The sequence below is a fragment of the Schistocerca americana genome, chromosome 2, assembly GCF_021461395.2.
Source record: "Schistocerca americana isolate TAMUIC-IGC-003095 chromosome 2, iqSchAmer2.1, whole genome shotgun sequence".
NCBI classification, from domain to species: Eukaryota; Metazoa; Arthropoda; class Insecta; order Orthoptera; family Acrididae; genus Schistocerca; species Schistocerca americana.
The window spans coordinates 308,966,692-309,038,780 of NC_060120.1; positions in this window are offsets into that span (position 1 = coordinate 308,966,692).

The window sequence follows — 72,089 nt, forward strand, 5'->3', positions numbered from 1 at the left end:
CCAGCTTATTCACCAGACCTAGCCCAACTGACTTTTTCCTGTTCCGTAACTTGAAACTGGCTTGCTGGGAAAAAATTTTCATCAAATGAGAAAGTCATAGTTTTAGTCAATGAGTATTTTGCAGAGTTTGCAGATCTCATTTTTCCGATGGGATCAAGAAGTTGGAGGATCACACACTATATCATGAAGTACAGTGAATTGCTTAGTAATCATTTTTCTTGCCTTTTACTAGAATAACCAGACCACCCTCGTGCAACACACTTTGTAAAACGGCACATGGAAATCTCTAGGTTGTGTTACTAGAACACAATGGCATTACTATAGATGATATTTCAAGTTATCTGAATCAAGCTGCTTACAAAAATCGTTTAAAATATTAGTTAAAAGTACAGGGGGTGGGAAAAAATATGGAAACATCACAAACACATTACCTGCCTAATAAGGTGTAGAAAACTCGTTGGCATTTGAAACAGCTTCCAGTGGTCTCTGAACAGACGAGTACAGGTTCTACATCTTATACCAGTCTTCCCCCAAAATTGTGACAAGTTCAGGTAACGATGATTGAAGTGGGTAGGATCAAGCACCCTTCTCCCCATAGGCACCCCACAGGCATAATAATATTGAGATCTGACGACTGTTGTGGCCAGGGAAGTTGCGACACTTCAACCTTGTGCTCACAAAACCAATCCTGGGCGATGGCATCTGTGTGAACGGGGGATCCGTTGTCTTTAAAGGCAGCATCACCAATTGGGATGGAACATTGTACCATTGGATGAACCTAATCAGCAAAACTGACCTTATGACTTATCTTAGAAGAAAGAGTAAGGAAAGGCAAACCTACGCTTCTAGCATTTGCAGACTTAGAGAAAGCATTTGACAATGTTGACTGGAATACTCTCTTTCAAATTCTAACGGTGGCAAGCGTAGAAACAGGGAGCGAAAGGCTATTTACAATTTGTACAGAAACCAGATGGCAGTTATAAGAGTCGAGGGGCATGAAAGCGAAGCAGTGGTTGGGAAAGGAGTGGGACAGGGTTGTAGTCTCTCCCCGATGTTATTCAATCTGTATATTGAACAAGCAGTGAAGGAAACAAAAGAAAAGTTCGGAGTAGGTATTAAAATCCATGGAGAAGAAATAAAAGCTTTGAGGTTCGCCAATGACATTGTAATTCTGTCAGAGACAGCAAAGGACTTGGAAGAGCAGTTGAACGGGATTGGACAGTGGCTTGAAAGGAGGGTATAAGATGAACATCAACAAAAGCAAACGAGGATAATGGAATGTAGTCAAATTAAATCTGGTGATGCTGAGGGAATTAGATTAGGAAATGAGAGACTTAAAATAGTAAAGGAGTTTTGCTATTTGGGGAGAAAAATAACTGATGATGGTCGAAGTAGAGAGGATATAAAATGTAGACTGGCAATGGCAAGGAAATCGTTTCTGAAGAAGAGAAATTTGTTAACATCGAGTATAGATTTAAGTGTCAGGAAGTCGTTTCTGAAAGTATTTGTATGGAGTGTAGCCATGTATGGAAGTGAAACGTAGACGATAAATAACTAAGACAAGAAGAGAATAGAAGCTTTCAAAATGTGGTGCTACAGAAGAATGCTGAAGATTAGATAACTAATGAGGAGGTATTGAATAGAATTGGGGAGAAGAGGAGTTTGTGGCACAACTTGACAAGGAGAAGGGACCGGTTGGTAGGACAAATTTAGCATTGGATGGCAGTGTGGAGGGTAAAAATCGCAGAGGCAGACCAAGAGATGAATACACTAAGCAGATTCAGAAGGATGTAGGTTGCAAGAGGCACTGGGAGATGAAGAAACTTGCACAGGGTAGAGTAGCATGGAGAGCTGCATTAAACCAGTCTCAGGACTGAAGATGGTGTGTCAGACCCACCATACTTGCTCCGGACACTGCGAGAGGGCTGTACAAGCAATGATCACACGCACGGCACAGCGGACACACCAGGAACCGCGGTGTTGGCCGTCGAATGGCGCTAGCTGCGCAGCATTTGTGCACCGCCGCCGTCAGTGTCAGCCAGTCTGCCGTGGCATACGGAGCTCCATCGCAGTCTTTAACACTGGTAGCATGCCGCGACAGCGTGGACGTGAACCGTATGTGCAGTTGACGGACTTTGAGCGAGGGCGTATAGTGGGCATGCGGGAGGCCGGGTGGACGTACCGCCGAATTGCTCAACACGTGGGGCGTGAGGTCTCCACAGTACATCGATGTTGTCGCCAGTGGTCGGCGGAAGGTGCACGTGCCTGTCGACCTGGGACCGGACTGCAGCGACGCACGGATGCACGCCAAGACCGTAGGATCCTACGCAGTGCCGTAGGGGACAGCACCGCCACTTCCCAGCAAATTAGGGACACTGTTGCTCCTGGGGTATCGGCGAGGACCATTCGCAACCGTCTCCATGAAGCTGGGCTACGGTCCCGCACACCGATAGGCCGTCTTCCGCTCACGCCCCAACATCGTGCAGCCCGCCTCCAGTGGTGTCGCGACAGGCGTGAATGGAGGGACGAATGGAGACGTGTCGTCTTCAGCGATGAGAGTCGTTTCTGCCTTGGTGCCAATGATGGTCGTATGCGTGTTTGGCGCCGTGCAGGTGAGCGCCACAATCAGGACTGCATACGACCGAGGCACACAGGGCCAACACCCGGCATCATGGTGTGGAGAGCGATCTCCTACACTGGCCGCACACCACTGGTGATCGTCGAGGGGACACTGAATAGTGCACGGTACATCCAAACCGTCATCGAACCCATCGTTCTACCATTCCTAGACCGGCAAGGGAACTTGCTGTTCCAACAGGACAATGCACGTCCGCATGTATCCCGTGCCACCCAACGTGCTCTAGAAGGTGTAAGTCAACTACCCTGGCCAGCAAGATCTCCGGATCTGTCCCCCATTGAGCATGTTTGGGACTGGATGAAGCGTCGTCTCACGCGGTCTGCACGTCCAGCACGAACGCTGGTCCAACTGAGGCGCCAGGTGGAAATGGCATGGCAAGCCGTTCCACAGGACTACATCCAGCATCTCTACGATCGTCTCCATGGGAGAATAGCAGCCTGCATTGCTGCGAAAGGTGGATATACACTGTACTAGTGCCGACATTGTGCATGCTCTGTTGCCTGTGTCTATGTGCCTGTGGTTCTGTCAGTGTGATCATGTGATGTATCTGACCCCAGGAATGTGTCAGTAAAGTTTCCCCTTCCTGGGACAATGAATTCACGGTGTTCTTATTTCAATTTCCAGGAGTGTAGTTCATTCAAATTCTGAAGGGTGGTTGTTGTTGTGGTCTTCAGTCCTGAGACTGGTTTGATGCAGTGCATTAAACCAGTCTCAGGACTGAAGAAAACAACAACAATCAGCCAAAATGGTCTCTCAATTCTTGCCAACAATGCGCCTTTACAGTTCCACGTGGCGCAGATATGGCTGACCAGAATAATTATAGAACCCCTCGCATGTTTTTTTCTTGGGATGTGTCTATCAGGAGAAGGAAGCAACGTAAAAAAGGACCCATTCGACCAAATAACTTTCTTACATTACTCGGAAGTCAGTTTCTTGGCTTCTTAAACGTGTTTTTATGTTAGCAGTATTTAATCAACAATGAGTGGTTTTTTAATTCCAACTCACCCTACAATTCCGTGCTTATGGGCTGGAATTCGTGTTATTTTGCTGCTGACAGGGTTCGCGAGTGCGATATTCCGTTCCACAGTGACTTCCGTAGCCGATGTCGCCTTACTTTTCCTCTCAATGATCTTCAATGACCATCTGTCACAATAATTGAACACACACTTTCGTCCACGTTGTGACTTAGCGGACGATGATTCTCGCTTTCCTTGTAGGCTGTGCACCTTGATACACCGAATACTTCGGCCACCTTTGTTACGGGAGTACTCATCAGAGGAGGACCAACGATTTGCCCACGTTCAGGAACACTTAGCTGCGACATATGAACTCGAAACTACACATAACATTTATGACCACGACCGACACTTGCAAAGTATTTACAGCATTTGTACAGGTGGCATTTGTTGTTAAATACAAGAGCGTAGCTTGCATGCTTGGCTGGCATGTGCACTTATGTTCAAGCATGCATTTTTTCGCGCTTTCTCCACATTTTTGTCTAACCCCTGCATCTCAATCAATATAGCAAACTGTTTTATTTCTTTTGTGTGTCAACTACTAATCTAATTCACTCGGCGTCGCCTGATTTAATTTGACAATGCCCATTACTCTTGTTACAATTTTCTTGTTGTTCCTCTTTTCAAGACTGTTGAGAAACACCTGCTACGACCACATTGTGAAGGTCTACTTGCAGTTTTACTGCGCACGAGTATGACATCGAGTTCGCTCTTTCACGAACCATCAAACACTTAACGAGCGCTCAGCCACTGGAGACAATGAATCGCCTGTTTTATGACGAGCGTGCGGTTCTGCAAGCATGTTGGTAAGACCCTAGAATGTTTATCGAGAGAAGCGGGCTTCAAATCTCCGCCCGGTCAGCCAGATTTAGTTGTTTTCGGAAGCCGTCAAAACAAATTTTGAAGTGGTTCAGTTGAAAAGATCAATGCCAATTTCACTTCCCCCGTCACTGTGCTACCTGAGCTTGTGCTGCGTCTAGAAGTCCACCTCAACCTCGTCGTCATGTTAAACGCTAACCCTCACCTTCGTTTTTTTATTCTTTTTTTCGGAATATAAACGATTTAGAAGACATCTGAGCTGTTCTCTTGGATAGTTCGCAGATGATAATGTCGTTTACTGCCCAGTGAAGTCATTCGAAGATCGAAACTGCAACATGATTTAGGCACATGTCTGTGTGGTGAAAGACGTGTCAATTGACCCTGAAGAAAGGAAAGCGAGACATCTTCCACATGAGTACTAACAGAAATCAGTTAAATTTCTGTTGCACGACACATCACACAAATTTAAAGGTTGACGATTCAACTAAATACCTCGGGATTTTTAATTTGTAAACAACTTAAATTGGAACCATCATACAGAATATGTGGAGAAAGCGAACCGAAGACTCAGTTTTACTCGCAGAACACTTGGAAAATACAACACATGTACTAAAGAGGCTAACTACGTATTTCCGTCGTATTCTGGAGCACCGCTGTGCACATTGACGGAGGACACTGGAAAAGCAAACACAATCAGTCTGTTACTCGCGAAGGAATTTAGTCTGACTGATTGAAACCTGCTGTAATCTGACAACACAAACAAGTAAGATTGCCAAGTATCCAGATTCAGATGGGACTGTTCCAATCTGACTGCACTTACACCAAAACGGACATTATTTCACGTGATACAGTCTTTCGAATACCTTGCTAACTTAAATTAAGAGGAAGACTTGCACACTCCTCATTTACATGTGGTTTTTGAGCTTACGGGCTCTCAACTAGGAGAGTTATACATATACTGCTTTATATTACACACTGAAGAGACAAAGAAACTGGTACACATACCTAATATGGTGTAGGGTCTCCTAGAGCACGCGTAACTGCCGTAACACGACATGGCTTGGCAAGGACTCGACAAATGTCTGAAGTACTGCAGGAGAGAATTGACACCATGAATCCTGCTGGACTGTCCGTAACTCCTCAAGTTTACGAAGGGGTGGAGATCTCTTCTGAGCCCCACGATGCAAGGCATTCCAGATACGTTCAATAATGTTCATGTATGTGTAGTTTGGTGGACAGCGGAAGTGTTTAAACTCAGAAGAGTGTTCCAGGAGCCACTCCGTAGCAATCCTGGATGTGTGGGGTGTCGCATTTTCATGCTGGAAATGCAAAAGTCCGTCGGAATACACGATGGACGCGAATGGATTCAGGTGATCAGACAGGATGCTTACTTATATGTCACCTGTCAGAGTCTTGTCTAGACATATCAGGGGTCCCACATCCCTGCAACTACACACGCCCATACCATTACAGAGCCTCTACCCGCTTTAACAGTTCCCTGCTGACATGCAGGCCCCATGGATTCGTGAGGTGGTCCACGTCCACCCGCTCGGAACAATTTGAAACGAGTCCCGTCCGACTAGGCAACGTGTTTCCAGTCATCAGAAGTCCATGTCGGTGTTGACGGGCCCTGGCGATGCGTGCAGTCATTAAGGGTACACGAGTGGACGCTCGACTCCCAAAGCCAATATTGATCATGTTTCGTTGAATGGTTCGCAAGCTGACATTTGTTCAAGGCCCAGCATTGAAACCTGCAGCAATTTGCGATACGGTTGCACATGTGTCACGCTGAACGATTCTCTGCAGTCGTCGTTGATCCCGTTCTTGCAGGATCTTTTTCGGGCCGCAGTGATGTCGGAGATTTGATGTTTTACCGGATTCCTGACATTCATGGTACACTCTTGAAATGGTCGTACAGGAAAATCCCTATTTCATCGCTACCTCGGAGATGCTGTGTCTCATCGCTCGAGCGCCAACTATAGCACCACGTTCAAACTCATATCTTGATAACCTGCCATTGAAGCAGCAGTAACCGATCTAAACGGCATAATAAACTTGTTATCTTATATAGGCGTTGCCGACCGAAACGCCATATTCTGCCTGTTTACGTATCTCTGTATTTGAATATGCATGCCTATACCAGTTACTTTGCCGCATCAGTGTATATAACACATTACATATATTAAAAGAAACGAATGTGGATAAGACTTCTAGAATTCCTGTTACACAGTGAAAAGACAGCCAATAAAGTAACAGTCGTCCACTAATTCCCACCCCACTCACTTTCATCCACGTAATCACTTCTGGCAGGCCTTATACAGCGGGGAAGAGTGACAGGTGTCGAAGGAGAAGTAAGACCACAGAGAAGCTAAAAGAAAAGCAGGGAGAAATGTGACTGGCTGACCACTTACAAAAAACATGGGTAAGCCAGTCACCTTGTTAACACATTAAGAGCATCTCCCGAATATTTTTGGAGATACGTTTGACAGATCACAAAATCTTAAAACTCTAACCACGCTCGTTTCAGTGTCACTGAAGAGAGGGCAAATTTGCCGCTGCCCTCTTGTCCGAAAATAAAACACAGTCCACTAAAAGTGGCGAGCAGTTATCTGCACCCCAAAAGCACCACACATTGGAGGGTCCTCTCACCGGAGCACGAAGCCATGCGTCATAGGGCTGTGGCCTAAGCGAAAACGAGTAAGCAGAACCTCGTCTCGTCTTCGTGGTTGCGTAGTAGGCTTTACTACACGCAGCTTATTATCAGTTACTTCCATCCACTCTTCTTCCCATCGGCGCATGACTGTACCTCCATAGCGTCACGAGCACATGCAGGGGGATGCCACACTGAACTAACCGAGGATCAAGACACGCCTCTTTGGGTGCTGCATTCGTCGTTTTGCTCCCCGCAATACCCGGGTTGCATGGCACCCAGCAGGACGACACCACCTTCCCCATCCGTTGGAGCCGGAGGCGGCCATTCTGGATATCCTGAGCTACAGTATAAGCTGGATATATGCGTTGCACAGACTAAAAGACACTGAGGGAATCTGAACAGACGAGGAATTTAGCAGGCATTGCGCATCTCATCTGCTACAGCGTCCTCATGATCGCAGATAGTTCTGCGTCAAATATGGGGAACTCTGTGATAGGGGTATCAGACGATTTAAAATGCGTTTCATGCAAACACAAGCAAAAGGGGGGGGGGGGGAGGCCCACACGTTCCTGTGCTGATTCCATTTTCTCCAAATGCGTCCTCAACCCCATTAGTTCCACTGTAATCTGGGAGCCATCTATCACGACGGTTGCACTTTCATCCTGTCTTTCAGTCGTGGAGGCGAGTCCACAGCTGATGGAAGCTCACTCATGGGGGCGAGTGATCACCCCAGTCCGACATCACGGTCCATCAGCTCTACAGAATAATCTTGAGAGGCCTCAGAAGCGTGCTGTCGATATCATCGGACTGTTTACTTCCTGACTCCGTCACCTGTGGACGTTTGACCTTTGATCTTTCGCCCTTTGTTGGCTTCGGAGCCACAGCTGCGGCAGTAGTAGTGGCAGCACTGGACGGCGTACCAGACAATCTTTGGAGGGAGCTGGAAGCTCTGCAATGGCGGCAACCACGGCCTTTTCTGCAGTTCTTGGGCAGGTACAGGCATCGAAACAATTGCAGCAGCACAAGTGCACTGACAAACGCGCGTGCTATTGCTGACACTAGAAACTTCCGTTTAAGAACCGGAGCAGAGGAGGTAGCGATCGTTGGGGGCAGCATGGCTTTATACACCTTTTTGGCCTCACCATATAGGATGCAGTTCATACTCTGAAGCTCTTGTCTTCCTATCTTCCAGATATATACTGCAGTCCAGAAAGGGTAAGCTCCAGAGCAATTCACACATTTTAACGGAGATGAGCAAACGACTCCGTTTCCACATTTGTCACAAGTGGCTTCTCCCTTACACATATAAGTAGCATGCCCACAGCACTGGCATTTGAAGCAGAGCATAGGGTTGGGGACCTAAGGCCGCACGCTTAGGCGAAGAAAACCTGCCTTAACGTGCTCCCAAAGTTTCGTGCTATTAAACGTCAGCATAAGGGAGTCACATTTTACAAGGCTCCCATCAACCCTCTTTGTGTTTTGCACTTTCACTGTCCGTTAAAAACACCTTTGCTGTAATTCAAGGTGCTGTGAAGCTCAGTTTCGATGGCATATTTCCCGAAGCATTGTGCTTTCTGTATGTACTTGTTGGAACTAGATATTTCTACTACCAATGTCTAATGACGAAATTCCTTAACTGATTTTGAAGTGCTAGTGGTGCCCTCTAAGCTTTTTTGAATACAGAGATACGAAAATTTCTCGAAGCTGCCTTCTTTCCTTTTCACAATTAATAATACATTCTGATGCTCGGCATGTGCCCTGTTAGTAGACCCCTAATTTCTTTAACTCCCGATTTAGGAGCACTTGCTACACGAGCCATCTTGTTTGATCGGGTGTTAGTACCCAGTGGCACACTCTTTCCTCTGAGAGGAGAAGAGAATTCCGAGGGCTCCATTCGGATCCCACGACAGTTAAGGAAGTAAATGTCCGTCTAGACAGAAGCCCGCGTGCCTAGGTATGCCTTACGAAACTGAGGTGCGGCAGGTTCCCCAGAGATTTCCTGCCAACGACCGTTCCTCCTCAACAGCCATACATCTCATCAGACGGCAGCACACCTTGAAATTGAGGATTTTTTTTATAGAGGTTCTTACCATCCTCGTGATCCGGGCGGTCAAGTCAAGATCCCCGTTCCCTGTGACACAAAACGTTGTTACTGTCGCGCCATACAGTAGTCGCTGTAGCATACCCAGGGCTTATGGTGACGGGGGACTGGCGGCGCTTACCAGTCCCCAGCTCAGCCCGTGAGGGCTACATGTCTGCTGTTTCGTTGTTTTCTCGACGAGGAAAAAAGGATAACTGAGGTATAAAGCCTAACGAGTAGATGTGCTGTTGGAATTGCCCAAGTCCGTCGGAATGCACAATGGACATGAATGGATGCAGGTGATCAGACAGGGTGCTAACGTAAGTGCCATCTGTCACACTCATATCTAGACGTATCAGGGGTCCCATATCATTAACTGCACACGCCCCACACCATTACAGAGCCTCCACCAGCTTTAACAGCCCCTGCTGACATGCAGGGTCCATGTATTCATGAGGTTGTCTCCATACCGTACACATCCGTCCGCTCGATACAATTTGAAACGAGACTTCCGACCAGGCAACATGTTTCCAGTCATCAGCAGTCCAATATCGGCACTGACGACCCCAGGCGAGGGGTAAAGCTTTGTGTCGTGCAGCCATCAAGGGTACATGAGTGGGCCTTTGGCTCCAAAAGCCGATATTGATGATGTTTCGTTGAATGGTTCGCACGCTGACACTTTATGGCCTAGCACTGAAATCTGCAGCAATTTACCGAAGGTTCAACTTCTGTCACGCTGAACGATTCTCTTCAGTCGTCGTTGGTCCAGTTCTTGCAGGACCCTTTTCCGGGCGCAGCGATGTCGGAGATTTGATGTTTTACCAGATTCCAGATATTCACGGTGCACACGTGAAATGGTCGTACGGGAAAATCCCCACTTCATCGCTACCTCGGAGATGCCGTGTCCCGTTGGTACGTGCGTTGACTGTAACACCACGTTCAAACTCAAATCTAGATAACCTGCCACTGTAGCAGCAGCAACCGATCTAACAACTGCGCCAGACACTTATGTTGTCTTATACAGGCACTGCCGACCGCAGCGCTGTGTTCTGCCTGTTTACGTATCTGTATATTTGAATACGCATGTAACACCAGTTTCCTCGGCGCTTCGGTGTAGAACACAGAGATAGGGCACAAACTTTTTTAATTTTATTCAAGATACAGTGACACACACCCTCTTCTAACTGAACGGCAATTTTTGTGTTACGTACATGGGTCAGGTGAAAACAAAATATCAAATATTTGGGCTTGTTAATAGAACGTAACTGAAAATTCATAAGCTTCGTAAAGAAATATAAAATTTAGGAACTCAGGGAATAGCTTGTAATCATTAAGTAGTGATGAGCAGCATGCCGCTGCTGGAGAAAACCGGCTACGAAGGAAGTTTAAACTACGTGTCATGTGTCTTAGAAAATTATTGAATACACAGTGCAATTTCAAATAGATGGAACTATTACAAATGGCTAGTCTAAATGTATTTAATGCATACCGATGTATCTATAAAACTTTCATACAATATAAAAGATTTTTTTTACATATTTATCCGTGTTCCAAATGACTCCCCTTACTGCATCTTGGGACACACAAAACCACTTCACATATACGAAAATCCTTTATTGGACTCGCGACCAGTTTCGTGGTATTATAAACAGGTATTCAGTTAGTCATCTAGATATAAACACACAACAGTTACATTTACCCTGTAGTATATATCCTCATCTCAAAAGGTCACTGTAATAGCGGGTATTCAGATATCACAGGTCGGAAGATAACCTATACCGGTGTTACTTGAAAGACTCAACATTCATCGTCAATTTACAGTAAAAACTGAACCACTAAAGAGACGGCAAGTCTACAATAAGAACAGCATATAGCGATACGATCTCCGTTTTATTGGTGAGATCTAATGAAGACAATAATACACTACTGGCCATTAAAATTGCTACACCACGAAGATGACGTGCTACAGACGCGAAATTTAACCGACAGGAAGAAGATGCTGTGATATGCAAATAATTAGCTTTTCAGAGCATTTACACAACGTTGGCGCCGGTGGCGACACCTACAACGTGCTGACATGAGGAAAGTTTCCAACCGATTTCTCAAACATCAGTTGATCGGCGTTGCCTGCTGAAACGTTGTGATGCCTCGTGTAAGGACGAGAAATGCGTTGACATCACGTTTCCTACTTTAATAAAGGTCGGATTGTAGCCTATCGCGATTGCGGTTTATCGTATCGCGACTGTGCTGCTCGCGTTGGTTCAAAATGGTTCAAATGGCTCTGAGCACTATGGGACGTAACATCTGTGGTCATCAGTCACCTAGACTTAGAACTACTTAAACCTAACTAACCTAAGGATATCACACACATCCATGTCCGAGGCAGGATTCGAACCTGCGACCGTAGCAGTCACGCGGCCCCAGACTGAAGCGCCTAGAACCGCACGGCTGCTCGCGTTGGTCGAGATCCAATGACTTAGCAGATTATGGAATCGGTGGTGGGTTTAGGAGGGTAATACGGAACGCCGTGCTGGATCCCAACGGCCTCGTTTCACTAGCAATCGAGATGACACGCATCTTATCCGCATGGCTGTAACGGATCGTGCAGCCACGTCTCGATCCCTGAGTCTACAGATGGGGACGTTTGCAAGACAACAACCATCTGCACCAACAGTTCGACGACGTTTGCAGCAGGACGGACTATCAGCTCGGAGACCATGGCTGCGGTTACCCTTGACGTTGCATCACAGACAGGAGCGCCTGCGATGGTGTACTCGACGAAGAACCTGGGTGCACGAATGGCAAAACGTCATTTCTTCGGATGAAGCCAGGTTCTGTTTGCAGCTAGGGATGGGCTATGATCGCGCTCGAGAAACGCGCGACGCGAAGGCAACGTCTCGAGAATTTCTCGGGTACGCTCCAGAAGTTGACGGTGCTGCGCTCTCTGAGAAATTGCGTAAACCTTCAGTACACGAAGCACTGAGCCGCAGCGGTAGTACTCGTCGTACGTACGTGCTCGGAAAACTTTGAAATTCTATTATTGATATCAACTGTACTACCGTTATTAATGTGTACTGAAGTATTAGTATATGTCTCATAAGACAAAAACCACAGAATTGTTTACAACAAAGCACAGAATTCGCATAAAACAGAAGCTTTATTCATACAAAATAAATTACCTTCTACATTCCGAATATTTGCATGCATGCTTAAACGTAAAAGGGAAGTGCTATAGCCTTTTATATATAGAAACTGCGTACATGCGTTTACTTACTGAAGAAAGGAAACAAAAGTGGTTCAGCAGAGGGCATTTTTACATCCCATTGCTACACTGCCGTCGATTTTTGTTTAGAAATATTTTATTAACCAATTGGCCTTTTAGTCTGCTTCTTTGTTTGTTTGTAAGTAATCATGTTTTCGAAAATATTCTTTCATTGGGAACAAAAGTTGCAGGTATTGCAAGATATTTTTTTTTGCCACGACAGCTAGATCTGGGTAACTGTTTTCATTTTTTTTCCAGCAGTGTTAAGGATTATCCGTGCGTTGTAAGTACGGTTCTTTCAAATATCGTTGTACCTCCAGGTCTATGCTATCACAACCGCTTTTCATTAGATTTTTATTGGAAACCTCTTCATCGAAAGAAGCCCATAAGGAACTACTGGCGTTTTGTACGAAATGGTACTCGTGGCTAGTGTCGTTAGCAGCCGAATGAGTAGATCGTACGGTCTCTACCACGTTTGTGCACTCTGCAGTTAAGCTTGCAACGGCATGTTTTGAATGAATGGGATTCGTAAATGGTAAAGTTTTCAATCTTGGGTCGAGAACTGTGGCAACGGCACGTACTTTGCTTGTTTCTATTAATCCTATCCGGGCTATTAGTGAGTTGTGCAGACGTTGCTGTAGCTCTTGCGCTGTCGTGGTAGCCCACTCCCCATTGCATACGGTTATGTTTAGCTGTATGATTATCAGAATAGCTTTCGAAAGAGAGGTATAGTTTTCAGTTGAGATTTCACTTGTTACCACTTCAAATGGCTTTAGTACACACAAACATTCGCTCAAAATTCGCCACTCGTCAGCTGTGAGGTTCTCTACACCTGAATACCAAGTTGATAAACAGGCTGCAATGCATTCCTTTTGCTCCACTAGACGTTGTAGCATATAAAACGTACTGTTCCATCGGGTTTCTGTTTCCTGAATCAATTTAATAACAGGTTTTTTCATTAGATCCTGGATTTCATGGAGTTTTTCATTAGCATTGCAACTTGTTTTAAAATAGCTAACAAATTTTTCTGGCCTTTTCCCGCATTTTGCAGAGCTCACTGTTGCTGTTCAAAGAACTTTTCACAACTAAATTGATGATGTGTGCTAAACAAGGCACATGTTGCATATCTATGTTGCCACTGTGAATACGTTGTACAGCTGTAGTCATGTTACTGGCGTTGTCAGTTGTGATGCTTACAACTTTGTTTCCAATGTTCCATTTTGAAATCACGTTATCTAACGCCCCACTAATATTTTTTCCGGGAAACGGAATGTCTCGAGAGCTAAAACTTTCAGGCACCAATTAGTGTTAATGAAATGACCAGTTACAGCAATATATGCCTCACTATTGAGTGAGGTCCAAATATCGGTCGTTAAAGAAACACAAGTAGAGTCTTCCACGGCCAAGTTTACAGCCTCTTTCTGTTTATGGTAATCGTCCTCAATCATGAGGCGCAACTTTTTTCAATTTGGTATCGAGTATTGTGGGTCCAACAGTGAAACAAAACGTCGAAAACAAGTGTCCTCGACGATTGAAAGCGGTTGAAAATCGTCTGTTATCATGGCCAGTAGTGCTTCATGTAGCTGTTGTTGCCGTTTACTTCCCTCTATGAAGAGAAACTTAAGATTTAGATCAGTGCTCCTGCGAGGGGACACGTTATGCTCGACAACTAGTCCAATAAAATTACATATCATATAGCGCAAAAGCTAGGATAGTATAGTATAGCGCAAAAGCTAGGATAGTATAGTGCAAAAGCTAGGATAGTATAGTATAGTGTAGTGTAAAAGCTAGGATAGCATAGTGCAAAAGCTAGTATAGTATAGTGCAAAAGCTAGGATAGTATAGGTTTGATTTTGGGGTATGTTGTATGTTATCAGAGTACGATTAAAACATCACTGTTTTTTAAGCGTGGCAGACCGCTTCGGACACTATCCGAACTTTTGCACGGAATTCACCTTTTGTACCATACGTACCTGGATATTTGGTCTGCCTTGCACTATTGGAAGAATGAGCCTCTGTATCCACGGACGTCACTGTTTTATTGCTCGGTAAATTGTGCAGTTTAAGATGTCTAATCATGCCCGTTGTATTTTTTGATACATTACGGACATTTTTACGACAAATGTTGCAAGTAACGTCATCTCCATCCTCCGTAAAGTATTGCCAGCACCATGACGTTCGTTTTCGAGTGTTCATATCGATTTGAATAACAACTTTACTCGAATGAAACCTGAGACATAATAGCTACGAGCACAGCGAGCGTGTTTGTCAAGCGACGGCATTCAATTCATAAAACAACAGCGGTGCGGCGTACGTTGTCGCAGCCAACTGGCGCGCAGCGGCACACGCCGCCGAGCCATTTCTCGTGAGCTTCTCGAGAACTGCTTGAGAAGTAGAGGCTCGAGAAACTCTCGGTCCGCTCGAGTCGCCGTGCCTCGCCATCCCATCACTGTTACAGCATCATGATGGTCGCATCCGTGTTTGGCGACATCGCGGTGAACGCACATTGGAAGCGTGTATTCGTCATCGCCATACTGGCGTATCACCCGGGGTGATGGTATGGGGTGCCATTGGTTACACGTCTCGGTCACCTCTTGTTCGCATTGACGGCACTTTGAACAGTGGACGTTACATTTCAGATGTGATACGACCCGTGGCTCTACCCTTCATTCGATCCCTGCGAAACCCTACATTTCAGCAGGATAATGCACGACCGCATGTTGCAGGTCCTGTACGGGCCTTTCTGGATACAGAAAATATTCGACTGCTGCCTTGGCCAGCACATTCTCTAGATCTCTCACGAACTGAAAACGTCTGGTCAATGGTCGCCGAGTAACTGGCACGTCACAATACGCCAGTCACTACTCTTGATGAACTGTGGTATCGTGTTGAAGCTACATGGGCAGCTGTACCTATACATTGCATCCAAGCTCTGTTTGACTCAAATGCCCAGGCGTATCAAGGCCGTTATTACGGCCAGAGGTGGTTGTTCTGGATACTGATTTCTCAGGATCTATGCACCCAAATTGCGTGAAAATGTAATCACATGTCAGTTCTAGTACAATATATTTGTCCAATGAATACCCGTTTATCATCTGCATTTCTTCTTGGTGTAGCAATTTTAATGGCCAGTAGTGTATGTTGTGTGATAACCGACGACATAACGCCAACATTTTGTAGTCGAATAGCGAGTTGAAATATAGGATGAAACAGAAACAACTCACCGAAAGCTATAATCTAATGGTATAACTATTAAATAGTTCAGTAGGTAAATAGTCGAAACCAGTGATAGGCCCAATGCTTTATTTACCCTGTAGAAGAACCAGTACTGTACCTAGAAATAAAGTAATAGTGCTGGCGGTAGGCAGGAACAGTAAAGTGATGAACCCAGTTGAGGAAACTCACCACTGTTCAGGCACTAGATGTCACAAGGTACAGCGGACACTATCTCGAACGGTCCAATACTAAAGGCGCGAAAGTAATCAGGTGAGCAGGAAGGCAAGCGCGTGCATCATAGACAAGAGTGCGCCCGCGGCGGGAGACGTAACTAAGCGAACTGAACTTTGATCGATTTTTTTATATATATATTATATATATATATATATAGGTGGCAGGGGTAAAATACAGGGAGCGAAAGGCTATTTACCATTTGTACAGAAACCAGATGGCAGTTATAAGAGTCGAGGGACATGAAAGGGAAGCAGTGGTTGGGAAAGGAGTGAGACAGGGTTGTAGCCTATCCCCCATGTTGTTTAATGTGTATATTGAGCAAGCAGTAAAGGAAACAAAAGAAAAATTCGGAGTAGGTATTAAAATTCATGGAGAAGAAATAAAAACTTTGAGGTTCGCCGATGACATTGTAATTCTGTCAGAGACAGCAAAGGACTTGGAAGAGCAGTTGAATGGAATGGACAGTGTCTTGAAAGGAGGATATAAGATGAACATCAACAAAAGCAAAACAAGGATAATGGAATGTAGTCTAATTAAGTCGGGTGATGCTGAGGGAATTAGATTAGGAAATGAGGCACTTAAAGTAGTAAAGGAGTTTTGCTATTTGGGGAGCAAAATAACTGATGATGGTCGAAGTAGAGAGGATATAAAATGTAGGCTGGCAATGGCAAGGAAAGCGTTTCTGAAGAAGAGGAATTTGTGAACATCCAGTATTGATTTAAGTGTCAGGAAGTCATTTCTGAAAGTATTCGTATGGAGTGTAGCCATGTATGGAAGTGAAACATGGACGATAAATAGTTTGGACAAGAAGAAAATAGAAGCTTTCGAAATGTGGTGCTACAGAAGAATGCTGAAGATTAGATGGGTAGATCACATAGCTAATGAGGAAGTATTGAATAGGATTGGGGAGAAGAGAAGTTTGTGGCACAACTTGACCAGAAGAAGGGATCGGTTGGTAGGACATGTTCTGAGGCATCAAGGGATCACCAATTTAGTATTGGAGGGCAGCGTGGAGGGTAAAAATCGTAGAGGGAGACCAAGAGATGAATACACTAAGCAGATTCAGAAGGATGTAGGTTGCAGTAGGTATATATAAGATCACATGATCATGTGATTGTAATGTCGCGAAGCCGGTCTGGAGGCAAATGAATAACAGCCTTATACAGCTGAAGATGACGCAGATTCGCAGCTGTGGTTGCCATCACAACAAACAGTCACGCGAAGCACATGTAATAAAGAGACGACATACATATCCGATGTTTGACTTTTGTACTTCTTGAACTGTAAGAACCATAAATACACTCCTGGAAATGAATTAGTACGCTATTTTAGATGTGCCCAATTCATTCAAGATTTGTCGCGCACGCGCTGACTCTGGCATTAAGTCTATCGTACTGATGGCGAATACTGTTCTGGGATACATTATGCCACTCCTGCTGGACCTGTTCACGTACTTCGGTGAGAGTTTTTGGTTGACGAGTCTCACGAATTGCTTCTCGTCCCATCGAGTACGTGCAGTGTCCGGGCGAGCATTATCCTTCTGGAACAACATATCACCTTCCTGTTTCAAGAAAGGCAAGAAGAACGGGCCCATCAACATTCTGCAATGTACTGTGCGCTCGTTAGCGTCATTTCCAGAAACACCAGAGGTGACTCGAGTTGTAGCTTATCGCACCCCAGACAATAGGGCCTGGGATGGGGTCAATGTGTCTTCGGCAAATGCGCTCTAAGAGAGACAGAGCGCTCCCCAGGTCTACGTTGAACGCCCATGCGGTGATATTTCGGCAAGCCGACTTCTTGTCATCTTCAGGGTTCCTAGAGTCTCTAGGAGACTAAAAAATCTACAGAATTCAAACAACAAAGGATTGCGATGCAACTAACAAATTCTCGAGAAAATCTGCTTCGAGCTTATTTTAGATCACTAGAGACACTGAAAATGTCACTTTCTCACAGGCTTTGTCTGTTCTATATTAGAGTTCTAAACTTCAAGAAAAAAAAAATTTACGAAAGCCGTGTGGTCGAAGTGGAAGCGATAAAACATTTCACAACTGACATTCTCAATCATATGTGGAGCAACCGTGAGAGCATTAGAAACGCGCATTTTGAGTTCTGAGATTGTTTAAAAATATCCACTGGTGTCAAGTCTTAATATCTGCACTTGCGCAGCGATCGAAATATTGTTCTTTTACATTATCTGTATTGCATATCAATATATTACTGTGCATTAAAGTCAGAGCTGTTTGTGATCGTTAAATTATGCGAGGTCTGTTCAAAGAATTCCGGAACATTAGTAATTTCGCGGTTTGCATCCCTGCAAACGTCATTAAACGCATCAGTGTTTTAACTGCCGGAAATTTCATTGTTGTATGTCAGAGTTATTGTTCAGTGCTGTACTGAGAAGGTTGTGTCGCAGAGCTTGCGAATTTCGAGATGGCATAGTTAGAAGACCAACGTGTCTGCCTACGGTGTTGAGTGCTCAATCCGTACTCGATGTTAAGAATGGTTCACGTGGTTTAAAAATGGCCGGACGGAAGTTAAGGACGACCCTCGATCAGGACGCCCTTCGACGTCTACCGACGACACTCTTGTCAGGAAATTAACAAAACTGAATTTGCCAATCGAAGACAGACTGTCAGAGAGACTGCAGAAGAATGTAACATTTCGGTGATCATATTAAGAAATCGGGACACCATCTTGGAATGCATAATGTTGGCGCCACGTTCGTTTCACGGCTCATGAGTAAAGACCAGAAAAAACTTCACCTCGCAATCTTTGAAGAGCTTTTGGATCGCACAAATGAGAACGAGATGTTTAAGAGAATCATAACTGGTGATGAGACGCAGATCTACAGTTATGATATTGAGACAGAAGGTTCAATCTTCATAGTGGGCGGAAATGTTCTCCAAGATCAAGAAAAGCTGGTCAGGTCAGGCCAAATGTCAAAGACATACTGACAGTCTTCTTTGACTTTGAAGGATTAATTCATCATGAAATCGTGCCACAGGGACAAACTGTTAATCGATAGTACTGTCGGGACGTGTTGCGACCCCTGCGAGAAAATGTGAGAATGAAATGGCCTGAAATGTGGCGACTATTCATAGCTCTTGCATCATGATAACGCACCCGCATTTAATCCCTGTCGGTGCTTGACTACTCCACAAATCACTGCTGCCCCATCCTCTGTAGTCTCCAGACCTAGCCCCCGCGGACCTTTTTTATTTTCAGAGCTGAAAACCCCGCTGAAAGGACGAAGATTGGTAACGACAGACGAGATAAAAGAAAATTCGCAGACGGTGCTTCGCGTGGTCCAGGAAGAGGCGTACCAAGACTGCTTCCGAAGGGGAAACTGCGTTGGGAGTGGTGTATCAATTGTGGAGGAGAGTACTTCGAAGGAGACCATGCACAATAAGTGAAAGTTAAGCGTAGAGTAATGTTGTCGCAAAGTTCCTGACTCTTTTGGACAGACCTCGTATGTGGAACGGAACACTTAAGAAGTGCCATGCTAAGCGAAAGACGGGATAAGAACAACTCCTTCAGCACACAATTACGTGAGAAGACAGGTGTATCTTTTGCTCATCTTTTTAGCAACTCCAACATGGGCGAAGTAATCTTAGTATAGTCTGATGATTTTATAGAAGTACTTATTGAGATCTATGGCGGGTCTAAAACCTTTCAGGAAATGAAAATTTATGGTCATATTACGAGTCATCTGATGATTTGATACTCTCTCCGCACAAAACGTTTCCGGTGGCAATGAAAAGGAAAGTATGTTCGCCAGGTGAGCAACGGGTTTATTACGATATCTACGTCAAAATCAAAAGTGAGATTTTTGAAAGATTAAATGATGTGAAATGAGCTTCGCTATGTATTATAAGTGGCGGCCCATATTCGGAATATATGGAAGCAGATTTGAGTATCCACAAGCGAGACAGTTCTTTAGCCCTGAGGCGGTGACTTAGAACTGCGCATTTTCTGTGGCAGATACCATCTTTTGAAATAGCTGCAAATGGGTGGTTCTTTTCTCTGAACAATCTTTAATGTGTTTCCCCTCTGCTCGTCTGATACCTTCTCGACTACGTTTGCAACTTCACTGTTTTAATGTTTCACCAGTATACATATAGATTGAGTTACCGTAAAATCCTGTGCATGTCTTGATCCTACTCATTATCTTTATACAGCGTCTCTTTCGGAAGAGTCGTCAGGTAAATTTTCTCTGGTGTTTCGCCAGATATTTGTAATTTCCCCTTTTGCAAATGGTTCAAATGGCTCTGAGCACTATGGGACTTAACATCTGAGGTCATCAGTCCCCTAGAACTTAGAACTACTTAAACCCAACTAACCTAAGGACATCACACACATCCATGCCCGAGGCAGGATTCGAACCTGCGACCGTAGCGGTCTCGTGGTTCCAGACTGTAGCGCCTAGAACCGCTCGGCCACTCTGGCCGGCCCCCTTTTGCAGAGTGTAGTTGAAGTCAGCCCAAAGTAGTGTTTATTACTTCTTTCTTGCAACGTCTAGTGTTCACGGAAAGCGTGTTTCCCGTTACAAACAAAATTATTTTTTAAGCTGAATTTTACGTGACGATTCGACACAACAGTACCAGATTAGTCTAGTGCGATATTTGTTTAACCGATATAAATTACCAAGGGCAATAAAAAAATGAACAAACAGAAATCCAGCAGTACTGGTTATTAGAGTTTTACTGTCCCTGTTTTAACACATATCGGTAAAACAAATATCTCACTACACTAATTCGTGGCCGCTCTATCGAATGGGACCGCAAAATTCCGCTTTAAAACAAACGGGAATAAAAACCTACGCTTCCTGTCGCCACTGGGCGTCACGTGAAAGACCTCATGGGCAGCAATCGTTTGGGTTGACTCCGGTTACACTTCGAAAATACAAAATCACAAGTAACTAGCGAAAGACCATGGAAAGTGCGTCTGACGACCCTTAGAGATACACACCCTGTACACTTTCACCGTATTAACGCATTTTCAAAATTAAAAATGCTCCGGAGCTGTTAAAAACAATTGTTTGCGAACAGCGCGGGAAATATAGCTAAAAACAACATCCGCAGTGTGCGACGGACTCTTCTTCTCCCCGATGGCGTCCCAACTCTAAGGCCGATAACTGTTTGTGGCCCCCGACAAGCCGACGTGTGAAATATCTGAAGTACCTTGATTACGTAAGATTCAAAATACTAATATGCGACTGTCGACTAAATTTGCACCTTACGAGGTATGTTGAAGTAGTGGGAATTTTGTAACTGCGCGTATTGCATTAGTCAAGGGTCACCCGATTTTTTCGTTGTGTGTTGGTGTACATGTCTTAGAAGTATATGCACAGAGTTAGCCATGTCAAATATTTCGCCTGTTGTCGGCTGTCGAAAAGATTACCTGTGTTTTGCTATTATGGGCGATTCTCTATATAAATAAAAATATATACGTACGTTTGTTAAAAATCTCGGAAAATTCTTTAACCACTGCTTCGAAATTTTGACGAAATTCCATTCGAATACAAGCGTGGTTTTTTATACCTACCGAAGTGACAGACACACACACACACACACACACACACACACACACACACACACACACACACACACACACAAATATGGCGCTCCAATAGATATAGAATAAACGCGCGTATTATAGTACAATGTTGAGGCACGGTTTCGAAGCATTCGGTGCAGAACTTTCGGAGAGTTACGATTTTATACAAAAGTAAATTTACATCTACACAAATAAAAATGTATGTGTGTGTTGTCAGAATTTTTGAAGCACCGTTACAGTTTAGCGATAGACTGACTCCGTCAACGTATGGGCAGAAACAGTTTGGTACAAAAAGGGATCATAAAATTGATATCAGATTACGCTGTCAGAACGATATAGCGTATAAATGTTAAATATTACTTTTTTAGTGTGTGCTGCGAGTCAAACAATGTACTAACCCTCCGTTACTCGCGCGAAATATTCGTGACATCGTCACTCGCGCGGCTGACTGGTGTTATCCACAAAGCAAGAGGTCTATTTTTACACTTTGAACGGTCTTTATGGCTGGTTTTATTATTTTTTATTAAATATAATACATTTAATATTTTTTCAGAGTATAATATATTCTAACGTTTGAAACAGTTTGACCATTCGAAGAAAAATATCTTCAGCTAAATTACTAGCATTACAGTTCTAAATTCAAAGTGTACGCTGTTTTTACATCAACCAAAGCACACACTTTTAATCCATACTTTGCTGGTTTGCTAGGAATATATTGCCTGAACGGGCCGTTTCCTCCAAATGCCAAAAACTGTTCGTCAACAGTAAGATATTCACTAGGTGAAAAATATTTTTGGCAATTGTTCGTGAATAGTTCAAGGCATCTCTCTGATAGCTCTGATAGCAGCAAACTTGTCAATCTCTCTGCGAACACCTCTATCACGGACATTATCAAACCTCACACATCTCAACAGAAACCTAAATCGGTTTTCACTTATGCATAAACATAATAATTCACGTCCGTTTCCTTTTGAGTTATCCCATTATTTCGATATATTCTTCCTAGAACATCTCAAAGATCCACACAGAGATAACAAACCAATGAAAGCTTTGATCTCTAACGCATCTGTTTCTTTAGCGTCCCTTTCCCTAGAGATGTTACCACGAACTTAACCATTATCTCAACATGCACTAATATAGAAATCAATTATGTTTTCATCCACGAATTCAGAATTTCTTTTTTTATGCGAGCTTGATTTTTTTGGTCCAGGCAAATGCGTAATAAAATTACAAAATCTGCTTCTAACACTGGTAGGATATTTATTTTTCCTTCGTTTAGTTATTCCATTTTTCCCTAAAAAATGCATCCTCTTGAGTTACTTCTTCCTGTGATTCATACTCACCATTTTCTGACACTTCTTGTTCTGTTCTTGAATCATGGCCGCTTTCATGAACAGAATCCTCAGTATCTGAGTCAACGCTATCACTGTGAGCATTTTCAACACTCAGCTCTTTGAACCATTCCCACCATACATTAGGATCTCTACTAAACTCTGTCCAAGGTTTTTTGCCTATCACATTTCTCCCACAATTTAAAAATTAAGAGAATACTAGGTAACATGGAAGGTAACTGCAATCAGCTTCAATACGTCTAAATTTACGCACATGAAAGATCGATTGAATCTAGAAGAGCAATAAAGTAATACAGACTTACTTTGTTTCAGATTGTGGCAGCAGAGCTCGCGCGGATGACTGGTGTCCTCCAGACTATAATAATGTTGCACATACAACGTATCTTTCGTAACTGACAGACAACAATGCATGGAGCTAACAGCCGGAGAGTTAACAGAAAGGTACTGAAAATGGCGCGAACTCAATCCAACCATGTCAGACAAAATTGCGCGGGAAAGTCACGTGGATGACGAGTGTCATCCGCGCGAGCAACGGAGGTTTAAGAGCGGCATAAGCGTTCGCAAAAAGGCCGTGTAGCGGTTGCATGTGATGAGCGCCCCGAATACTCCCACCATGTCATCAAACTATGAAATCGTGGTAAAATACAGAATGATCATCGAATCATAATCAAACAAGTAGCTAATGATGTTGGTATGTCAATTGTCTCATTCCATCAAATTTTTCGGATGCTTTGGGTGTGAAACGTGTGACTGCAAAACCTGCACAAAATTGTTAAATTCCGAACGAAACAATGGCGACTGCAGGTTACTCAAGAGTCGCTAGATGGAGTCAAGAATGATGCAGAACTATTGAAACGAGTCATAAATGTGTGCTGACATATGGTTTTCATGATATGACGTCGAAACTAAAGATGAATCGTCCCATCGTCAACCCTGGAAAAAGCTCACTAATTCAGCTCAAATGGGAAGGTTAAGCTCACTGCGTTCATCGATTTTAATGGCATAGTGCAGCGCGATTCTGGCGACAAGATCCAACGGTTAACGAAAAGCATTTCTTAGACGTTGAACGAAGTTTTCGTGAAGCAAACCGGAAGAAATTCCGGATTTTGACAAAATACGTCACGGCTTTTTTGGCCAAAAAACATTAACACTATGTTCCAGCCGCGATATTCATTTGAGATTGTTCCATGTGACTTTTATGCTATAAAGAAAAACATCGTTTTAGAAACATGAATGGAATTAAAAAATAGAATCGCCGAGAGCCAAAAGCTACCCCATAGACAGAGTTCCAGAAGGGTTTCCGAGAATAGAAAAAGCGCTGACGTACGTCTGTAATATGTAATCGGGACTATTTTGAACGGGATAATAGTGATGCAGAGCATAGATAGCAGCGCGGGATTAGCCGAGCGGTCTGGGGCGCTGCAGTCATGGACTGTGCGGCTGGTCCCGGAGGAGGTTCGAGTCCTCCCTCGGGCGTGCGTGTGCGTGTGTGCTTTTTTGTCCTTTAGATACTTCAGGTTAAGTTGTGTGTAAGCTTAGGGACTGATGACCTTAGCAGTTAAGTCCCATAAGATTTCACACACATTTGAACATTTTTGAGTATAGATTCTCAAACCATTGAAGCCTACCGCCCTCTTTTCGAAGAAAAGAATTACGCAACGCCACTATCTTTTTTTGCGAGAAAGGAAATCAGATAATCCCATTCTATAAATAAGTAACACAAAAGTTTTCTATCTAGGTCTCATTTTTTTCGAACGATAATTTGATGGTCACAATCTTAATCCAAGAACACCACATTACTGAAGTTTGCAGAAAGCAAATTAACGTGTATTCCTTGTTAAGAATGTCGTAGAAGAGAAAACAATTCTTGATAAGCAAACCCATTTTGCTTGGAAGTAATAAAGAACATTTTTTTTTGATCACCGTTCAACGGTGGGCGGTACGGCCCTCGTTGAGACCCGCTGACGAAGCCTGAAGACTAAAATTCTTTCCAGATAACAACGTTGATTTTTAACACGGTTTTTTGTATCAGAGAGGAATCTAGGCAGCTCCGATTAATTTAAGCTTCGACTTCCCGTATCGTCGCGGTAGCGTACGGGACCGTAACGTGCTCGCTAAGCAGAGTCGGCAGGTGCCGTTTTCCGGCTGTGATTCCTGGAACACGAGGAGACAGTCGTGTGAAGTTAGCACCCCTTTTTCGAGAAATATACATTATTTTCAGAGTTCTTGATAGATATGGCATAGTTCTAGAGTTCTTTGTACAAAATTTCAATAGTTCTGCAAAATTTAGCGACGTAAACAATATTCGAAAAAATTTTCGTATCGAAAACATTCTTCGTCTATTTTCGCAAATTGTAAATAAGTACAACAGTTCTGAGCACAGTTCTGAACAGAACTCCAAGAGTTCTATCGAAAACCCAATTAAAATTTTTTTGTGCAGCTAATAGTTTACGAAATAATTGCAATTTAAGGAGAAAATCGTTTCATTTACTGTGAAGTTGGCACCCTTTTCTTCAGAAATGTATATTTCTTTCACAGTTCTTGACAGGTATGCCATAGTTATAGAGTTCTTTGTACAAAATTTCAATAGTTCTGCAGAATTTAGGGAAGAAAACAACAATACCCGAAAAATTTTTCTATCGAAATCATTTTTTGTCAATTTTCGCAAAAATTAAACTGGTACAACAGTTCTGAGGACAGTTCTGAGCAGAACCCCAAGAGCTCTTTCGAAAATCCTAATAACATTTTTCTATGGCGATAATAGTTTGTGATAAATTGATTTAATGTGGGACACACTTTCTCTACAGAAAATATAAATATATTCGTACAACAGTTCTGATGACAGTTCTGGACACCACGTGAAGAGTTCTATCTAAATTCCTAGTAGAATTTTTTAGTGCAGGTAATAGTTTAAGAGGTAATCGCAACTTAATTAAGAACCCCATAAGAGCTCCTACTGTGAAGCTGGCACCCTTTTTTTCAGAAATATATATTTTTTTCAGAGTTCTTGATAGATAAGTCATAGTTATAGAGTTCTCGGTACAAAATTTCAATAGTTATGCAGAATTTAGCAAAGAAAACAACATTGTATAACAAAGCTGATTCAGGAACCCTTTCCTTTTGATACAATTCTTCCTGTTGCCACAATAAATCACTTGTGCATAGATTCCAACTGTACTGATCATTATAAAAATACAACCATTGACCAGCGGCGCACATTTCTTGCAGCGTTGTACAAAGCATTCGGCTTATCCGCTGTGAAAATACTGCACTCAACGCTATTTTAAAATTTACGGTGGATGGCTTCCGTTTATCTACAATGTCAGCATCTATCGAATTATCTTCATGCAAACGTGATGCCTGGATCACTCACTTCCCCTTTTAGGTACGGAGGAAACTAGAGTTCAGTCTTGTGGAAGTCAAAAAAGGAAATGTGGGCAGCCCTTCTTTTACTGATAGCAAACTCTAGAGAAATCTCCACACTTGTTTTTCTTCATCATGCCAACAAAAGAAAAACTCTCCCTTCATAGCTCTATTATCATTCCAGTACTAGTAAACCAGTTGTCCGCTTTCACATTTCGACCTGACTGATATATAGGTTTACACAGTCACAGAACAACATCAAATTGTTTATTGCTCAGTTGGTAAATCCTTCTGGTTGCAACACAGCGTATATTTCCAAATTGTACAGGTAAAATACTTAAGAATCCACACTTAAGAATCCATACTCGTTTGTTTTGATTGATACATATTGGCGAAAACTGTACCTTCCACAGAATCCTTCCAGCTTCTTGCCTACTGTAACATTTTCTCCAAGGGTGTAAGATTTATGGTAGTTGCGTACAAACACAGTAAATATTTCCCGAATAGCTGTTAGCTTGTCTAATTGTCTCCTTTCATCACGAATAGCGCGACTGTAAAATCTAAGGCTCTCCAGGATAAATTTGAAACGTTTTATGTTCGTTTGCGAGGTGAAATTTTTCAATGCCATCACCATCAGTTCCACACAGATCTTCCAGGCTTTATCTGTTACTTTTGTTAACAACAATTAAAAACAAGAGACTGATGAAGGCTTTCAATTCAATATCATCTATTGATTTTACCCCTCTCTCACGCTGAAATGAGGCTTTGATGCTCTCAAAATTCTGATTGGAATACAAAACTACAATAGACAAATATCGTTATCTGTGAGGTAATTACAGCATCACAAATGCTGCTTTGGCTGCACCTATTGGTACAGGTAAATTTCGAATAATATTATGCTCTTCGAACAATATGCTTCGAATTTCTTCAACATTATCTAGTACTTCCCACTTAAAATAATAAAATTCCTATAAAATAACGCAACCAGGCGCAGTGTATTAATCTGATATTTGACGTTCAGACAGCGTACACTGACTATTAAACAGTTCAAACAGAATTTAAGTGCAGTTTACATTCTGGATTAGCTTTGTACTACTTACTACGTTGATAAACAAACTAATCGCTGAAATGAAATACGAAAGGGCACAGTGGATAAAAACGAGCAATCGGCTCATATCTCATCAAGAGAGCATTAGCGTCGATACTGAATCATACATACAACAATGAAAGGCACACATGAAGTGTATATTTTTAGAATCAGGAAGAACCAGATGAATTTTATCACGTAAAACAGTATTTGTTTTGAACTCTCATGACATCCAGGACCCACTAACAGCTAAAAATATGCCCAGGACCCTCATGGATGAAAGTTATATTGCAACATCACCAGCCGCTAGGATACATAAAAACATGTTCTGTGTGTAACGAATAAATTTGAAATTGATGTCGTTAATATTGTTGCAAACATTTGTTCTAGTTAGAAAGGAAGTGTGGAAGTTTGATGAGTTACACTACAGCGAGAGTTAAAAGTCTTTACAATGTATAGAAATGTAAGTATATTTACTGAATATATCGTACAAACGAACTAAGTAGTATGTTTAAATCCTAATTCAATACATGACTGATAGAGGTGTTATAATGTTGAGGGGATACAGTATTAAAGTTAATACGAAGTTCGAAATTTGTAAATAAGAACCTCGTTTATTTGGTCCTCAATAATCCGGATTTCCGGTTTATCCGGATTCATATTGTGTGTCCCTTGGTATTTTTCTCTTTTTTTTCTTATAACACGAAGATGTGTAGTCGGTGAGGTACATAGGCTGCTTATCACCAGGCCGGTAATTTAGTCTAGTACTGAGTGATAAGGAACTCTGAGTGTGTGAATGACATTGTTTCTCAAGTATTGTACTTTAATATAACTGTGTATTGCTGCCCATCAAGTAAGTTGCATAGTAACCACGCCAACAGCACTCCACCACAGCTCATTGTACCTCTGGTGCGATTCTCGACAGGTGTGACACCATCTGGTTAGTGGCGCGTGTGAATGTATCTGCTCTCTCTGCCATCTGTTTGTTTTGCACTGACGAGCCTTCTCTCCTTGTATCATCTAAGCGTGCACATCCCACGCTTCCACCTACAGTTACTACAGTCAGTCTTAAGAAGGTGTACTGGCATTTGTATAGTGCTAAACATTTAGACTTTTTGTATTTAGTAGAATATACATCCGGTTTTCGATTTTCGGTTTTCCAAAATAAAAGTGAGAATTTACGATCGTACTCATAGCTGTACTTCCAGCAGTACTTCATCTCCTGCGTTCCCAATTTCGTAGAAGTTGTCCTACGAAAATTGCAGAAGAAGCACTCCTGGACGAAAGGATATTGTGACGATATTCTTTGGTCACAGCCTGGGGTTAGAGACCCGGTCCGGCACACAGTTTTTATCTGCCAGTAAGTTTCACATCGGCGCACACCCACTGCAGAGTGAACACACAATCTATTTCATAATCTACTGGCACCATAAAAATGTTATGAGGGTTTTTAAAAGAACTCTTTCGGTGCTATCCAGAACTGGCAGCAAAAGGGTTGTGCCAATTTATTGTAATGTAGACCAAGTGGGTCTCTCGAAAATGCTATTATCTCATTAACTGTTATCCCCACAAAAAATGTTATTACAGTTGTCGGTAGAACTCTTAGGGTCGTATTAAGAAATGCCGTCAGATCTTTTGTACGAATTTATTACTTTTACATGACAAAAGTGAGTCCCACATTAATTATCTCATATAATGTCATCGTCACAAATAATGTTGTTATAGTTTTTGGTAGAACTCTGTGGGTGATATTCAGAACTGTCATCAGAACTATTCTACGAATTTTGCTATATTAGATAAAGTGAGTATCAGATTAAAACAATTATTGTATAAACTATTATCGCCACAAAAATGTTCTTATCATTTTCAATGCAACTCTTCCGGTGCTATCCAGAACTGCCAACAGAACTGTTATACAAATTTATTTTTTCCAAACTGACAAATAATTTTTTACCATACCAAAATTTTGCCGTGTTATTGTTTTCTTCCCGAAATTCTGTAGAACTATTCGTGTTTTGAGCAGGGAAATCTAGAACTATTGCATATATATCGAGAACTGTGAAAAAAATTTATATTTATCGTAAAAGGGGTTCAAACTTCACGGGAAATGCTCATAAGCATTCCTTAATAATGGCAGTTACTACGTAAACAATTACCTGCACAGAATATGTTACTAGTTTTTTCGATAGAACTCTTACAATGCTATCCAGAGCTGGCATCAGAGCATACGAACAGACATAATTTTTTTTTTTTTGAGTAAGAGTGCCCCACAATTAATCAATTACCATACAAACTATTACAACCACAAAAAATGTTATTATGATTATAGATAGAAGTCTTGACGTGTTAACCAGAACTGTTCATCAAAACTGTTGAACGAATTTACTTTTTCTGTGGAGAAAGTGGGTCTAACATCAAAGCAGTTACCGTATAAACTATCATCGCCACAAGAAGATGTTATTAGGATTTTCGATAGAGCTCTTAGTGTTCTGTTCAGAACTGTTGTACGAATTTACTTTTTGCGAAAATTGACAAAGAATGTATTCGATACGAAAAATTTTTCGAGTATTGTCGTTTTTTTCGCTAAATTATGCAGGACTATTCAAATTTTGTACAAATAACTCTAGAACTATGACATTTCTATCAAGAACTCTGACAATATACATATATTTCTGAAGAAAAGGATTCCAACTTCACAGTAAGTGAAGAGGTTCCCTCCTTAAATTGCAATTATATCGTAACGTGTTAGCTGCACAAAAAATTGTAATTAGGATATTCTATAGAACTATTGGGGTTCTGTTCAGAACTGCCCTCAGAACTGTTGTCCGAATTTACTTTTTGCGAAAATTAATAACGAATGTTTGCTATTCGAAATTTTTTTCGAGTATTGTTGTTTTCTTCGTTAAATTCTGCAGAACTATTGAAATTTTGTACATAGAACTCCAGAACTATGCCATATCTATCAAGAACTCTGAAAAAAATGTATATTTCTCGAAAAAGGGGTGCTAACTTCACACGACTCGAGGAGACGGGGGTCTGGCTGTAGTTTCCCGCGAGAGAAACGCAGCCTCCAGAGCGCACTGCGTGTTCGAGGAAGTCGGGTCGCCCGACCGCCTATCCTTATCTGCCTCTCGTCCTGGCGCGGGGCGGATCTCTTATCTGCATACGGCAGCCGGCGCCAGATTAACACCCTCCTGCTATGCTCTACGCTCTGCTGTACTGTACTGTACTGTAGACAGACACACACACACACACACACACACACACACACACACACACACACACACACAGTTGTTTTCTCTCTCTCTCTCTCTCTCTCTCTCTCTCTCTCTCTCTCTCTCTCTCATATATATCGAATTTCTCACTGCAGACGTTTATGTGATGGATGAAACAAGAAAACTTCGGAAAAGGGGTGAAGGTACTGTTTCCGAAATAAGCTAAGAGCCTAGGGAAAACCATGAGAACAGTAAGAAAGTAACTGTACCTCAAAAACAACCTCCACCTGATGAGGTAAATGTGTATGATCACTTTAACGCCTTAGGACTAAGTAATGTTTTTTCGAAGAACTTCGCTTGATTATGATTTTTATATGGCATTTTAAGTTAACCTGTGTTTAGATTATGCAGACCACGTTAGGTTATGTTTGACTTTGTTCCTGGACTGTAGTAGACCTACGAACTGTGCAGCCGGCCGGAGTGGCCGTGCGGTTCTAGGCGCTACAATCTGGAGCCGAGCGACCGCTACTGTCGCAGGTTCGAATCCTGCCTCGGGCATGGATGTGTGTGGTGTCCTTAGGTTAGTTAGGTTTAATTAGTTCTAAGTTCTAAGCGACTGATGACCTCAGAAGTCAAGTCACATAGTGTTCAGAGCCATTTGAACCATTTTTGAACTAACTGCAGAGTAGCAAACAAACAGGATATTCGTGGCAGTCACAAATTATTTAATGCCTCTAATTCCCGTGTTTGTTTGATAGCGGCACCGACATGAAACCTAAAAGAATGTAGAGACATTCCATTGGAACACACATTCAATAAGTTCTACGAACGAGGTTATAATTTTAAGCAGAACTCTTATTTGATGATGCAATGTTAGAAGAAGGCGTCATGGTTCCTACGAAGAACCCGAGGAGAGTCGCAAACGGACTAGCGTTTTTTAATACAATTCCTGATGAAGGCGGACATTTTCAAGTTTCTGAAAATACACCAAATTAGCAGGCGAAGAGTGGAAACCTTGGTAAAAGCAAAAAAAAAAAGAGTGATCATGTCACCTACATTGAACGTAGGGGAAATAAAAACAAAGTAAGTTTACAGCTGCTGATGTAAAACGCTTTGTTCAACACATCAGAAGTTTCCCCAAGGCCAAGATTTAAATTACAGCAGAATGTCCGAGGATTTTGTTACGCTTTATCCGAACACAAACATTAGATATTTGTACTACAAAAAAGTATTGAAAGGACACTTTGCCAAACGGAGATTTCACCGCCCAAGGAAAGATACATGTGCTTGAAAGTCCACAGTATCCATAGATTTACAACAGCTTCTCTCTTTGCCAACATTGTCACACTGCCAAATATATTATTTACGTCAACTTTCTTGTTACAATTTGGGATTACATATGGCAGATGATAATAAAGGTTTTGCGTTTCTTTGGCACGAGGGCATGAGTGGCAAGGGAGGCAACGAAATAGCGTGCTGTGTGTTAAGGGGGATTAAAAGTAATATTACACAGAAAATAAAGTTAATAGTGTGGTCTGACAACAGCTGCGGCCAAAACAAAAATCAGATGGTATTGTTCCTATGGATATACTTGGTCTGTAATGATTTCTTTAACTAAGTTTAACACAAGTATATCTTCTCTGGACACTCAGACTTAACCTGTGACCGAGACTTTGCTCTAATTGAAAAAAGAAAAAGAGTAGAAGAATGTGAAGTTCCTTTGGATCTTGTGAGAGTTTTGTGTAATGCCAATAGCAAAACTCCTTTTCTAACCACTACGATGAACGGTGACTATTTTTATAACTTCTCCAAAGTAGCCAAAGAACACATCACAAAAAATTTAGAAATTTCCAAGGCCATTTGGCTCAAAAGTTCCCGAAACCAAACCAAGAAAAGTGTTTACAAAAAAAATTTAATGAAGTTCAAACGCGGACGCAAACGAATGTATTCAAAAAAGGTGCGAAGATGAAAACCATGAAAGGTTTACATCTACCCCACCTTGAACTAACTGCCAGATTGAAAACTGAGAAGGACGACTTAAAAAGATGATACCGTATCTCAACCAAGAAAACAGTTTTACCAAAATCTGATTGATGAAACACAGCAGCTGTTATAGACTGTAACACTGTAATATTTTGTTTATGAAAGAGTGGTAAATTAATACAAAAATGTAACTTTTTAAATTTTGTAAAAGGCATTTATTTTGAAATAAAACTTTTAAGAACACACTAATGTGTTTGATTTTGTCTTTGTTCTTTAACTAGATTGTTTGCTAACACAGCACTTTTGTAGGGATAATGACTGTTCATAATAATATAATTACAGAAAAACTGTATACAGTAGTTACCGGATTTTTATAATAGTAAAATTGTTACTATCCTTCCCACACCCCTTTATTTACAGATATAAGTGGTAGACTTGCCCAGTTTTTATGTTAGAGAGGTTGGCACATAGCCCTGTTCTTGTTTTGTTTCATCAATTTTGTTGTTAAATGTTTTACAGTAACTTTAAAAATGTTTGTAGATTAACTGTCTCGATTTGTTTAGGCCATAAAAAATAAGGATATCAAAAAGGGATGCTTTCTGGAAGCTTTTTGCTATTTTCTCGAAACAGCAGCTGTGGCACTTACCACGGATTTTATGATTAGTCGACAATTGTTGAAGAAAGAAAAATGCGGTGCATAACTTATTGGGCAACGATTTTCAGTTATTGAGGTAAACCTTGCGATTTCCTTCGCTAACACGGTAGTTTTGAGAAGGGAGTGAGAATGCGTGCGCGCGTGCGTGCGTGCGTGTGTGCGTGTGTGCGCGCGTGCGCGCGCGTGTGCGTGTGTGCGCGCGTGCGCGCGCGTGTGCGTGTGTGCGTGTGTGCGTGCTACGGACATTGCAGGAGTAGTTCGGAGACGCGAATGTTTGTATCAGCATGACAACGTTCCCTGTCAAAACCGCATCTGTGAGGCCATGTTTTGTGGACAATAACATTGCTGATGTATCCCGTGATGCGCGAAATCCCGACTTGAAGCAAATGAAACACCTTTGGTAAGAGTGGAAACATCGACTTCGCTCCAGCCCCCCCCCCCCCCCCCTTTCTGATTTCGGTGGTGTAACACCCAAACATTCACGTTAATAGTCTCTCCAGCAGTGTTCAAGTCATTATAATGGCGAAAGGTGGACACACCCAATATTAAAGTTCATTAATAGCTAACCGGATACGTTTGATGAGTTACTGTAAAACAAAAGTCCGCTCTGGACTAGAGAGGTCTAAATAGCCAAGACCCTCATGGCCAACTGCCTGCAACGGAAGGACTAAGGTGTCATATTTGAAGCGTTTCGGTGTCATCTAGGCGCTGAAATGTTTAAAAGGATAAATCCGCTAGGTGGAGAATGTAGTGCTGCATACTAAAACAGTATCCGCTTCCGTATACCCCGCTTCCCGCCGTCGACTCGGCGCAGGCGGCAGCTGGATGGGAGCTTTGTCTCGGCGACAGCCTTACAGCAAGCCTGTTACGTAACGCAGTTCCCTGTGGAGCCCGGCAGGCCCAGCGGGTCTGTTCCCGAGGTGTCTGAAAGCAAAAGACAGACCTCAGGCTCGAAGCGGGATGTGTGTGTGTGTGTGTGTGTGTGTGTGTGTGTGTGTGTGTGTGTGCGTGTGTGTGTGCGCGCGCGCGCGCGCGCTCTGAGCTTTTGTCATGTTGGCTGTTTAAGGTGCCGTTAACACTATTGGGATTGAAGATCGGGACTAAACTAGCGGGGTAACGATGTACACAACACACGGCTGGCTCACGAAAGACGAAGAAGCTAACTACTGAACGATACACAGCGTAAGATAGATACGCACTTTAGAAATCATTGTGCTTCACGTGACATTTGAAGTGGGCTTTGATGTATTATACGACGAATACGTTGCACAACAATTTCTAGGGAGCAAGTATCGTTCATACTGCATCGAATTGTACAGATGAGTCTAACTATAGCTGCATCTATACGCGCTACTGTAAAGGTCATGGAAGAGGGTGTTTCCCACCGTGCCACTTATTAGGACGTTTTCTTATTTCATTCGTGTAAGAAAGAATGACTGTTGAAATGCTTCTCTGCGCGCTGCAGTTACAATCTGGTTTTCACTGTGCGAATGAGGCCAATATGTAGGCAGTCTAGATTCCTCAATGGTTGGTTTGGTTGGTTGGTTGGTTTAAAGGCGGGAGAAGGGACCAAACTACGAGGTCATCGGTCCCTTGTTCCTAATAAAACAATACCACAAGTGCGAGAATAAAACGGACGAAACATATAACACAAAACGGAAAGAAAGGAAAAGAAACAAGAACGAAGGGGAGGCAACGGACACTAAAAGGAACGAAAGAGGACAAGAAAACAACAGAGACGCTAGAAACAGAAGAGAGTACAACATGGAAGCAGATTACAGTGGCTGGCCAACCACGAGAATAAAAAGAGAAAGCCAGCCACTCTGCTACACATTAAAACCTCCAGCCTAAAAGCACTAGGGTGGGGGACACAGAGGGACAAAGGACATGCGCTACAACCTACACAGAAGTATAAAACCCACTCTCACGGATAAAACTTAAAACTAAAGCTGCTGTGGAGGCATTGTCGCCGAACACCGAAGGCAGGGCGCTGGGAAAGTTAAAAGCCTGCCGCAGAGCGGCTAAAAGTGGGCAGTCCAGCAAGACGTGGACGACTGTCAATTGGTAGCGACAGCGACACTGAGGTGGGTCCTCGCGACGGAGTAGGTAACGATGTGCTAGCCACGTATGGACAATGCGGAGCCGGCAGAGGACAACTGATTCCCTGCGAGAGGTCTGCATACAAGACTTCCACACATTCATAGTCTCCTTAATGACACGCAGGTTGTTGTGCGTGCTGTTGTGCCATTCCGTCTCCCAAAGCCGGAAAACCCTGTGGTGTAAGAATGCAGGTCGTCTTCGGAGATGCCTATCTCCAGAAGCTGTTTCGCGTCGCCCGTTTGGCCAGCCTGTAGGCAAGTTCGTTGCCGGGAATTCCGACGTGTCCTGGGGTCCACACAAACACCACGGAACGGCGGGACTTTTTCAGGGCATAGATGGACTCCTGAATGGACGCTACCAGAGGGTGGCGTGGGTAGCACTGGTCGATAGCTTGTAGGCTGCTCAAGGAGTCAGTACACAGGAGAAATGACTCGCCAGAGCATGAGCGGATGTACTCAAGAGCACGAGATATGGCCGCCAGCTCTGCAGTGAGAACACTGCAGCCAACTGGCAAGGAGTGCTGCTCAGTATGTCCTCCATAAACATATGCGAAGCCTACGTGACCATCAGCCATTGAGCCGTCGGTATAAACCAATTCCTCAATGCTGGTGGTAAATGGAGTACCAGAAATGAGTGTTCGAACTGACGTGTCATTTAGTGAATTACATTCTCATAGATATTTAAAACATACTGTAATTTTGCATGAAGTTTCCGGATTGCAGCCAGATGACGTCGACTTCTTGTCACGATATTTCGGGCAACAGCCATGCAGCCGTCTTCAGGTGAGTATTTTGCACTGGAGATGGCTATTTCATATGGCTGAATCTACATCACAATTTGGCGCGGAGACGCATGCGCAAAGGCAGCTGATACATGAGCGACCTCTGTCGAGTTCCGTGCCCTCTTTGAATATTGCTCGCTCTATGACGCGCAGGCGCATGCATAATGTTGACATTACATATGCGCTCTCTGTCGGAATGTGGGCTCGCGCTGTTAAAATTCAGATGTCAAATTAACTGTCGCTAGACGTGCCATTATTCATAAAATGTTTCCTTCCTGAAGATATTACAAAAATCACCGGGTCCGAGGCCTCATCCAACGGCTGTAACTATCACTACTCGACTACACTGACGAGTCAAAACGTCACGACCACTGCCCATCGCGAAATTGTGTGTCCTCTGGTGACGCTGTATGAGAAGTGCATAAGAGAAGCAGAGACGAATGGGGAGTCATTCTAGCGACGATATGGGCCGCAGATGGAGATATCTGCTGACATAAACGAATTTGATAAAGGACAGATCGTTATGGCCCGGCAAGTGGGAACGAGCAATCAGCAACGGCGAAACTAGTCGTTTGTTCGCGCGCTACTGTCATGAAGGTGTACTGAAAGCGGTCAGAGGACGGTGAACGTCTTGGCCATCTATGCCTCTTCACAAAACAAGGAGGTCGGAGGCTCACCGGCTCTGTAAAGCAGAGTAGGCGACGATCCGTAGGACATCTGACGGCAGAGTGCAATGCTAGTGCAGGCACAAGTATCTTTGAGCACACCTTTGAGCGCTCATTACTGATCATAGGGTTCCGTAGGAGATCACCCGCACGTGTTCCCATGCTGACCCGACAACATGGTCAGGTGGGATGATTGATACTGCACACGGAAACCACGGAGTCACCCAACAGGATGAGTCACGTTTGTTACACCACGTCGATTGTCGTGTCCTGCCGCACTGTCATCCAGGCGAACGGCTGCTCGAAACTGCACTGCGCCACGAAAGAAGGTTGGTCGGGGAATATTACGCTGTGCGGGATATTCTCCTGGGCTACACATGTGGACAACGTGAAAATTATTGCGACCCAAGTACTTCCACTCCTACTTTATGTCCTCCGCAACGGCGAGTACATCGTCCAGCAGGTCAGATGTCCATGTCGCAAGGTCAGAACCGCGTTGCCGTTGTTTGAAGAGCTTCATAATGGACTCAGGACGTCTTGGTTGCCACATTCGGCTGGTCTGAACGCCACGGAACACAGCAGGAACGCTATAGGCCGCCAGCTCCGCGCCCACAACCAACCAGCCTTTTATTTTATTTATTTATTTATCCTGATGTGATAATGGTCCTCAGGCGCTCTATCACGTGGAACCACAGTTTCACACTACTTTTTTACATCATATTTACCTAACGAATAATTTTAATACGACAAACAGTATTAAAGCTTTCTAATGTGAAGTGGAATTGCGTCGCCTGTTCGTAGCCATCAGATGCCACCACCGGAAATCTACCAAGGACTTGTCGAACCCATGTCATGTAGACTGCTGCTGTACTCAGTCCCAAAGGTGGCCCAAACAAGCTATTAAGCGGCAGGTCGAAATGTTAAGGCTCATCAGCGCAGGTTCGACGAATTCCGTAACGTCGTGTAGAACTCTCAGAGAATGCGTCTTCTGACTTTAATAGTTCTTGGTGCTATGGTGCCTAGCGCAGACCGTAAACTGTAATACATGCCAAGCAAGAGTCACGAGGCCACCAGGTATCTATAATAAATTGCCTTTATATTACACTAGGTAAACTGACAGTACTCCGCCCCTGCTAATCATATCTTTCTATTCTCGCTGTTTCTATCCATTTCTTCCTCACACCCCCTCTGTCCATCTCCTCTTCTCCCCTCCCTCTCATCTTTATCCTTGTTTATTGTTACTGCCAATGAAACTTTGATCAAGATTTTAAGTCGCTTAAAATGAATGAGTAAATCTTTTAGAATTATTGGTGCACAGGGTCTGAGAGGCTTCTCCAGCTGCTGGACTCCTGAGGATAGTAGCTGCGATAACAGTATTTCACATGGTTTTAATCTGGAAACGTGAAGTATTACGAAGTTTCGAACGAGTTAGATTCCATACTTGTGTTATATGCCGATAAGCCGTAAATACAACATTCCAGTTTTTTCTTCCAACCGACTGCGAGGAAGAAAACAAAACAGCATATTTTTTTGAAAATATATGTAAAGAGAAAATATACTTGAGAGAAAGACTAATGGTTCAAATGCCGTGCTACCGCAGTTACAACTAAATCAGAAATAGAACTAAACCGCACGTTTTTACAGCACGGCATTTTCTTTCTCGCAGACGTTTGAACACAAAATCTGTATGTTGTTCTTAAATATTAACACACACACACACACACACACACACACACACACACACACACACAAGACCGCTTGTACGATAGCTTGTTAGAGGAGGGGGAGGCTGACGACTGACGACCTTCAAGTGCCCATAAAAAGAAGTTTCATTGCCGACCCTGTTAATCTCTAATGCGGATTTTTTTGGAACACTTTCTTGAGAGAAAAACCATGTGACCATACTACATTTTTTCCTTTCCCTGATAGCTATGGAAGCCGTGAGCCCTTTTGTCCCCCAGAAAACGCTCCCTCTTTATTATGTATGTCATTTGTATTTATCTCTTATGCCCGCCCCAAGGTTTATTACAGTATCATCTAAAAATCTGTAGGAAATTCACAGTGCCGTGGACACTGGCGAGCAGATTGATGCCGTATTCCTGGACTTCAGGAAGGCATTTGATACGGTTCCGCACTTACGTTTAGTGAAAAAAATACGAGCTTACGGAATATCGGACCAGGTTTGTGATTGGATTCAGGATTTCCTAGAAGAAAGAACACAACATGTCATTCTTAACGGTTCAAAATCTGCAGATGTAGAGGTAATTTCGGGAGTACCGCAGGGAAGCGTGATAGGACCTTTATTGTTTACAATATACATAAATGACTTAGTTGACAACATCGGTAGCTCCGTGAGGCTATTTGCAGATGACACGGTTGTCTACAAGAAAGTAGCAACATCAGAAGACTCGTACGTACTCCAGGAGGACCTGCAGAGGATTAATGCATGGTGCGACAGCTGGCAGCTTTCCCTAAACGTAGATAAATGTAATATAATGCGCATACATAGGGGCAGAAATCCATTCCAGTACGATTATGCCATAGGTGGTAAATCATTGGAAGCGGTAACGACCGTAAAATACTTAGGAGTTACTATCCGGAGCGATCTGAAGTGGAATGATCACATAAAACAAATAGTGGGAAAAGCAGGCGCCAGGTTGAGATTCATAGGAAGAATTCTAAGAAAATGTGACTCATCGACGAAAGAAGTAGCTTACAAAACGCTTGTTCGTCCGATTCTTGAGTATTGCTCATCAGTATGGGACCCTTACCAGGTTGGATTAATAGAAGAGATAGACATGATCCAGCAAAAAGCAGCGCGATTCGTCATGGGGGACATTTAGTCAGCGCGAGAGCGTTACGGAGATGCTGAACAAGCTCCAGTGGCGGACACTTCAAGAAAGGCGTTACGCAATACGGAGAGGTTTATTATCGAAATTACGAGAGAGCACATTCCGGGAAGAGATGGGCAACATATTACTACCGCCCACATATATCTCGCGTAATGATCACAACGAAAAGATCCGAGAAATTAGAGCAAATACGGAGACTTACAAGCAGTCGTTCTTCCCACGCACAATTCGTGAATGGAACGGGGAAGGGGGGATCAGATAGTGGTACAATAAGTACCCTCCGCCACACACCGTAAGGTGGCTCGCGGAGTGTAGATGTAGATGTAGATGTAGAAATCGTTTTATAACTTTTCGAGATTTTTGGTAACAACGTTAAACAACGACTTGGCTTTATATAATGGTATAACATTTGATACTGTACGGTACTGATGGAATAGTCAATATTCTGGTATATGTTAGGGACGTTCATTCCACGGAGGATAGTTTAGTAAAAATGACTAAATTGCATACTTTAAGAGCTAAGGGCACCTGTTCAGTGAAAGATCTATTTCACCGTATAGCGGATAAAGTTCTAATAGCTTCTGAGATATTTTTGAGATCTTTTTGCCAGATGTTTCTGCTTAGAATGGTCGGTCCAGTCATATCCCTGTATGTTAGCCAATCCACCTGGGACACTTTGTATAAGCACTTTCTAACTGTAATATTGTTCTTGCCGATTTAAACACTTAACATAAGGCTGTACCTCGTTATGAGTAGCTTATGACAGCTTTTTAAATTTTCAAATTCGGTCAATTATTATGCAGAATACTGAGACTCATGTTTTTGCTACCCCTCGAAGCCGTTAGGCAACCTACAGCTGGTACTATGAACTGGGTTAGCCGTTTGGTAATGCAGGTAAGAGATTAGAGATCCAAAGAAGAGGGTGGGAGACTTCGTCACCAGTTCGTTTTGCCAGTGTGAGAGCGCTGAGATGATCAACAAACTACTTCGGCAGATATTACAAAAGCAGCGTCGATTCTTGTTACATACATCCTATGAAATGACGACGAGAAGGAAAATCAGACAAATTCGAGCTTACCGTCAATCTTTCTTCCGCACCATTCACGAGTATAGCAGGAAAGGGAGGAAATGAAAATCCTACTCCAAGCACCCTCCTCCACATGCCATTAGGCTGCTTGAGGAGTATACAGGAAGGCGTAGATGCAGATTTAGTGATACATAGCGTCACAGCTCACTGAATCACTGATGACAAATACATGCAGCGAAATAAAGGGGAACCACAGAAACAACACATTACTGTGTGTAATACGGCGTACGAAAACCTTTGGCATTCAGAAAAGCTTCCACTCGTCTCGCAATGGATAAATACAGGTCATGCACAGTTTTTCAAGGGAATATTACACCGTTGTTTCTGCAAAATAGTGTCAAGGTCAGGTAATGATGTAGGTTGATAGCGATCAGGCACCCTTCTCTCCGAAGTAGGCCACAAAGGCTCAATAATGTTAAGGTATCTCGTCTGGTGGCCACGGAGATGCGACGATTCATCGTCGCGCCCACAAAACTAATTGTGGGCGGTGCGAGCTATGTGAACAAGGGTTCTGCCGTCTTGGAACCCAATATCACAATTGTACCACGAGATGGGCCTGATCGGCCACAATGGACACATGATCCTTGGCAGTAAAGAGGCCTTGCAGAGTAACCAAGGGGCCCATTGGATACCACGAGACGTGGCTCGCCAAATCATTATCGAAGCCCTACTATGTTTTACTCTGGGGACGTAAACTTTGCCAGAAGTTGGAGAGAGTGTGAAGGAAGACTTATCGTGTAACCTCCCCCTCACTTATCGACGTTAATGACAGTGAAAAATTAAACCGCGCGCACCTAATGGAAATTTGGGAAAAGCAATCGTCACCGAAGTTAACTTGTCAGTAAAGAGGGAGGAAAGGGTTGCATCTAAATGAAAGGAAAAATGCAAATGACATTGGTGAAAATTAATTTTAAGAAAAGGGTAAAATTAATACAGAAAGTAAATGTGCGGTCGTTACTTTAACAATTAATTGGCGTTAATTAGATATTTGAGATTTGGGGAAAATTACGGTTGCCAGTCCTACGGACAACTACTATAATAACTGAAAATTAAAGATTAATGCAAATATAATCAGCACTACAAGCGTGGCAACTGAAGGTTGACACGTGTTGTGTGAAAACTGAATGTTTGTTAGAAGTAAAATTTCGCTACGCTCTGACTTAATTTAGCAAAAGAATTAATAAAACCGGAATATTGAAAGTTAATTTAGTGACAGAAATTAATAGTGAAGTTTGTTTCTGAAGCACTACGAAATTCAATAAAATAAGGTTAGTCTTGGGCTACCTCAACAATCATTTCAAAAGCTACTTGAATCTACGCAATTTAGGAATAAGATATTTAACTTTGAACTTGAATTCAATGATTTTGAACAATTAAGAATAGTAAAATTAGTACGTACCAAGCTGAGCTGCAGTCACAGGTAAGCTAAAATATGGTAACAAAACTCGCACTCTTAATTTGTGCTTATGTAATCTAAATATCGTAGCCAGCTATGAATACTTTAACTGAACTTCGAAATTAAAGCAGTGAAATCGAATGATATTACTTTAATGCTGGCGTATGAATTTCAACGACACTAGGGTTCATTCCAGAAAAGGAAAGAACCCTGCTTGGTAATGCAATTGGGACAATGAGCAACAAAGGTTCATGCTAAGTTGCTGTAATTTTGTGATGCAACAGTTTGAAAATCTGAAGTCTGCCATACAGTTCTAAAACTTTACGTGCTTTTAGTCTTCCTTGCTGGTTGGTTGAAGGTTTGCAGTCATCGATCGAGGAGATGGCGGCAGTCACTCATTGTCGGCCGTCGCTGTTGCAGCAGCTGGATGTTGGGACGCCTTCTTCTCGACACGGTCACCAGGCGAAACGGGCTCTTGATGTGCGCCAGCTAATGCTTCCCGTCCGCGACACCATGTCAGAAACTATCATAGCAAGTCGAGCGCAATTACATGCTGCCAAACCCCGAAAGCGCGGCAACTCTCGAGAGCGTCACAGAATACACCTGCTCCACCGCCCTACTCCAGCCAGACTCACTCTGCTCTGCCCGCACTCCACGCGGCAGAGTTAACACTACCAAAGATCCTAAACACTTTGGTTCTCCACACGACCTATCGATGTATTCGTTCGATAGCATAGTTTTCCCTAGGCAAGACCCAGCGTAAAAATACAAATAGTATTTACAAAACAAACCAATTATACATCGACACACACACACACACACACACACACACACACATATATATATATATATATATATATATATATATATATATGTAAGACACAGAAATGTCATCTTCAGGTTACAAAATATGGAAAAAAATTATAGTACAATCGGACAAAACGATCCATAGCCCAGCTTTTATGGCGTCACCACGTTTTCGCATTACGGGTATTTGCACCACTAATGAGTGCTTTTGGAATGGCAGCTCGCTCTGCAGTTTCTCTGCTTATGGAGCTGGCTTTTTTTTTGACGTGGTACGCGAGTGCGACATTTAGTTCTGCTGAGACCTTTACAGCTGTCGTCCCGTTATTTTTCCATCATAATCCTCCTCCTAAATGGCCGACCGCCGCTATTACGCAACACACACTTTAGTGCGCATTGTGAGTCTGCGGATGATGTTTTTGCGCTCTCCCTGTATGCGGTACAAATCTTTGATACGACGCCTCTTGAAACAACAAACACTTTGGCTACCTTGAATACGGAAGCACCCATTGTACGCGCACCAACGATTCGCCCACGCTATGATTCTCTTAGCTCCGACATAATTCACTCACAACGACACGAAACACTTTTTTGAACCACTACAGGCACAACTTACTGAAATTACACAGGTGCTGTACGTGACCAAATACAACAGCGCAACCTGCAACTTGGCAACCATCTGCTTAATGTTTAAGACTGCGTTTCCCGCGGTGTAATCCATATTTTTGTCCACCACCTGTATTTCCCGCTACTTCCTCTTCATACCTTTCTAACTCTCAGAAGGTCCCCCACTACGATCTGGGACTAGCACGGTCGGAAGAAAGGTGAAGAGAAAAATCAAGTGGCTTTTTTAGCGAATCAGTGACGTGTGGACGGATTGGATTGTTCATAGGAAAGAGCAACTGCTACTGAAATGTACGTATCTAAAGTTAACTTATCGAACACTGCAACGAAAGAAGGCAGATTTAAATAACTGAGAGGAAGTAAATACAGATGTGCTGCACTTACCACGTGTCGAATTTTGTGCTGCTCTAGGCGCTGATGAAGCCGGGAGCTGCAAAATTTCCCACTGAGACGACTCAACCGATTGCTAAATGGGCACATAGGAAACCGAGGACAGGCCTGTTTGTCCGTGTGGGAACGTTGCCGTTATGTCGGCTATTCTTCAGTAGGGCACTGACGCGTGATGACGTCAAGGGAATCCTGGCGACTATTTGTCCCCGAAGGGACAACAGTTTACGAAACAGGATTCGAAGTGCAGTGGGGAACAGCAACAAGTACTACGATTCTTACTGTAAATCTTATTTATTTATGAAAGTGAGTATCACTAAATGCAAAATTTGAAAAGGACATTTGTCAAAGTGTAGCCTGTAGTCTTTTAACAGAATGATTAAGAAACATACGTGGTTAGGGTCACTGTAGGCAATTTCACTGAACTAGCGACATATGTGCCTCAGTTCACGTACTCGTAAACTCTCAAGTCTCTCTTTCCTTTGAACGAGGCTAGGCTTTGACAATGCTTGCGCCAAGTACTTTGTGTCCTCATCAGTGGTGGGAACCTTCGAATTTGTGAATGTTCTAGAATTATCGGGAACGGGGCTGTTTAGGTGATGCATCTTGTCGCGGAAATAGCTGCGAGGCAGGCGAGCTGTAATTTAATATTTCACTCTCGCTGTTAATCAGCTGAGGTAACGATTCACCGTGTTTTATTAAATAATATTCTATGCCCACGTGAATTCTGCTCTTCGGTCACTCACAAACGTTACCTGTAAGGCCTCAGTTTTGTCGCAGTCCACTCTTCAGACGAATTACCTTGGATTTTTCTCCCCTAATTCGCTACCCCATTGCTATGAACATTTTACAAAAAAAAAAAAAAAAAAAAAAAAAAAATAGTGGCACATAATCTTTCCTTCGACCAGAACCATTCCGATGCCGGACGCGTAATACGTGACTTACAATGTTTACAGTTACTTATCTACATATGAGTAACACGTACATTTTTCAATCACTTAAGTGATACACCATTTGTTGACCTCCATAGCTGGATAGAAAGCGCTTGCGAGGCCGCAAGTTCAGTCTCTTAAGGCTCACTTGAAAGTGTTTTGTTAGCAATGATGACAGGAGAAATGTTAGCTGCTAATGAATCACCACGCGCATCACGAGGGCGACAGAAAATGAGTGTACGGGAAGTGCAGAGGCCAATCTTCTGTGCAATGTATGTACTGGGTGATCAAAAAGTCAGTATAAATTTGAAAACTGAATAAATCACGGAATAATGTAGATAGAGAGGTACAAATTGACACACATGCTTGGAATGACATTGGGTTTTATTAAAACCAAACAAATACAAATGTTCAAAAAATGGCCGAGAGATGGCGCTTCATCTGATCAGAATAGCAATAATTAGCATACCAAAGTAAGACAAAGCAAATATTATGTTCTTCACAGGAAATGCTCAATATGTCCACCATCATTCCTCAACAATAGCTGTAGTCGAGAAATAATGTTGTGAACAGCACTGTAAAGCATTTCCGGAGTTATGGTGAGGCATTGGCGTCGGATGTTGTCTTTCAGCATCCCTAGAGATGTCGGTCGATCACGACACACTTGCGACTTCAGGTAACCCCAAAGCCAATAATCGCACGGACTGAGGTCTGGGGACCTGGGAGGCCAAGCATGACGAAAGTGGCGGCTGAGCACATGATCACCACCAAACGACGCGCGCAAGAGATTTTTCACGTGTCTAGCAATATGGGGTGGTTCTAAAAAAAAACCATGTCATTCCAAGCATGTGTGTCAATTTTTACCTCTCTATCTACATTATTCCTTGATTTATTAAGTTTTCAAATTTATACTGACGTTTTGATAACCCGGTATTACACTTCACAAAATGGATATGGTCGACATTCAAGACATGTTCAGAACGAACTAACTTGCACCATGAACACCGAATGAAAAATGGTGCGCCACAGTTAAAAAGATTCGTACAAAATGTTCAAATGTGTGTGAATTCCTAAGGGACCAAACTGCTGAGGTCATCTGTCCCTACACTTACACACTACTTAAGCTAACTTACGCTAAGAACACACACACCCATGTCCGAGGGAGAACTCTAACCTCTGGCGGGAGGGATCGCGCTATCAGTGACATGGCGAGTCTAAGCGCGCGGCCGATTCGTACCGTCAAGATAGAAGGTAGAGTTACAAACCTTACAGAACGTCCAGCTACTTGTCCACTCTTAAGGAATGAGTATAGAATCATATAGTTGTGACGGGGCGATGAGAACTGATGGAATGTAATGGCACGCAACCGAATGTGAACAGTCTGGCGTGGTGTGCCAAATAGTCCGGCGTGGAGCTTATCCTGAAAGTGGCTATCTTAAGGGGCTCCGGAACGCCCTATACTTGCAATGTTACAATAACGCTTATAAATTACATCTTTCCTCACAAAATATTTGAGGTAGGAAGTTGAACTTTTTACAGATTATTTATTGGAATATGGGCTACAACTTAACACAGGGATTTTACAAAATTTTAGTTCAGTTATTAGAGATGATTTTTTTTCAATTGTAATGAAAATTCACAACATTTCTTCGCAATTTTTTTTATATATTCAAAAATATACAGTTTTTTGGAAAAAGGCTGTGTTAAATTATGCAGAAGGTACTGTGTAACATTTACTGAAAGTTTGAAACAAATATGTTTGGAAAATCCTTAGAAAACATGTAATTAGTATGAGAAAATAGAACTTTTGGGAATCTAGCGACAAAGATTGGATTAACTTTTTAGTGCATTCCAGGTCCATAGGATGGATTATCTTCATCCTCTGCAAACTCCTCCTCCAGCTTCCTCTTGTTCCTCCTCCTGTTTACTCTTGCTTGTATTTCTAGACTCTTTACAGCCCTGTCTGCAGCCTGAAGGCGTTCCTTGTCTAAAGCAAGCATCGCTCGTACCATGTTAGAACCTATCTTCATTCCCATATTTCTAAATACCTTGCACCTTACAATGTTGCCATCATTGAAAGTCGCAACAGCATCATACACACCAAAGTGAAGTGTTTCTATTCCAACAAATACAGTCTTGGGGATTCTCGACCATATAACACAATTTACACTTTCATTGGGGTTTTGAATTTTTCCGTGAATACACTTTTTCAACAGTTCAGGTGCTGCTAAGTCTCTGAAAATAGGTTTTATCACCTCCATTATTGCATGAGGCAGACTAAAATGTACCTGATGAACACGGACGTTAATAATAACACCATTTGACAGCAGTTTAACAGCGCCACAGTGGGTCACGCCCATGTAGAACACATTTCAATAAAATTTAAAAATAGTTGTCTTCGGAATTGAATAAATTATATATCTATTAAAAGGTAATAGTCTGCATATTCAGAAAACGCAAAAAAGTAAAAATTGAACTTTTCATGATTTTGAGCCTTTCCGGAGCCCCTTAAGAGTTTAAGGCGTAGCTGCAGATAGTGCGATATTTTTTCGCAGGCACGGAAAAAACAACCAGAGGCTGAATTTCTCCAGTGGTTCTAGGTGATGTGAACTGCAATGTCACAGTTTTCAGGAAGGATCGTTTGCTCTAAAGGAGTATGATTTTTATATGCAAACCAGTAATCAAGCAAAAGTAAGGTATTTTGACGAGCTACTGACCAAAAGCAGTGCTTATACCATAGTTTTAGTTCCCTTACGCACATTTTCGCATTCTTGCTTGCTGTGGCGGAAATATTCCTTACTGCCCTTGTAAGATCACCTACAAGAGAGACAGTCGTAGGGGGGGGGGGGGGGGCAGAGCACCTTCAACTTCTCGCACCACAGAAAATAACTTTGCAGCCAATTTACTATCCAGATTATTGTACTCGTCATGTACATTGTCCGCACGTTCGAGCGGATGCGACACCACACATTCCGCTGATTCCTTTTGCAGACACGCCAACACTTCATCTGCCTCTTCTTTCTGACTGCGAAATTCCTTGCATTCCTTTCTGACGAATTGTCAACTTCGGAAACTGTTACTATAGATATAATGCAATTTTGCTTTGCTTATCGTTGCCAGTGCTCTGATTTGTGTGAACGCCACAAGCACTGTAGAACTGTCGAGAGTTACTCGTCGACTAAGCAGTCCACCACGCTCCTTGGCCTCACTCTGCGCTCACCATTGAACACCTCCAGTCCCGTCCGCAGCTCGTCGTCTTGCGGTAGCGTTCTCGCTTCCCGCGCACGGGGTCCCGGGTTAGATTCCCGGCGGGGTCAGGGATTTTCTCTGCCCCGAGATGACTGGGTGTTTTGTGTCTTTGATCATCATTTCATCATCATTGACTCGCAAGTCGCCGACGTGGCCTCGGCTAAAAAGGACTTGCCATTTCGGCGGCCGAACACCCCGCATGGGGTCTCCCGGCGAACAATGTCGTAGGATCATTTCATTTCATTTCATTTCATTTCACCTCCAGCCCCGCCCCCCTGATGCGAGTACAAGCAAATAGTTATTTTCAGCAGTGAATCTGTTTTACGCTTTAGGCGCAGCGAGTTGTCCGCGTGTACTCAGTCAAGAGGAAACAATTAGAAATCTTACTCTGTCGATGGCAGCGATGGGTCGTGGTATGGACTGCACGAGACGCCGAAAGCATGTTGTTGTTGTTGTTGTTGTTGTTGTTGTTGTTGGTGGTGGTGGTAAGTTTAGGGTTCTCATCAGCGCCCTTGCGAGACACGGCCTGCATTTAGTAAAGCGAACTAATTATCTGTATACAAGCCATTTTACAGTACCGATATTTCATAAACCCAAACTGACAACTTTTTAGAAACTGTATGCGGGACACATCCTGAGGCGCTATGAAATACTTAATTTGGTAGTGCAGAGAAGAGTGGAATGTAAAAAGAAGAGAGAGGAAACAAGGCTTGAATACATATGTGCGTTTAAGTAGTTGTAGGTTGCAGTAATTATGGAGAGATGAGGAGACTTGCAGAGAACAGACTAGAATACTACCGTGCTTGGGAGGGTGAACTTCCTCAAAATGCACCTAATATTTAAGTAAAAGCGAAGTTATGAATGGGGAACAACTTAATAGAAGATGGTAATATTTCCTTTTATTTTACACTGTGTGCGTCCTGTGGCTGCCAACCGAAATCAGCCACAGGTCTAAATTAACACACAATCACTGTAATATCTGACTAGTCCTGAAATGTGAAATGTTCGTTTTTGTTTAGTTGGGCTGGCGATTTCTCCTGCTCATGTGTGAAAGCTGCATCTTGCTGCGTTTTTGTGTCTTTGACACATGTTTTACGCCTCAAATTTGCGCGTTTGTGATGACATGGGGGCACTAATTTAGACCTGTGACTCATTTCGGTTGGCAGCCACAGGAAACACGCATGTAAAAGGGAAAATAAAAGAAAAACGCTAATATGAAACTTCCTGGCAAATTAAAACTGTGTGCCGGACCGAGACTCGAAGTCGGGACCTTTGCCTCTCGCGGGCAAGTCCTACCAACTGAGCTACCCAAGCACGACTCACGTCCCGTCCTCACAGCTTTACTTCTGCCAGTACCTCGTCTCCTACCTTCCAAACTTAACAGAAGCTCTTCCGCGAACCTTGCAGAACTAGCACTCCTGAAAGAAAGGATACTGTGGAGACCTGGCTTAGCCACAGCCTGGGGGATGTTTCCAGAATGAGATTTTCACTCTGCAGCGGAGCTGTGAGGACGGGGCGTGAGTCGTGCTTGGGTAGCTCAGATGGTGGAGCACTTGCCCGCGACTGGCAAAGGTCCCGAGTTCGAGGATCGGTCTCACACACAATCTGCCAGGAAGTTTCATATCAGCGCACCTCCGCTGAAGAGTGAAAATCTCTTTCTAAAAGAAAAACCGCACTGAAAATGCCACAACTGTGTTAAAACAATGATGTGCGTACTTTGGAGAAGGAAAAAAAAAAAAAGCGGATCATCCTTAATTCGTTGATCATTTTCTGCAAGCACGGGACTGAGCTCAATACTCCAGTATTATTACATTTGTGCTTCGGAAGGGCGGATAAACATATTTTCCATTACTCTTTAATAGAGGAACAAAACTACGGTTAAAACAGGAGAAAATCTGTTTACGAAACTACGACTGACGATTCTTGCATGTGTTGGAGTCTCAGACTTAGTGCCTTCCTGCTGTTGCGAAATGTATTTTTTTTAATGTTCTTTTATTATGGTCCATTATAGAGCCACAGATCTATTCAGCTGATAAGACGACCTGGTAGTGAGATTGAGGGGGTTACCAACTGGGAAGGAATGGGAGAGGATTACAAGTCCCGGAGTTCTCCTTACAACCGAGGAAAACCTCCCGAAAATCTTAGTCGGAATCCGAGCATTAACAGATGCGGAACAGGAGGGGGGGCTAAGAGTCTGCCCAAGTACAAAATTTTTGAAGGTCTTACCAAGAACCCGAAAAAGAGCGACAAATGTCTGAGGGGAGGCGGCGGGCGGCGGCTGTGGGGAGGAGAAGAAGGAGGAGGAGGAGACAGCGCCAAATGATATACTATCTGGTGTGGAAAAGTTTCTCCAAACTGCCACCATGTGCAGGATAAAATTGCAGAAGTCTCAAAGGATGGTTCTTTACCGAGCGTTTGGCAACATACTGAAAATACATCTACATCTATACTCTGCGAAGTACGTGGCAGAAGGTACGTTCCATTGTACCAGTTACTATGCTTCACATTTCACACACGTGTGGAGCGCGGGAATACCTCTGTGAGTGCTGTAATTAATCTTGTCCTCACCTATGTGAGCAATACGCAGCGGGTTTTAGTATATTCCTAGATCCATCATTTACAGCCGGTTATTCAATCTTCGGTAGTAGCCTTTCTCGGGTTAGGTTATGTCTACCTTCAAGAGTCTGCCAGTTCAGTTTCTTTAGCATCTGTGTCACTCTCTCACGGGTCAGTCAAACACGAGCTCTGTCGTGCTGCCCTTCCCTGTATTATGTTCAATACCGCCGTCAGTTTTATTTGGTATGGGTCCCACAAACTTAAGTAGTATTGTAGAATGAGTCGCACAAGTGCTTTCTAAGCGATCTCTGTTATATAATGATTAGACTTCCCAGCATTCTACCAATAAGCCGAAATCTACCGTCTGCTTTACCCACGGGTGAGCCTATGTGAACATTACAATCCATATCCCTAAAAAGTGTTACACCCAGGTGTTTGTACGAGTTGGCTGATATCAACAGTCATATGATACAATGTTTTTTCGTTTTGTGAAGTGCACACTTTTACATTTCTGAACACTTAAAGCAAGTGCCAATCTTTGCACCACTTTGAAATCTTCAAGACATTACTGAATATTTGTGGAGCTTCTTTCAGACACTACTTTATATATAATTGCATCAACGACCGAAAGTCTGAGGTTACTTACTACTAATACTGCCTGCAAGATCACTAATATGCAACATTAACAGCAACGGTCCCAACACCCTTCCCTGGGGCATGCCTGAAGTTACTTCTATATCTGACGGTGCTTCTTCATCCAAGGTAACGAGCTGTATCCCCGTACCAAAAAGTCCTCAATCCAGTCACAAATTTCACTTGATACCCCGTATGATCGCACTTTTGGCGATAAGTGTAAGTGTGCTGCTGAGCCAAATTCTTTTCGGAAATTAAGAAATACTGCATCTACCTGACTGCCTTGATCCAAAGCTTTCAGTGTGTCATGCGAGGAAAGTGATCTGGGTTCCAAACGGTCCATGTTTCCGGAATTCATGCTAACTGGCATGGAGGAGGTCATTCTGTTCGAGATACCTCATTATGCAGAATGTGTTCCAAGATTGAACACCAAATCGATGTCAAGTATATTGGACGGTAGTTTTGTGAATCACTTCTCTTACCCTTCTTGAAGAAGAGTGCGAGGTGTTCGTTCTTTCAACTACTGGGCACAGTTTTTTGTTCGAGGGATCTACGACGGATTATAATTAGTATAAGGGGTAGCTCAACCGCAAATTCAGTGCAAAATGTGATGGAGATTCCATCGGGCTCCAGTGCTTTGCTCACTTTTAACGAGTACATCTGAAGCTGTAGCCAGATGTTTGAACATTTTCGTCTGGTGTATCGCGTGTACGAAAAAATACTGCCAGTCGCAACTCGTGCAGCCGATACGGAACTCCCACCTGCTGTGCTCGCAAGCGATGGGGAAAGTAATACGGTTCCATTTTTGCCGTGCGCCGAAGCGGGAAATGGGGCGGAAAGCAAAGTAACGCAGTTACGAACAAGGCCGGCGCTCCGGACGTTTCGCAGCGGGCGCTGCCTAATGGAGCGAGCGGCGGGCTTTTAGGCTGTGCTAAATTCGTTTCATATCGACGTCGCACAATGGCGCCCGCCGCGGATGGACAAACAGCTGCAACAGAGCCGCGCTCCAGAAATGGGCTTTGCAGCTGGAATACGCGTTCTGCATTCAGCTGGTGTTTAATACACGCTACGAAACAATCTATGAGCATTATACCATACCCTCCTTTTCATTTTATCTGTAACACGGTTTTATTATTAATCATTCCGTTTTTGTCAAACTGTTCGAATGATCGATCATACAACGTAGGCTTTCACGGCCGGTACTGACTTCATTTGAAACTTTTGGGCTGACAGGCTGTGGTCGATGTATAAAACTTTCTCCTAACGTTTCGACTCAGACTGTGGGAGAAATCTTCAGACGGAAAGCGGCGAACTGCAACCAGAACTCGAGGCGTCGAATATGTCGGTAGTGTAGATGGCACCAGAGTCCATCATATGACGTCGGTTACGAGGTTATCTCTGGTGATGCCAACATTATCGATTGGAAGTGATCGATTGTCATACTTACGGTGCAACGTTGACATCCAAACTTTAAATGTAGCATCTCACACTTTTCTATTAAAATTTATATTGCTACCACGAAAAGAAATGTCTTGGTGAAAACAGGAGAAATTACTGCCTGGGACATACGGATGTATTGGCCGTAGCGGAACCTATTTACCAAGAGGATGATCAAGAAATGAAATTCAGTGAGACGCGCGTCTTGTCGAAAACGTCGCATTATGTGCGTGTGTATAGAGAGGCTATTGAGATTTATAAATACCGTAACCGTTTTAACAGAAAAGAGAAAGGTGTTAAATTAGATTAAGTTTGCATGTCAACATTGCACCGCAAGACTAACGATCCATCACTTTCAATCGTGGATTTTGGCATTACCAAAGAACCTCGTAGCCGATGTCGTGTGATGGACTGCGGTGTCTTTTACACTGCCTGTATATTTGGTGCTCCTTGGAGTTTTGGTTGCATTCCCCTCTATAGTTTTGAAGATATTTCCAGCAGTCGAAGATGGAACGTCAGCACCAAGTTTTACACATCGACCACACTCCATCAGCCCGGAACTTTTAAGTAATGTTTTAATGTTCTCACAAAACACTGCATTTTACGCTACGGCCGGTAGTTTTTTTTTATCAACGTCGGACCAACCGCTTCAACAACATTTTTTACGATCAACTTCAATGACATTCGTCGCACACTAACAATCCTACTTAAGGGCTGTCAGGGAACTCCTACAGCATCAGTCTTCGTAGTAAAACCTCATTGTTGGTTGTTGATTAATTCGTATTTTAGTTTCTTGTATCAAGAGTTACTAGTAATATGAAGATAGTCTGGAATTCCTCGGAACGGAAGGAAACTACTTACATCAGTGAAATCTTTATTTTTGACTGTAGTCTACCTGTACACTAAAGTACTTGACTCCAGCGATGTTCGAATCTCTTGATCCAATCTCAAAAAATAGATTCCTCCAGGCCTACAAATTACCCGTCAACATCGGCGGTTAATTCTTCGTTTGAAGAGAATCTCCATCCGTCGAGAAAAATTTTGAGCTCTGTGAAGAGATGGGGCCAAATCAGGCGAATAAGGCTGCTGTGGCAAGAGTGCGTACGAGGGGCGTTCAACGAGTAACGCAACTTTTTCTGGAAGCAGGTTGGTTTTATTCAGGAATTCAACACTTATTATTCCCCACTCTTTCGGCTACAAAACCCTACTTTTGAACATAATCTCCGATCGACGACCTTACGCCACCGTACTGAGAGGGGCTGTATGCCCGAATGGTACCAGTCTAGTGGTCGACGACGCAGACAGCGGCTTGCTGTGTCAATGAACTCCACATCGTCCGCGTACTGCTTCCCGCAGAGTGCCTCTTTCAGTAAGCCACACTGATGGAAGTCTGAATGTGAGAGATCCAGGCAGTAGGGGGAACGAGGAATAACAGTCCAATGAAGTTTTGTGAGATGCTCTCGGGTGCGCAGATCTGTGTGAGGTTTTGCCTTGTCATGGAGAAGTTCTTTTGCAGTTTTGTGGCGATGGACGCACGTAAGTCGTTTGTTCAATTTCCGGAGGGTAGCACAATACGCTTCAGAGTCAAGCGTTGCACCATGTGAGAGGACAGAATAACACTTCACAAACATAGAAGACCGTCGCCATGACTTTACTGGCTTTTTCTTCGGAGGAGAGGTGGTATCTACATCTACATGATTACTCTGCAATTCACATTTAAATGCTTGGCAGAGGGTTCATCGAACCACAATCATACTATCTCTCTACCATTCCACTCCCGATCAGCGCGCGGGAAAAACAAACACCTAAACCTTTCTGTTCGAGCTCCGATTTCTCTTATTTTATTTTGATGATCATTCCTACCTACGTAGGTTCGGTTCAACAAAATATTTTCGCATTCGGAAGAGAAAGTTGGTGACAAATTTCGTAAATAGATTTCGCCGCGACGAAAAACGTCTTTGCTTTAATGACTTTCATCCCAACTCGCGTATCATATCTGCCACACTCTCCCCCCTATTACGTGATAATACAAAACGAGCTACCCTTTTTTGCACCCTTTCGATGTCCTCCGTCAATCCCACCTGGTCAGTATCCCACACCGCGCAGCAATATTCTAACACAGGACGAACGAGTGTAGTGTAAGCTGTCTCTTTAGTAGACTTGTTGCATCTTCTAAGCGTCCTGCAAATGAAACGCAACCTTTGGCTCGCCTTCCGCACAATATTATCTATGTGGTCTTTCCAACTGAAGTTGTTCGTAATTTTAACACCCAGGTACTTAGTTGAATTGACAGCCTTGAGAATTGTACTATTTATCGAGTAATCGAATTCCAACGGATTTCTTTCGGAACTCATGTGGATCACCTCACACTTTTCGTTATTTAGCGTCAACTGCCACCTCCCACACCATACAGCAATCTTTTCTAAATCGCTTTGCAACTGATACTGGTCTTCGGATGACCTTACTAGACGGTAAATTACAGCATCATCTGCGAACAACCTAAGAGAACTGCTCAGATTGTCACCCAGGTCATTTATATAGATCAGGAACAGCAGAGGTCCCAGGACGCTTCCCTGGGGGACACCTGATATCACTTCAGTTTTACTCGATGATTTGCCGTCTATTACTAAGAACTGCGACCTTCCTGACAGGAAATCACGAATCCAGTCGCACATCTGAGACGATACCCCATAGGCCCCGCAGCTTGATTAGAAGTCGCTTGTGAGGAACGGTGTCAAAAGCTTTCCGGAAATCTAGAAATACGGAATCAACTTGAGATCCCCTGTCGATAGCGGCCATTACTTCGTGCGAATAAAGAGCTAGCTGCGTTGCACAAGAACGATGTTTTCTGTAACCATGCTGATTACGTATCAATAGATCGTTCCCTTCGAGGTGATTCATAATGTTTTAATACAGTATATGCTCCAAAATCCTACTGCAAACCGACGTCAATGATATAGGTCTGGTGCCACTCCATGTATTGCCGTTTTGTTTCTGGTTCGAGGTGAAGAACCCGTGATGCATCGCCTGTGACGATGTTAGACAAAAACGTGTCACGATTGGTCTCGTAACGCGCAGTAATTCCGCCCAAATGGTCCTCCATTGGTCTCTGTGGTCTTCTGTTAGGCGGCGAGGAATCCACCGTGTACACGCGGGTGAGTACACTAACAGATGTTCCGTTGAGCAGCGAGCTGTTTATGATCCGTCGATCACCTCGAATGACGACATCCGCCATTGCACACAGGAGGAGTCGCAGCTGTGTGCGGCCGCCCGGCACACGAGAGACGGGACATGTTTGCGCGACGTTGTTTCGATGATTACAGACGCCTCGCCCAACGACTCAGCGTGCTTTTGTTCACTGCCACGTTTCCGTAGACATTCTGCAAGCGCCTGTGAGTAACTGCGTCGCTCTTGTTTCCCGCCAAACGGAACAGCTCTCTGCTTGGAGCGCATCTCGGGTACAGACGCCATTTTGAAGGATACGCTTAGCGCCGTCACGTATCTGAATTTCATGAAGCTATAGGGGCTGAAGAGTCAAAATTCCACGACGTCCAACAAAATATTCCTTATTTCAACCGAAACTGGCCGAGAATAAGTAAGTGTTGCGTTACTTGCTGAACGCGCCTCGCATTTTTCCCGTGGCAACGACACTTGTGTCACTACGAACTGTTGATGAAAGATGACCCTCTTCCTTGACAAAACTGGCCTTTTTTTCGCTTACCTTTTGCTGTAGTTGGTCCACGAGGTTAGTGTAGTATTGTCCCGTAATTGTTTGACCAGTGGGAATATAATACATCAGCAGAATCCCTTACACATCTCAGAAAAGTGACGCCACAACCTTTGGGACTGACCGTGCCGTGTTTGCTTTCGGTGGTGGTGGTGGTGGTGGTGGTGGTGAATAAACATGTTGCCACCGTGTTGACTATTTTGTCTCTGGCCTACGTGGACAAAATTTCATCTGTGGTCACTAACAGGAAAACAATTCTTATTGGTTGCTCTGAAAATGGATTCAACATTGTTCGGATATTGCCGTCCTGATGCATTTCTGATCTTGCATTAAGACTTGCGGCAACAATCTAGCAGGTAACTTTCTTATAAAATTCCATTGTCAAAATGTCATGCCCATTCAGATGACGTTCCAACACCTTCGGCAATTTATCGCACTTTCAGTCATCGGTACTCCATGACAATTTTATGCATATTTACAATAACCAAATTTACACTCATACGTCCACTTGGCGGGAGTTGAATACGAAGAATAATAGTCCCCATGTGTTTTCTGAAAATCGGCATTAATTTCCATCCCTTTCATACCTTTCTTTACGAAGTACTTAATCACTGCTCGAATATCATTATGAAGTCGTCAGTTGTTATAAATCCGTGCTCCCTTCGTGTTAATTAATGGTCCACTTCGTAATGACCTGAGAGGGAAAACGGGTCGCGAAACTTTTTCCCCAGTTTCACCATTCTGTTGACAGGGAATCAGCAACTTTGTAATACATTTTGTCGACAGTTGCAGTAAATCATATTTGGCGGGTGGGGTGGAGCAGGTGGGTGATGGGGGGGGGGGGGGGCAGCGGCATCGCCGAAGGCTGGGCTCGAACCCCGGACCCTCGGTGCTTCTGTAGCCCCCGTCGGGCTACGAAGCGGCTCTCGAGGGCCCTGTGAGTTTAGTTGGCTGAGCGCTGGGTCCCAAATTTTGCTTACGGTGTGGCCACTGTGTCTGTTGGTCAGCCCGTCGGCCACTAATTTCAATGGCCTCCTTCAGAACACAGTCCAAAAACGACGAGGTCTGTCATAACACACTTGTTTCTTCATGCTTCATTGAGTACCCTATAGCCATGCAACATCCTTCAACCGCAGGTTTTCTTGGTTGTTTAAGTTCATCATGTTTTCTATGTTCCTTGCATCTTTCTTCGATTATCCTCACAGTTTGCCCCATGTATAGCTTACCGAATTTACATAGAATAAGATAATTACCCGGTTTACGGAGCCCCAAGTCGTCTTTCACCGTACCGAACAGTGCACGCATTTAATATTACATCGAGCCAGGATTCTGCCGACTTTAATCGATACTTTGCCGGCTTACGGCTGATACGCCATTGTCTTATACTCTTCGTCCTATTTGGTAAAGGTCCTACAAGCCACAATGTTCTATTCGGTAAATTTTCCACGAGGTAAATTGTACTGCTAGCTTAGTGCCCACTGCTTCGCTCCCGCAGACCAAATGGACTGCAGAGATTTATTAGTTTTTATTTAATCGAATTTTTATGTTGTTTACGAATTGCAACACCTACGCTTTTCACGCTAATTAAGGCCATCTAAACAGAGTCTTTTCTGAATGTACTTCCGATCAAAAGGCGATTCTGGCAGCTGGAGTCCACAGTTTTTGTTAATCATGCTTTTTGCATTCTTGTGGATCTATTTCCATAGCAACTTTCATCTCGCAACAAACATTTCTTTATATCTAACCGAGAATTTAAATGCCAATTTTCATAAATCTAGCTTTAAAAACTTTTTAATGTAACTAAATATTTTCTTAAAAATTTTCATCCCTATTGCACTCACTCAACGGTTGAATTTCCAGAAACACTGAAACATTTTTTTTTATTTCTGACCGAGAAGTCAAATACCAACCGTCATAAACGTAGTCTTGAAAATCGTTTAGTAGTTGTTTAGTAATTACTTATTTTCAGAAAGCTTTGACCACTGTTTTACCCCCTTAGAGGTTGAATTTCCAGAAATGCTAAAACACGTATTTTTATTTCCTGACAGAGAAACCAAATACCAGGTTTCGTAGGTCTATCTTCAGAATTGCCTTAATAGCATTTCAAAAAAAAAATCTTCACCGTCTATTTCATCCTCTTAGGAGTGAAATTTCGAACAATCCCTTCTTAAAGATAAGATGCACACCATTCCGAACTCTACGTTTCTATCCTTAGCGGTTTGGGCTGGGCGATAATGAGTCAGTGAATCTGTATGACCCTATTTCACCCGTCTTAGGAGTTGAATTTTCAAAACCAGTGAAATATTTTTTATTTCTAACTGAGGAGCCAAATTTAAGTTTTCAATTTTAGCTTCAAAAATGCTTTCTTAATAAAAAAGTTTCATAAAAATCTCTTTCCCTATTCATTCCCTTACAGATTCAATTTCCAAAAACACCGGAACACGTATTTTATTTTATTTGTAACCGAGAAGTACGAATGTTCATAGATACAGCTTCAAAAATAGTTTAGTAGTTCTTCAATGATGATATATTTTCAAAAGGTTTCTACCCACTGTTACATCCCCATTAGATTAAGTTTTCCTTAAATGCTGAAACACGTATATATTTATTTCTGACCGAGAGGCCAAATACCAATTTTCGTAGGTCTAGCTTCAAAATTGCCTTAATAGCGACATTTTTCAAAACAAGAGATTCAGCCCTTTTTTCACGCCTTTGGGGATGGAATTTCGGAAAATCCGAAGTATAAGATCCACACCTACAATTTTCGTGTTTCTATCCTTAGCGGTTTGGCTGGGCGATGATGAGCCATTGAGTATATTGCGATTTATATATAGAGATTTGGTAAAGGCCCCAGAAGCTTTAAACATCCTAGGATGAGCCGCGTGAGTTTAGTAAGCATTTTCATAGTATCCGACCAACAAAGTGTGACGGTACGTCACATAAATATTGACATTTTTATCGGTTGTAAACCGTAGTTAACGTATTTTATGAATATAATTAGTATAAAAGATACAGTTAATGTTCTTGAAACAACTGATATGCAGCAATAATTTAAGAGTAGCATCTTTATTTAATGTCTATGAAAATAAAAAAGGATCGAAAGAGACGCGATTGTACGGCCGAGGAGGAAGGACGTATTTTACGGTAGACGCACTGTTTTGTTTCGCGGTACGGAAGGCAGCCATTGAGCGGCTACACATATTTTATGTAAGTTATTCTGTATTATGCTAAAATAAAATAATAATTTACCAAAAAATGAATTTCCTTGTAATAGTTGTCACCTCAAATGCTCGCAGTGGCTAATTATTTTTAATAAGCATTTTTTCAGTAATTTGCGTTGTGGGAAGCTCATCTTCCGATGCAGCCTCTGGTCGGCCATTACGCGCCGAAGTATTGTGTGTGTGTGTGTGTGTGTGTGTGTGTGTGTGTGTGTGTGTGTGAACAGTAACTGTAAATGCGAGAGATTTCGTTGTAAGAACTTTTCTTAATTACAACAGATAATTTACGTTAAAGTCCATTTTTTAAATTGTACAGATTTCACGAGTTCAGTAAGTTTTATCTTGGCCGCTCCAAGGCAACAATCTAAATTCTCTCGAGCCTTGCTTTGCAATCAATAAATAGAAATTAACACAATTACATTCAATTCAGTTAACGGCAACTGTATTTTAGTCATCACGTTCAAAATCTAAAGTTGGTACATGAATAACAGCGGCCCTTCAAAAACCCGTCTCATATTTACTTATTCACGTAAGTAAAAGTGATAATAAAAGATAATATCCCCGAAAGAAAGAATCATGCTCTAACAAAAGAAAAATTCATGCTGATAAATTAAAAATATATAAAATATATATAATTTTTTTTATATAACGTAACAAATGGCACCGGCGTAACAGAAGCTAACTGTCACGTGCTTTACCTACGACGCAGCCTAAACGACCATTCTACGCCATATCATTACAAATGGCTGCAGTCAGGCATTTGTTTGAGATGACAGTGTCCCTCAAGATGATCTGATACGTACGGAAATGTGATGTTCTGATGGTCTCATTAACCGCAGGCGGCCTGGACAGCGGCAGCAGAAAGTTGGGGGGGGGGGGGGGGGGGGGAGAGAGAGAGAGCGCGTCGCCGTGCAGGGCGCCAGGAAGCAGGCGACCTTCAGGGCCTGGACTGCCCAGCGGATCAGATGCGACCACCTGCTGCCGGTGGAGACAGCGCCTCTTGTCTACAGTGGCCAACCTCGTCTTTATCACACCCACGTAATTTTTATCATTCCCTATTTCCCCACTAGTTCCAGACCCAAAGCATTACTAAAACATGCTAAACACACTCAGTATCAGCACTGCATCAGTCAGCAAAATGTGAACTTACGCAGTATCAGATCAGCTATGAGATTGGATTTACGACTTTCCAGCAGAAAGAACTCAATACATTGTCCGTAATGAGAAGAAATAAGATGAAGCAATTGAGGGGAAATAATAAGACGGCCCCCAGGGAAGGATGTGGGAGGAGTACTTTCAGACAGAGATGAGAAATGAGCTCTACACTGATGTGATGAAAGTGTAAGACAGGGATGTTCTCATGTACAGCTGGCAGTACTATCGCGTTCACGAGTTATAATAGGACAGTGCATTGCTGGAGTTATCATTTGTGTACTGAGGTGATTCATGGGAAAAGTTTTTGCGCGACGGGAAGTAACAGACTTTGAACGCGAATGGTAGTTGGAGCTAGATGCATAGGACATTTCATTACGGAGATGGAGATCCAGTGTCAAGAGCGTGGCGAAGTACCAAATTTCAGGGGTTACCTCTCTCACTACAGACAACCCAGTGGCCGACGGCCATCACGTGACGACCGACAGCAGCAGCGCCGCGTAGAGTTGCCAGTGTTGACAAGCAACACTGCCTGAAATAATCACAAAAATCGATGTGGGACGTATGAAGAACGTATCCATTAGGACAGCAGCGAAATTTGGCGTTAATGGGGTATGGTAGCAGATCGATTGAAGTGCCTTTGCTAACAGCACGACATCGCCTGTAGCATCTCTCCTGGGCTCGTGACCATTTCGGTTGGACTCTAGAAGATTGGAAAACCGTGGCCTGGTCAGGTTAGTCCCGACTTCAGTTGGTAGGAGCTGATGGTAGCGTTCAAGTGTGGCCGGCCGTTCTAGGCGCTTCAGTCCGGAACCGCGCTGCTGCTGCAGTCGCAGGTTCGAATCCTGCCTCGGGCATGGATGTGTGTGATGTCCTTAGGTTAGTTAGGTTTAAGTAGTTCTGAGTCTAGAGCACTGATGACCTCTGATGTTAAGTTCCAAAGTGCCTGGAGCCATTTGCACCATTTGTTCAAGTGTGGCACAGACCACACGAAAGCATTGACCAAAGTTGCCAAAAAAGCACTGCGCAAGCTGGTGGTGGCTCCATAATGGTGTGGGCGGCGCTTACATAAACGTTTAACTGGAAATGCCTATGTCGGCTACCTTGAGACCATTAGCAATAATTCATGAACGTCGTTTCCAGACGATTAGGAATTTTCATGGATGAGAACACGCCATGTTACTGGGTCCCAAGTGTTAGCGATTGGTTCAAAGAACATTCTGGACAATTCGAGCGAATGGTTTAGGTTAAAAAAATGGTTGAAATGGCTCTGAGCACTATGGGACTCAACATCTTAGGTCATAAGTCCCCTAGAACTTAGAACTACTTAAACCTAACTAACCTAAGGACATCACACACACCCATGCCCGAGGCAGGATTCGAACCTGCGACCGTAGCAATCCCGCGGTTCCGGACTGCAGCGCCAGAACCGCACGGCCACCGCGGCCGGCCGAATGGTTTAGGCACACCGATCGTCCGAAATTAATACCAGCGAACATTTATGGGACATAATCGAGAGGTCAGTTCGTGCACAAAATCTTGCACCGGCGACGGCTACAGAGGCGGCATGGCTCAGTATTTCTGGAGAGCACTTTCATTGACTTGTGGATCCATGCCACATCGAGTAGGTGCACTACGCCCGGCAAAAGGACGTCCGACACGATATTAGGTGGTATCCCATGAGATGCGTGTCCTCAGCATACGTCGTCGCTGGAAACTCGCCAGCGTGTCATATGACATCACTGACTCGCGATTCCCGTTCGCTCTGACACTAGTCTCCAGTATTCGTCCATTTAACCTATAACTCGTCACTGCAGTCTGTTGGCGGGTACAAGTGGCCTGTACCAGACTAACGAGAAGAGCGAGTATGGGAATTCGTAATTACAACTGAGAACTTGCTACACTGCTGCTACATATATGTACAGCGTTTTACTCCTTAAGACTTGTTACCAGATTGTCTCTACTATATTAGCACGTATGTCCGATTCATTTTTGCAATGTGTAGCTGTAGTTAGCCCGAACGCATACTGCTTTACGCTTTTCATGCGATGCCCAATGTCGACGGAAAGCGTTTGTTTGTTTCCCGTTCTAACCAGTCGTTTTTAGAGCTGAATTTTACGTGCCCATTCGATAGAGTGGTCCCAAATTAGTGGAATGTGATACTCGGTTTAGCAGGAAGTATTTAGAGAGCGACTGTGAAACAAAGAGTAACCAGTATTCCAGCAACGACAGCACCGCCGTGGGCGACGCCGATTGCTAACAACATGCAGCAGTGATGCTCAGTAGTTGCCGGAGTACTGGTTATTCTTCCTGTTCTACAGTCTCTAAATACATACCTCTAAACAGAGTATCGCCTTAGAACAATTTGGGACCGCTCCATCGAATGTGCACGTAAAATTCCGCTTTAAAAGTAATTTTGTTTGTAACGGGAAATAAACCGACGCTTCCGTCACCACTCGGCATCACATGCACGACGTGATGAGAAATATTTGTTTGGGCTGGCCCCAATCTGCACATCACAAAAACGAAATCTGCAAATGACAAAACGTGAGAGACAACCGTTAGGTATATATTCATTTTTGTGACGTGTAGATTGGCGCCAGCCCAAACAAATATTGCTCATCACGTCTTGCATGGGATGCCGAGTGGTGACGGAAGCGTCGGTTTGTTTCCCGTTACAAACTATATATATATATATATATATATATATATATATATATATATACACACACATACTTTTTCAAAGACTGCTATGAATTTATACCAGTGTATAACTTCTGCTCCGAGAATGTCCAAGAATTACGTTGAAAGGTGTGCGCGCACCTTACTTCTGTCTGACACCGAGTCAGTGACGACAATACAAGAAAAGGAGACAAGGGTGAAGTGTCTCCTTTTAAATGGTAATCGGTTATTACAATAAATTTATAGCAGTCTTCGTGACAAATGAGTGATAAGCTATACGGTTGGATATTAGCTCCTAAACCCAAGCTGCTGTAATCAAAGAAGAAAGAAATAGCGCGCTTTTTTGTAAAAAGTAAGTTACGCCCCTGTTTCTCTAAGACAGTACGTGTGTTTTCTCATACAGTAGGTGGAATAAACAAGAATACAACATTTTAGTTTGCAATGGTCTAACTCTGCACGCTTTTGTCTGAAGCGCGGACTAGCATCGGACGTGTTATGGAGCACAGTTTTAATTGTGTACACTGCATCACTTTTCGTCGTACACCCTCCACAGTTTCGGAAAAAACAGATGATCTGATGCTAAGAGTTGGTTATCTTCGCTCTGTCAGTGCTACTTTACAACTGCAGGATCGTGCACTCTACTTGCATACTACGCCACGACTAGCCCTACACTTCTCCACAGTCCTCAGACTCGTCATATTCGCGGAACGGTAGCAAGCAGGAAGGAAGGAAGCCAGTACAGCACCGACGTAGGAGCGGGGTCTTTGTTTCTAATACATGCAACCCTCAACATCGGAGACTGACTTGCTCCGATTCTGATCTCTACTATCAGGCAGAATCCTGGTCCGAAACACCGTTTAACTTGTCACGAAGAGCATCTATCATTTTTCATACTAGTATTCAACTACACTCTTTATCGCGAATATCAAGAACGGAACTTTCAGTTCAGGCATGTTTGCACTAGACGCTTTCGACTTCTCTTTCAATTAGCGGACGTCCCTAAATGGGAACAACGCACTGCCCGTGACTATACATACATTCATAAACGATCTGGCGAACAGAGTAGACAGCAGTCTGCGGTTGTTCCCTGATGACGATGTGGTGTACTGGAAGGGTTCAAAGTTGAGTGACTGGAGGACTTCGACAAAATTTCTAGTTGGTGTAATGACTCCAGCTAGGTATAAATGTAGAAAAATCTAAGTTTATGCAGATGAGTAGGAAAAACAAACTCTTAATGTTCTGATACTGCATTAGTGGCGTTCTGCTTGACAGTCACGTCGTTTAAATATCTGCGCTAACGCTGCAAAGCCATATGAAATTAAACGAGAGTATGGGGGTTGTGGCAGGGAAGGTGAATGGTCCACTTCGGTTTATTGGGAGAATTTAAGAAAGTATGGCTCATCTGTAAAGAATACTGTTTACAAGACGCAAGTCCGACCTATTCTTGAGTACTGCTCGAGTGTTTGGGATCAGCACCAGGTCGGATCAACGCAAAACATCAAAGTAATTCAGAAGCAGTCTACTAGATTTGTTAATGGTAGATACGAACACGCAGGTGTTACATACATGCTTCGGAAACGCAAATTGGAATAGCTGGAGGGAAGGTGACAGTTTCTTCGAGGAACACTATTAAGAAAATTTAGAGCACCAGCATTTTAAACTGACTGCAGAACGATTCTACTGCCTCCAAGATACATTGCGCCTAAGGACCATGAATAAGATACGAGAAATTAACACTCATACGGAGGCGTATAGAGAGTCGCTATTCGTTCGCTCTATTTGCTAGTGGAACAGGAAAGGAAATGATTGATAGTGGTGTAAAGTACCCTCTTCCCTGTACCGTTACGTGGCTTACTGAGTATGTATGTACATGCAGATGGACGCAAGACACGTTGCTCTTTCTTATACAAACAGCCTTCAGCCAATTTTAAGCACATCCATAAGGAGATGTTTTGCTCCTCTGGGCCTAAAAAAGTTTCGCCTTCGTTTACTTGTGCAAGTTTCCAGATACGCAAATATCAACAAAATAAATCTGATAACGTTACTTTTGTTAACGCTTTGGTTCATTGAAGAGTCAACAGCTGATTACCAGACGATCAGTTTTCAACCACACTGCTGTCCATTAAAATTGAAGTTTGTCATGCTCCCATCGTGGTCTTGCAAAGTGAATTGAAGTGCACTTAGTTCTTGCACGCTCAGGTGTTTTGCATCTCACTGCATCCGCAACCCCAAGTACGTACACGAGTAACGGCATTTACATTCCTTGTACAAGGAAAGATTGCGCAAGGTGTTTTGCATTTCAAAATTTTATTTAAATATTGGTTGGTTGTGGGAAGATCGTGTCACGCCTCGCTTAAGAAGGAGCAAGGTCTTCTAGCAGTACGTGTGAGAATTCGGCAGCGGTAGATGGCGGCCTACCATTCCACAATAATGCTGCTCGCGTCGGTTGGGGGCTCGCGACTGTTATGCGTGTGTGGATCGAAGATTGCACGGGTGCCGCTCAGGAAAGAGGCGCCCAAAACAAATATCTTCGGGAAAAGCGCGCCGACTAGTGACCACCACATACTGTCAGCACGGCGACCGTTCGAGAGGCTTCCCTTGAAGCGGCAAGGGGCAGACAAGTTGGAAGTGGAGCGAATGACCACACCACTGCACTGCACTGCACTGCACAAAAGGATGGCACCACATCGCCTCTTTCGCACAGTCCTGGTTTGGCATAGCACATCATGATTGACGTATCCATGTGGAGGAGGCTCCGAGCAGAATGAAAACAGACTAAATCCGTATGGTATGGCGTGCCAATATGAGTTGAAAACAAATAAGTCGCCAGGCCCGGATGGAATCCTAATTCGGTTTTACAGAGAGTACTCCACGGCACTAGCCTCCAACAGACTGCATTCGTCACGAATCTCTCGCCCAGCACAAAGTCCCAAGCGACTGGAAAGAAGCACAAGTGACTTCTCTATACTGGAAGGATAAAGGAAGGGACCCGCAAAATTACAGAACAATATCCTTAACATCGGTTTGCTACAGAATTCTTTAATATATTCTCAGTTCAAATAGAATAAGTTTCGCTTGTTCACCAATCAGCACGGAATTACAAAGCACCGCTTGTGCGAAACTGAGATTGCCATTCTCTACCATATCCTGCGAACAATGAAATAATGGCAACAGGAAGATTTGATATTCCAAGATTTCCAGTAAGCATTTTAGACAGTACCATACTGCACTCTGTTAACGAAGATAGGAGCATACGGACTAGGTTCCCAGACATGTGAGTGGCTCGAAGTAATAGAACCAAGCATCTTGTCGTGAGCGGCTTGTGTTGAGGGACAAGGGTATCGTTAAGAGTGCCCTAGTGACTGGACCGCTCTTATTATCTACATATACAAATAATCTGAACAACAGTCTGTGGCTATTTGCTGATTATGTTGTCGTGAGCACGAAGTTGTCGGTGAGTGACTGTAGAAGAATACAATATGACTTCGATAAAACTTCTAATGTGGTTAATTGCAGCTTGCTGTAAAGGTAGAAAAACGTAAGTTAAATCATATGAGAAGCAGAAACAAGCCTGTGATGTTCGACTACCATATTAGTAGAGTGCTGCTTGACAGTCACGTCGATTAAATATCTAGGTGTAACGTTGGTAACACATGAAATAGAACGAGCACGTCGGATTGGTGGCAAGGAAGTCGAATGGTCTACTTCGGTTCCTTGGGAGGATTTTGCTGAAGTGTAGCTCATCTATCAATGAGACCTTGTACGGAACACTTGTGCGACCCATTCTTGAGTTCTGTTCGAGTGTTTGAGATTACAATTAGGTTCGATTAGAGGAGGATGTCGAATTAATTTAGAAGCGAGCTGCTAGAGTTACTGCCGGTATGTTCCATCAGCACGCAAGTATTAAGGAAATGCTTCGTGAACTCAAGTGGGTTACGTTCTTACAAACAGTCTACAGGAAATTTAGGGAACAGACACTTTAAGCTGAGTACAGAATAATATTCTACTGCCGCCAACGTATATTTCGCGTACGAGTCATGAAAACAAGAGAAATTAGGGCTCGTACGGCGGCATACAGTCGTTTTTCATTCGCTCAGTTTGCGAGTGGAATATGAAAGGGAATGACCAGTACTGGTACAGGGTACTCTCGCAATGCACCGTCTGTGGCTTGCGGAGCACATATGTAGATGTAGAATAGGTACCCAACACGAGATTAAGTTTCCAGCTAACATTTATCAAGGTATATCAGAAGTCCACATCTATTGCAAATGGTTCAAATGGCTCTGAGCACTATGGGACTCAACTGCTGAGGTCATTAGTCCCCTAGAACTTAGAACTAGTTAAACCTAACTAACCTAAGGACATCACAAACATCCATGCCCGAGGCAGGATTCGAACCTGCGACCGTAGCGGTCTTGCGGTTCCAGACTGCAGCGCCTTTAACCGCACGGCCACTTCGGCCGGCATCTATTGCAGACCTGTGACTAACAGTACTAACGCAGTATTTGCAGAGATTAGTTAAGAGTAAACCTATTCGCCATAAAATTTACTTTTCTCTCATTTGCCGTCAGCGTCTGGGCAGGTCTGGAATTTATTATCTTCAAGAACGTTGATATGATTCGAAGACTGCGTTACAGCAATCACAAGTATAATTCATTAATTTTTTACGTATCCACTTTTTATTTCCACTTATTGCTATTCAGTAGACATCACCAATATTTTCCATAACAATTGAAGTCATAGTTTGCGTGACAAAACGTTGTGTGTAGTAGTAGTAGTAGTAGTAGTAGTAGTAGTAGTGCTACATAGAGCGTCTCCTGAACTGTACTTCGGCACAGTCTAAATACTAAAGAAGAACTGTATGCCTTTGGTGCCAGAATTACAGTGTATATTCATTTTGTTCTGGGGCTTCCAAAACTTTGAAGTTAATGCTGTTCAGATTCGGCTTTTAATATCTAAGAAATCAAAATTAGTTTACGTGTTTCACCCATGAAAATACTTTGAAAATATTATGGGGATAAAAGATATTTACGAACATGACAAAAGAAATTGAATATTTTTCGAAAATACAACTTTTAGGCATTATAACTTCAATATAATATAGGTTGGTAAACTAAAACTAAATTGATATTTCTCGTAAGTGGCGTTAAATAGGTTCTACGAAACAAAATTGAGAATAAGACTATTTTGTATTCTGTTATGACATTTTTAGAATGACTAATTCTCGTAGGATGACTAATTCTCGTAGGATGACTAATTCTCGTAGCAGATGGGACTTAACATCAATGGTCATCAGTCCCCTAGAACTTAGAACTACTTAAACCTAACTAACCTAAGGACATCACACAACACCCAGTTATCACGAGGCAGAAAATCGAACCCGGGAACCCGGGCGCGGGAAGCGAGAACGCTACCACACGACCACGAGCTGCGGACCCTTGGTTTATTATACGACCACATCTTGTTCGCACAGCCCGTAGTCAGGACAGCAGGTATTACATTTACTGACTTGTTAAGGACGATAGCTATGCCTCACCTTCGAAATTTCCGTGACGTTATGTTTCCAACAAGATATTGCAAGAGTGCATGTTGCTCGTGCTGTTGTGGTCTGTCTCGACGCAGAAGGTGATCGACAGTTGTTGCCCCGGCCAGCAATTTCTCTAATTTGTCTCCCACCGGAAACATATGGGCATGAGTCGCCGGGAGACAAGCGCGCTACGAAACGCCAAGCTGTTTGTTTGGTGAGCTCTGGCAGAGATGAAGCAGCATGGAATGACGCACCCTTATCTGTCATCCAAATTCAGTTCGACTTTGCTTAACCCTAGCAATACCAAAGCATTTTCCATAATTCGCATCATCAGAGGGGGAGGCGGTACTTTACCCACACCTTAAAAAATGAAAAACAAAACTCGGTAATTGGTTAATGTAAACAACATAGTGTTTAAAGAGATACTGATATGTAAGTAGGGTACAGAACACGAAAACATCGTTGAGCAATATCTACCAACTTTCAATAACGTGTATTACCAACGGGGGATAGGGGTATTTTGTACCCACAATAAAAAAAACATTAAAATGCAAATTCATTAATTAATGTTGACTTTCACAACAAACTTTTCAGAGATATTGGTGTGTAATGTCACATCCTGAACCTGGAAACACTGAGTATGACTCATCTGGGAAAGTGACATCTACTACTAAGACACTTTTTTGGGTTACATTTAAAGAAGAATTCATTTAAAAAATAAACATTTAGTAAGAAATTTAAAAACCAAAAGTAATTGAATACATTACAATGTTTTCAAAATGCGGCGTCAACTCCTGTATCACGAACATAATGTTGACATACCTTTTTCCATCTATGTTGCATACGAGCAGTAAGTGACATTCCAGTCCCCTGATATTGCAGCTTTAATGGCCAGTAACGTATTCCTGACGTTACTATTTAGCAGCTGCTAAGTTTTAAACACAGTGAAGACGGGCTTTCAGAGCTCAAGAGGACCTGCCTGCCCACAGTACAAGGTCGTGGTGCACGCCTTGCGTTATCAGCGCATAAATACGGACCTCCCTCATGTCAAGTGTCCCACCACTCTCGTTGCTGAAACTTGACACGCGACGCCCCCACGCAGTGCTGGAAGTGGGCTTATCGACTGACACATTGACGAAAAATGCTCTGCGCCGTGGCTGCTGTTTACTCCTGACGTATCCGGCAGCTAGAAATAGGTTTCTCGATTTTCTTTGTTGTGAAAAGATTCTTATGTAAATGAAATCTAATGCAGTTCCTTGATAAAAGAATTACTTTTTCTTTGAAAAGTAAAACTCCCGTTATTCAGGTCAGGGGTTTTTCCCATCGCAACATTTTTCATCGGTTTTGAACGAAGTATTCGTTACAGAGTGTGATATTTTCTTTTATTACATATTTTAGGGTTAACAGTTCTATAACGGACACCTCTTGTTTATCATGGTCGTTATCAAATAATGTAATTAATCAAGCAAGTGGATTTATTTAGCACGCGTTGTACTGGTGAAGTCCAAGTGCATGTAACTTTATGTTTTCTACGTTCAGCCCAAAAATTACATCGTAGGAAATGTGGCTGAAGGTTAGGGAAAGTGATCTGGAAAGGACACTGATACCTATCTTCGTTTATGAGCACGGGGATGTGGACTGAAAGCATTTTAGTACCGCGTGCTACCGCAGATCGCTGGGGGACAGTCAGCTTCGCAACAGCTTCTGGCTCTGCTCCCCACGGCCGTTTGTTGGCTGCGACAGACTTAGCTGAGCTTTCAACGAAGATAGATACGATCTTTTAGTACCGTGCTGAAATGACGTCATGAATCTTTTTCTATCGCTTACTTGTTCAGCCATTACCGAGCTGTGGAAAGAGGTACGTCTAACACATTGGTGCACAGATTCCGCCGCCAATGCCAAACGCAAAAACATGGTAGAAGTAGTCGTGCCAGTCTTCCGTCCCCATGAGGGCAGCTCCTACCCATGACGCACGACGAGATCACAGTTTCCCATTTCCAAAATACACAGTCAATCAGTTGCCTGAATTTAGTTATTTATTTTTAAACTTTACCTAGGATTCGATATTGCTAAATGTATCGTGTCCAGAAAAAGGACTTGCTAGGATTATATTACGTAAAAAATATTACATCTACCACAAGCTGAGGCGCTCGAGTCACAATGTGACTACCCATACATACAATGTTAGTATCCACTAGAACTGTATGAGTCAAACAGGCATGACCACTGAACAGCCAAACGTTAAATTTACCATTTGTCTATGAAAAAGGAAAATTTGCGTTGGTGAAAGCTTTGACGCGTCCCTGAATTTTAAATTCCCTATTGGCGCGTCATTTACTGTACATGACCGAGTTTCATTTGAAGATGCGCCCAGATGTTTTCGTAATGTTTTGTTCTTACTTCTAGAAAAATCATTTCAAAAAAAGTTTGACACTTTCACAAAACATTTTTCTAGAGAAATTGAATTGTTGTCCTTTTCGTGGCGGTCAATGTAGAACGCAAGCAGCAGTGCAGTGCGTTGTTCGAAAACAGGTCGCCGTATCGTCAGCAACTCGCCAACGCCTCAAGGCTGACAGCTGTTGTCGAGACAAGAACCGTCTGCAGGCAGCCGTCAGTCCATGTCCTGCATAACTCGTGTAAAAATCTGAGATGAACGTACAGTACACGTGTCTCTAGACGTGTCGCAAAGTGCACCAGAAATTTTCTTTTAATTTTAATTAAGACCGGAGTTCTGACTTCGCTTGGCAACGGATTTTTCAATCGTTGGGTGTTCGCGTAGCCTTTGACATGTATAAGGTGCACTCAAAAAGAAACAAGCTGTTTGTAAAATTAAAACCTCTGAAGGGATCGTAATGTCACTGGATACGAAACAAGGCGTGTTTATTAGGAGAGCGCTGAGGCCCCAAACTCGCCGCTAGAGAGACAAGGGCGCACACCCACGTGTCTGCAAAGCGACCGTCCACTGCACTCAGCAATTCTGAGAACGGGGAACTGGAGGCTTCGAAAGGAGAGTAAAGGGGTGTAGTGCGTTTTCTTAAAGCGGAAGGGCTACGGCTAATGCAATTTCATCAAAGAATAGTGCAGGTCCGTGAAGAATACTTCATCTCCGTTGCAAGGGTAAAGGTGTGACACAAGCAGGTTAAGTAAGAAC